This window comes from Babylonia areolata, chromosome 12 (genome assembly GCF_041734735.1).
Source record: "Babylonia areolata isolate BAREFJ2019XMU chromosome 12, ASM4173473v1, whole genome shotgun sequence".
NCBI classification, from domain to species: domain Eukaryota; kingdom Metazoa; phylum Mollusca; class Gastropoda; order Neogastropoda; family Buccinidae; genus Babylonia; species Babylonia areolata.
Genome location: NC_134887.1, coordinates 22,391,604 through 22,463,692, shown reverse-complemented (window position 1 = coordinate 22,463,692; position 72,089 = coordinate 22,391,604). Strand labels below are relative to the sequence as shown.

The window sequence follows — 72,089 nt, the reverse complement described above, 5'->3', positions numbered from 1 at the left end:
TCAACAACAACAATGCAATCTACTCTCTCCTGGCAGAGCGATTCACTCTCAGCATTCTCAGTGCCATCGTCATCACCATCAACATTGGTGCCCACATCCACTTTTCCAGGAATCCGGGACACACCGTCCCTGGGCCCGACAAAACGTCCAGCTTGTTGCACGTGTCGTGTAGAATTCAAGGACTCAGCTGGTTCCCCCGGTGTGACGTCTGTGGACAGGCAGGTGGTCCGCACCAAGGCCGAGCTGACTTTGGACATCACCGCTCTGTCCAAACACCATAGAAAGCTGAGCTCTGCAACCGACAGCAGACCGTCCAGTCAGGCCATGGGACTGCTGGCAATCATTCTTCTGACCACCATGTTTGTGGGCATGCTTTGTTCCGATCTCCTTTGTTCGCCCAGACACATAAGGCGAAAATCACGTTAAACTGTCATCTCAAAGTGCACTTTTCCAGTTATTGAAGATCATAACATACAAGTGGCGGAAATCGCGTTTAATCGTCTTCTTAAAGTTTGGGTTTTGTTTTTTGTGTGTGTGTTTTTAACGCGTAGAATTATGACATACACCTTGAATTCAGCTCATGTTGATTATATGAGAGGGCGTAATGACAATAACAATGTCGGAAGCAGCGAATGTTTGAGTCACAGTAACTAAGAACACGATGCAGTTTAACATGTAACAGGAACCCCCTTATATTTAATGCTTTATTATATTTTGGATGGGTGTTTACAATACAAAACCGAGAAACGAACGTGGTCTACTGATCTCTGCATAGGTCACTGATAGCAAAATAGGAACAAGAGTTAAATGTGTTACTTAGCGGCGTTATTAATCCTTCGTGGTTTAAGACTTATTCAATACATTTAATTCAACGTTATGGCTTTTATTCTTGTGCATAATATTGTCAAACCACCCTCCCGCTATCCCGATCTGTTACCTGCTGAATTGTTGCCTCCGCTGAATTGTCGCCAGTGCCAATTTGGCGTTGTTCAGTTAACCGATGATTTATCGCCGGCGACAATTTAGCGGACCGGCGACAAATCAGCGGTTAACAAAACCACCAAATTGTCGCTGGTCGACGATATAATATTATCAGCGGATTGGCGACATTTCAGCGGATTGGTGATACTTTAGTGGTTACTTAGTAACCGTTGATTTGTCGTCGTTACTTTCTTCACTGGCTGTTCATGACTAACAGTTTGTTTTGCTTTGGGAGTGTAGGGGGTTGGGAGTTGGGGTTCTGTGTATTTGCATGCTGAGCTCGGAAGGATGTCTATGTTTCCCCAGGTCTACATTCCCCTGGGTATTTGTTCTCCAAGGTATATATTCGTCCAAGTTTATGTTCCTCCAGGTCAGCCATGGTCAGTGTTCAGTGGTGGTCAGCAATGGTCAGTGGCATTCAGCAGTGAGGTCAGTGATCACTGATTAGCAGGGGTTAGTGGTCAGCTGTGGTCAGCTGTGGTCAATGGCCATAATGTTCACGGTAGTGACCAGTGGTCAGTAGTGGTCAGTTGTAGCGGTCAGTAGTGGTCAGCGGTCAGTAGTGCTTAGTGGTGGTCAGTTGTTAGTGGTGGTTAGTAGGCGGTAGTCAGTGGTCAGCGATGGTCAGTGGTCAGTAGTGGTCAGAGGTCAGTAGTCGTCAGAGGTGGTCAGCGGTCAGTAGTGGTCAATGGTGGTCAATGGCCGTCAGTTGTGGCAAGTGATGGTCAGTACTGGTCAGCAGTCAGTGGTAGTCAGCGGTCAGTAGTGGTTAATGGTCAGTACTGGTCAGTGGTGGTCAGTGGCGGTCACAGTGACCAGTGGTCAGCAGTGATCAGCAATAATCAGTAGTGTTCATTGGTGGTCAGTAGTGGTCAGTGGTGGTCATGCAGTGGTCAGTGCCCAGAAGTGATCGGTGGTCAGTAGTGGCCAGAGGTCATAAATGGTCAGAAGTGGTCGGTGGTGGTCAGTGATCATCGGTGGTCAGCAGTCAGTAGTGGTCAGCAGTGGTCGGTGGTGGTCAGTGATCAAAACCGGTTAAAAAATTACTAATATTGATATAGTGGTCAGCAGTGGTTTTAGACCTGGGGTAATATATACCTGGGGGATATAGACCTGGGGAAACATATACATGTACCCGTGGGAATATAGAGCTGGGGGATCAAACAGTCAGAAAACTTAAATTAGGGGGAGCATAGATCTAGGTGAACACAGACCTGGGGACATACAGACATGACGGGAATTAGACCTGAGTGAAAGAAAATTTGGTGGAGCATATACCAAGGGGGATGATAGGGGCCCACCAAGCTCTTGTACACAAATATGCATTGTCTTTCTTACTCTGTCATTTTTCGTTTTTGACTCACTTGTGTAAACAAAGTGAGTCTATGTTTTAACCCGGTGTTCGGTTGTCTGTGTGTGTGTGTGTGTGTGTGTGTGTGTCCGTGGTAAACTTTAACATTGACATTTTCTCTGCAACTACTTTGTCAGTTGACACCAAATTAGGCATAAAAATAGGAAAAATTCAGTTCTTTCCAGTCATCTTGTTTAAAACAATATTGCGCCTCTGGGATGGGCACAAAAAAAGAAGAAGAAAAGAATGAAGCCTAATTATATGCAAACTGCATTTACTGTTATATTTATATTTTTTGTATTCTCTAAACTTGGCACTTTGATCTGATATTCTGACCCAACAGCTAGAGCAGTCATTATTATCATTTTTTGTTCAAACAGGAACTTCTTTTGCTAAGCATGGAAGTTTTATTTATTTTGCAAACGTTTTGGTGCAGATAGTAAAAAAAGGGAAATTACTCTGTAATGCTAGGGGAGTTAATTTGCTTTAAACTGATCTTTCTCATCTTAAACATTACATTTTGAAATTATACTCAATACATAAAAAGCTTGGATTTTTTTAAAAGTGTATCACAAGTGAGTCTTGAACCCTTGCCTCTCTTGTTCTTTCTTTCTTTCGTTTATTCATTCATTTAATCTTTCCCCTCATTTCGTTTTTAACTCTTCTTTCTCTGTCATTTTTTTCGTGTTCAAATTCCTTTTTTTTTTTTTCTCTCTTTCTTTCCTTACTTCTGTCCCCAAATTCTTATTTCATTGCTTTCTTTTTTTCTTTCTTTCATTCCCTGCCTCTTCATTACTTTCTTAGTTATTCTTTCTTGACTCCCTTTCGTCTCCAGCATCATCAACACACAGCGAAAAATAACAACAACAAACAAACAAAAAACAACAACAACAACAAAAAAACGGCGACAATTTGGCGTTTAGTAAGTAACCGCTGAATTATCGCCAATCGGCGACAATTCAGCTTACTGGCGACAAATAGCGGTTAACTGAGTTCAAATGCAAAAAAAGGCCTTTCAGTCTTAAAAGTAATGGCAACCAAAGGTATTGAACAACGCCACCTCTTCCTGCTATACCAATCACTCGTCCTCAGTGTGATCGACTACGGACTTGGGCTAACAACACCGTCTCAAAGCAACCTCTTAAAATTAGAAAGAGTTCAAAATGAAGCTATGAGGCTGATCCTTGGAACAACAAAAGGCACGCCCACAGAAACCATGCGATACCTGCTTGACCTTCCTTCAGTGCAGGCCAGAAACAAGTTAGAACAGGTCAAGACCTACTTCAAAGCATTAGAAAACCCTCAAAACCCACTGCATGACGCAGTCAAAGAACCAAAAGGCAGCCGTCTAGGACGAGGAAGATCATGGATGGGGCAAGCAGAAGACACAATCCAGCTAGTATGCCGACTACAAGACCTGAAAGAAACAAAAGAATGGGAGAAAAACCCCAACCATCTATTCAACACAGCCATTTCACCCACTCTAGGAAGACATTGTCAGGAATGGCCAGAGGGCAAAACTGATGCGGAAGTGAAGCTACTCATAGAGGAAAACAGTAAAGAAAAGGACATCATCATATACACAGATGGCTCAGTCACCAAAGACCAATCCGGTTGGGGATTCACTGCGAAACAAAATGGAAAAACAGTTAGGGAAGAGAATGCTGCCTACAAAGTCACAACCTCCAGCCTAACGATGGAAGTTGAAGCTGTGACACATGCCCTCCAGTGGCTATCGTCCATCCATACGCCCGGAAACCAACATGCCGTGATTCTAACAGACTCAATGAACCTCATACAGAAAATTGAAAACGGAATGGGAAGCCCAGAGTGGCATAAGGCAATGCGCAACTTTCAGATAAAAAACCTCACATGGTCATACTGCCCGGGACATGCAGGAGTTAAGGGAAATGAGCGAGCTGACAGACTTGCTGGTAACACAACACCAACGAGCGGCCTACATCTAGGAAAATCGGAAATCCTCAGAAAAGTCAAAGAATATCAAAAAGAACAGGTACAAGGCCATCTTACCATCGATCGCCTCAAAGAAATAAAAGCAGAGAGAGGGAGCGGCCGTAAGTCTAACATGAAAGGTAGAGCACGATGCTTTGCAAATCAAACAAATATCGGCATCATTTCCAAACCAACATTGCGCAAATTTCTTCAAAACGGAACAGAGTCTCTGTGGGCTTTTCCAAATACAATAGACTGAGCAACACACTAGACGCCACGTTCTTGGCATCAGAGATCTTTTCCCATCCCTCTTGCGGCCAATCAGTGGCAGCCTCTGTGCGTGTGTGTATGTGTGTGTTTGTGTGTATGTGTGGGTCTGTGTTTTTGAGCGCGTTTGTGCATGCGCGAGAGTGTAAGTGTACACAAGTGTCAGGAGAGTTCTGTGCATGTGTGTGTGTGTGTGTGTGTGTGTGTGTGTGTGTGTGTGTGTGTTGTGTGTGTGTGTGAGGGGGAGGTGGGGGTGCAGGGAGGAGGTGAGGTAGAGGATGAGGTATGTGAGTGTATGCATGCCTACACTGTGGGAGCAACAGGATATTGGAACGTATATGTGACCCTCCATCACGGAATGAGTCGCATTGTCCCTGACCAACTTTCCCGCTAGCGGCGATTTTAGGCGGGTGGGGGTCAGGTTGTCGATTTTCAGATTTTGACTTCATAGTAAACTTTAGGCTTTCTTTTATCTCATATTGAAGTATCTAGGCATAACTGTGTCTTCTTTTGCCTTAAAAGTGTGCTTAAAATGCCTAACCCGTCATTCTGATCGCCTATGACTTCGCGAAATCGATCAACTTTGACAAGCTTGCCCTCCGTCATCTCTTGGAATCGACCGGTCGAATCATACATTGTTTTAAAGGTCAAGTCCGTCTCTTTCAATCTATGTCCTTCTCATTGGTTGATTTTTTAACTACGAGCGAATCGTCGCTTTCAAAATAAGGATACACTACGTAAACAATGCGTCACTATGAAGGAAAATCCCCTCTGTCATTGGCCGAGAGAGGCCACGTGACGAAACCAGCCATTCAGCACGCTAGCTCAAATAAACATGGTCGCAGAGTTCGGAAGCACGTTTTCAAGAGTGACTTGGCGATTTCCTGACAAGATACACTTGCGTTGCATACATTTTGCCATTCAGTGAAGAAGACGACATTTGTGAGTTTCTAACCCAGTACTTCATTGATGGAACTGACCGTTCATGAAATCGATCTCAGTGAACTCGAAGGCAACGCTGATTTCGAAAGCAGACGACGCAGGATTGTCGTTCAGTTTTCATCAACAATAATATTAATTCTGATGTAGATGACGAATCAACATTTGCACTAGATACAGAAAAATTGCAAGCCTTCGCCTGTAATTGCCGAAATCACATGCACCAGGTGCCATCAGTGTTGTGACTGACATGGAAACAAGTGAAACTGACTTGCTGCACTGAAGTGATAGAACTGGGTTTCTCACAGCTCACACAAGGAATATGCAAGCAAAGTGACTGGGGGACTGGATATAGCTGAAGTGTCTGAAGGTAAGCTTTCTTATTTTACCCACATTGACAAATACTGAAATGTAATGATGGTATAATCAATTGATAATAATTTATTTAACAATGATTGACTCAAGACTGATTTATTGTCTTACATTGGAACAGGAATTCACTGTTTGACATGTGGAATAAAAATGATTAAAAGAATAAAGTGAATCTGAGGAAATTAACAGAATGTAAATTAAAAGATCTCACACACACACACACACACACACACACACACACACACACACACACACACACACAATGTGTGACACAGTGTGTATACATGTCACTCACACACACACACACACACACACACACACACACACACACATACATACACAATGTGTGTCACACAGTGAGTCACATACTCACTCACACACACACACACACACACACACACACACACACACACACACACACACACACTGTCCCTTCACAGTTTAACCATTTAACTGAGCAAGGGGAGGTTCAGGGGCATGACATTATGAACAGTTTTCAGTTTCACAGAATTTGCTTCAATGGATATTTTATGTGAATGTGTGTCAGGTTGGTGGTGGTGGTGGTGGTGGTGGTGGTGTGTGTGTGTGTGTGTTCGTTCGTTCTTTTGTTTAGCGTCTTTTCACTATCAGTGATATTAGACGTTAAAAAAAAAAAAAAAAAAAAAAAAAAAAAAATTAAAGGGGTGGGGTGGGGTGGGGTGGGGGCATGGGGTATAACTAACATGCTATTACATTTAACAGTAACAGTTCAATAATAATAATTTAAATAATCAGAAACCATTAACACAATTCTGAAGTGCATTAAAGGAATGTAGAAATAGGGCTATGAACTAATGCCTGTGAAAGTTCGACCATAAGAACCTCGTCGGAAATAACTTTACAAAAATCATCTGCAGAATTATTATTCTCTTTGAAATACTTGGGCAAGAAGGTACGTAACTGCTGGCAGTGAAACAAACAATGATGCAAGCTGAACTGCTTACCACAGATGCATGTAACATGTTTACTATACTTTATCTTCAGCGCATCAAGTTTTATACGGAAGAAAGTAGAGGTTATTAATCTTGTATAGCAAGCTGATGGATTCGGTATCTTTTCTTTAATAATATTCTCGGGGAATAATGTTCCTTTATGTGAAACTGAAAACTGTTCATAATGTCATGCCCCTGAACCTCCCCTTGCTCAGTTAAATGGTTAAACTGTGAAGGGACAGTGTGTGTGTGTGTGTGTGTGTGTGTGTGTGTGTGTGTGTGTGTGAGTGAGTATGTGACTCACTGTGTGACACACATTGTGTGTGTGTGTGTGTGTGTGTGTGTGTGTGTGTGTGTGTGTGTGAGTGACATGTATACACACTGTGTCACACATTGTGTGTGTGTGTGTGTGTGTGTGTGTGTGTGTGTGTGTGTGTGTGTGTGTTGTTTTAAATAAATATAGAGTTGTGTCAACAGTAAATACTAACAGTATTACTAATAGTTCAATTTCCTTTTCAGCCCTGAAAGATATGATGGTACTTTATATGCCTGCCTGTACACCAATGAATAATTCTGATATCACTGCTGGCAAGTCATGTCATCAGAAGGAGAGGCAACACCACCAAACTAACTACACTGTCAACTAAAGAACTGTCTGCTGGTGAACTATCTATGAGTGAGTGAGTCAACTGTTAATATACTATGATTTATAGTATAAATTTACCATGAAGTGTGCAAACTTAGTTTCTTTTTACAAACTTTGTCTAGATGTACATGTATGGAATTGTAAACTTTTGTACAGACATTTGCATAAATGATATCAGTGTGCATGTGCTTGACATGCCACTATGCATAAAGTAACTTAATGGATTGCAGCATGTCATGCACCTGCACACTGATATGCACACTGATACTCATAGTGATACAGCATTAATAATCACTATTTCATACTTTTATTATCAGTAAACTGCTTTGTCTGATTATATTATGATATATATATATATATATATATATATATATATATATATATATATATATATATATATATATATATCATAAGTGTATTCTTTTTTTATTTTCTGATAAAATACATAGAACTAGAAGTAAAGCATTTTGTAAAGTCCTGTGTAAAGAATGAAAGCTGTGATGTAAATGTACAAAACTGAAATTACTGTTGATATTTAATCTAATATTATTAGCATTAATGAATAAACTTTAGAACATATAGAAAAATAATTCAAAACAAAGGAAATGAAAAGAGATAAAGAAGTATTACATAACAAACTGTTTCAGGATAAACCATGCATTTTTGGAACATACTGACACCACCGGTGGAGAAAAAAGAGTGGAGGAAGAAGGTTCAATATCAACACCATCCACCCTGATGACACTTTGTACCACAAGAATTGATTACCTGTGCCACATATCTGCACATTTTTTTAAATTTTTATTTTTTTATTTTATTTTTTTAGCAGATTGAGTGTTTGTTTGATGAGGTTGTGTGTCTTTATTGTGTGAAGTATGGGTTTGACAAGTAGGTTTTCTTTGCAGATGAAGTGTTTGAAGTGTTCATTTGGATTATGAAATGTATTTCATTTGATGCTATGCTGGGATAAAACACACATGAACTTGTACCTTTTGTATGAGCAGTTTTGTTGTGTGGATCTTTTTTGTTATTTTGTTGTGCTTGTTGTATGGATTATGGTAATATCACAAGCACACTAAGCCAGTGAGCACATTGAGTTACAACAATTACATGATTCGGCATCATGATTTAGCATTTTTTACCTCTAATCTGGCATACATTTTAGTACACATACTATACAAAGCAAAAGTTTCATAGTAATTGGACCACAAACAACACCACAACAAAACTGATCTTAAAACTGGAAGGTTTTTAGTCATGTTGAGCTGATTAAAAAGTAAGTATACTAATACTTCAGTTGCAATTCTTTCCACAAAAATTAGAAAATTCTTATTTGAATAAAATCAAATACACTCAATATTTTTCTTTCAAACTTTGTGCAATTGTGGATATTGCCACTAAGTATGTGTGTGCCAAATTTCATGAACATATCTTGCTTAGAAGTATGTGGTTGCTATGAACATGTTCCAAAACTTTTCGGCCATGATTTCTCAGTTCGTTACTTTCGCGACTTTAGAACTTCAAATCACAATAACTTTTCACAGAATCATCCGATTTACAAACTTTTTTTTTCGCTGTAAAGGTCATTTATTGCAGATTTATGATATACCAATAACTAAAAATCGACCTCTGGTGCAAAGCGACTCATTTCGTGGTGGAGGGTCACATATATTATATATATATCTTTGTATATATGTGTGTGGGGTTGGGGGTGGGAGATATGGGCGTGTGTGTGTGTGCTTGTACAAGTAAGCGTTCATCTGTGTGTGTGTGTGTGTGTGTGTGTGTGTGCGTGTTTGTGTGTGTGTGTGTGTGTGTGTGTGTGTGCCGTGGAAGCTGCGATACATAGACTAGAAATGAGTGTGTGGAGGAGGGGGTAGAGGAGGTGGAGGGAAATTTGTGGTGTGTGTGTGTGTGTGTGTGTGTGTGTGTTGGAGCTCATGTACGTTTATATGTATTTGACTGTGCTTTCATATCTGTGAAACTGCGTTTTTTGGGGCATACCTGTTATGCATGTGTGGGTGTATGTGTGAATGTGTGTCTTCATGTTTTATATTTATTTGGTTATTTATCATCATTGTTGTCTTATTTATTTAATTATTTATTTATTATTATTATTATTTTATCATTATTTTCATTACTACTATCTTTTTTTTATATCATAATTATTATTGATTTATTTATGTATGTACGCTTATCTCTCTCTCTCTCTATTTTTTTTTTCTCAAGGCCTGACTAAGCGCGTTGGGTTACGCTGCTGGTCAGGCATCTGCTTGGCAGATGTGGTGTAGCGTATATGGATTTGTCCGAACGCAGTGACGCCTCCTAGAGCTACTGAAACTGAAACTGAACTGAAACTGAGTTCCACCTAATTGTCGCCGGCGACAAATCACCTTGGGTTCACCATGGGGTTATTTCAAGTCAATAGTAGCACACACACACGCGCGCGCATTACCCCCCACCCCTTCCACCCCGCCCCCACTCCCCCTCCCTAAATTAAAAAAGAAAAGAAAAAAGTTTAAATTCCCTCCATGAGCCAGGTGAAGCGAGAGAAGGAAAGAACGGGACACAAACTGTTTCCTGAGCGGAAAAAAAACTCGATAAAAGCGCCCGAACACAGGGGAAAAAAACAAAACAAAAAACCTTTCCTATAAGAAAATCAGGAAAATTAATTAATGTGAAAGAACCATTTGTGCAGGTCACGAGAAAGGAAAGGATAACAGGAAAAATAAAGACAGAAAAATAAGAGTCTAGAATAAATAAAGCTATGGAAAAGATAAACCTCATCGCGCAGAAATTTCAGACGGTGTGGATACTATTTTGCCAAACAGAAAGGATATACAGTCTCTCTGCCCTCGTGTCCAATTCGTTTTTCTGCGGTGTATTTTGGGGTTTATCAGCTAAGTCACATATTGTCAAATACCTGAAGGATTCTGGGGAAAAAGTGTGGACGTGGCCGAACTAGAGAGAGAGAGAGAACGAACGAACGAACGAAGTTTTATTTATTTATTTATTTAAGTGGAATAAGCATACATTTGCTTTTTTTTTCATCGAGCCCTCAGGGCAAATAGAAAATGAAAATGAAAAAAAAAAAATCGCAAAGTAACAAAGAGATATAGAAGTAAAGACATGACAGTCACATACACATTTAAACATGCACATGTTCATAATCGTGCTACAAGAGAGAGAGAGAGCGAGAGAGAGAGAGAGAGAGAGAGAGAGAGAGAATGAATGAATGAATCTTTATTTTCCAACGGTGAAGATATTAGCACTTTGGCCGACTTGTTCTAAGAGACACACAAACATGTACGCATATAAATGTAGTTATACTTAATACTTAATACATGTATAATGTACGAGTATAACACAGCGTCAAACTGAGAGACACAACATCGCTCACATCTGTACGGAACGGAAGCGAGTAACACACACACGCACACACACACACACACACACTAACACACACACACACACCAAGGGAAAAACAACAACAAAACCCTAGCATGAATGCTACACATGAATGATTCAAGTGAAATTAACACAGAAAAGTAATGATAACATTTTAAACACAGATGTAAGAGACATAAAAGACAGCAAATAAGGCGACGGGTAATAGGTATATGGACAGATAGACACATTATGTGAAAGACAGAGAGAGAGGGAGAGACAGAGGGGAGAGAGAGACAGAGACAGACAGACAGACAGACAGAGAGATGTAAAGATATGTCAGTGTGGGGAAGAAAAAAAGAAAAAGAAAAAAGAGTTGGGTGAGGGTGGTTCACAATTTGTAATACATGTAAGTATACAGAATCGCAGACGTGACCAGACTAGAGTTTGATTTCGTTTGTTTGTGTCCACTGTAAAGAGAAAATCTCTGAAAACAATATTCTATGGTGTGATACGTTATCAACTGATTGACGCATTTCGACATAGTTTGTAAGGTTTGTCAGTGACAATATTATACCAGAATTTCGGTCTGGCTTTCGGTACGCATGTACTGTCCAAGTTTCTCTTTGAATGTTGTGGTGGAAAAGGGTTCTTTGAGGTGTTTGGGGAGATTGTTCCAGCAGTGCGTGCCGGAATATGCCAAACTCGATTTATAAAGGTCTATTCTTGGCTTGGGTAGAGTAAGAGTCGCATTTCGGGAGTTAGGGTTGCAAGTTTCACAGCAGACAATGGTTTGGTGTAGATAAGTAGGGCATTTACCGAATATAATTTTATGCATAAGTACGCACTTATTCAATATTAGGTGCTTTGTCAAGGAAAGAGGTGCTGGCAGTTGATATTGATGACTGCTTGTGTTTCGTAAAACACCATTGAGGGGTTTTACAGCACGTCTGTGTACAGAATCTAGTTTTTTCATGTGCACTTCGCAGCAGTTGTCCCACACATTTGAAACGTAATTAATTCTAGACATGATGTGAGAATGGAAAAAGAAATAGGAAGCCTCTGGACTGACGACATGTTTTAAACGGGATAATAGGTAAACATTTTTTGCAACTGACCTTGATAAAGAACTGATATGTGCCTCCCATTTTAGCTGGTTGTCAATAACGACACCAAGGTGTCGATGTTCTGTAACTTGTTCAATAGCTTGGCCATCGATTGACAAAGTGAGCGGATTTAAGCCACGCTGGTGCTTTTGGCGAGTGGCTACAATCATACTTTTTGTTTTTTCTGGGTTAAGGAGCATATTATTTTCTGTACACCAGTTGGATACTTCGGTTAGGCTGGTTTGTAATCTATCATTAATGTGCTCTAAACTTACTCCATTTGTATGAAGAGAAGAGTCATCTGCAAACATGTCGCATGATATTGCAGATGAGGAGATACATAATGGAAGATCATTGATATAAAGGTTGAACAATAAGGGGCCAAGCACAGAGCCTTGGGGAATGCCCATTTTAGTTATTCCCACATTCGAAAAAGTCCCGTTTACTAATACACTCTGTTTTCTTTCTTTCAAGTGTGACCAAGCGCGCTATGCTTGCTCCAAAACTGCTCACACACAGGCTACATACAGCAGGCGACGTTTTCCCTCCTAACCCCTGCACAGAATATGTGACGTCACTCCGCTTACATCATTTTGTCCTGGCCAGACCACCTGCTGACGGCTCGACCAGTGTCGCGTCGCAGTACGTCATTGGCTGAGAAGAAACTTGTGTTTCTGTTCCACCGTAATTAATTAATAACTCTTTTGTCAGATCAGTAAACTACTAGTATTATATACTGGCAGAATCGTCGTAATTCCATCTTTAAATCTATTCCATTTATGTTCGCCTACGTTACACTGACTAACGCAGTTTGTAATTTTCAGCGACGAGCCCGTTAAAACTGACCCTGTTCAGGTGACTTAAATTAAGATTATAAATTCATCTTAAATAATCAACACTTCATTTTACACTAATTATAAAGTAGGTGTTGAGCTCTTTCTTTTGCAACTTATCCGATGCAAATCGGTTCAGGAATCATTAAGAAATCTGTCACTGAACACCTTGTAACAAGCACAGTTCTCATCAGATTTCTTCAGATTAGTGACGATCTGGTTTGCAGCCCACGTGATTGTCTTTGTAGTTCGCCTAATTTGTATAAACTGGCCGAGCGGGTGATGAGTGGTCACTTCCACACCCGCGCCAGCCGCGGCCAGCACCTGCTCTCTTTGTCTCTTGCCGTGTAGTGGTCAGTGTTGTTCCCACAACAGCCACATCTCGCTACGAATTGCTGTTAAGTACTAGTGTGTAGAATGTATTGACTTGTAAAATGTATTCTTCAACACAGTACTTGTGTTCATATAAGTATGTTCAGTTATTGCTTTGTTCAGTTAATTCTTTGTTTAGTTATGGCTTTGACATGTTAGGCACAGCTCGGCTAGGATTGATCTAGAAAATTGCCATGTCGTCATCTGCATGGAGCAGTGTTCCATTTGATTCTTAACGTCACAGTCAGTGACGTCTCTGGACACTAATAGTTTGTTCCAGAATATTCTAGTGGGTGCATATGACGCGTTCTTTCTCATTTGCTATCCGGCTGATGGTTACAGTGTTTCACTGATTCTCAGTACTCTAAGATGTGTGTAGTATTCTGCTGTTGTGATTACAAGATGGTGTTGGATTAATACCAGTTATTGGTTAAAGCCACCCGGTATGTATCAGTCTGTTAACTGTAATTTAGTTATCATGCTCTCTCCTATACGGCTTACTCCAGTATAGTGCAACATGATAAACTGATTCATTTGAGTCACTTTGACACAGTATAAGCTTTATCTAATCTATACTGTCAATGTACTTTCACCAAGTCAGCATCGCTTCAATCACTTTAACTGCACTATTCAAATGTATTAGGAATGTCATTTGATGTCAGCGTTTGGTCTTCACACATTTGCATTATGTTGTAGCGTATCCCAAACCCGAGTGAATAGTCTTTCCATGTGATATGTATACATGCGCTTTATTAATCACTTGTGCAGACATGTTGTGCTTATGACATTTGTTTGTGTCATTCCAGGCACTGTCTTCTCTTTTAGTCTTCTCATTATTTCTTCTCTTAGGTCTCTTCTTCTTAGTTTTCTCTTTTATTGTTCTTACAACTATTGTAAATAAAACAATAGAAAAACCCACTTGTGACTGGCCTCTATATGTTCCTGGCCTGTGCGTGGGATCTTGTTTATCCATTCATTGATTCAATCAATCACTTAGTTAAGTCTTTTGTGCCGTACCCTTGAATAACCCCTCGGTACAAGGCTACACAAGTATGACTCAAAAAAATTAACAGAATTTGTATCAAGCTGATAAACCCGTAGCTTTTCAAGAAGTATTCGATGGTTAACGAGATCAAATGCTTTCTTCAAATCTAGAAATACAATTCCATTGATATTTTTGTCATTTATAGCTGTGAGCAGTTTATCTAAGAGACTGGTGAGGGCTGTCTGACAGGAGTGTTTTGGGCGAAACCCTGACTGATTTTGATGAAGCAAGTTGTGCCGATCAAAATATTGCAAAAGGTGCTTGTGTACGTGTTTTTCAAGTGGTTTAGAAAGCGATGATAGTATTGATATTGGTTGGTAATTGTTCAGGTCAGAAGGATTTTTTACTTTAGGTAATGGTATAATTTTGGCAGTTTTGAACATAGTTGGAAAAACACTTTTAATTACACATACTTAACCGTGACCCAACTAGTGCAGACTCCGGCAGGGGTCTGACAATCCTGTCCTGTGCAAACTACTATCCGCCTATGCGGAGCAGACGAAACTACGGCCGATAACCTCCCGGAAGTAGGTAACCTCCCCTTTGTCCCGCTGGTTATCGCCCTCTTTTTCCGGCAGCCATCATGACTCCTGTACCTGTGCTCTTCATACGGCTAAGTTTTTTCGTATTTTCTGTCTGTCTGTCGATTCTCTGGCGTTCTTGTTTGTGCTTAAATTATGTCTCCAACCAGGTCACATAATTATGTAGCTCAATTGGGGAATCGTGCTAAAATTAAGGCGCGATCGCAATCGATTCGCTGACACTCTGGGCCCTCTACTCCTGGCCCTCTAAACAACGCCAATCCGCCGCCTTCTCCACTTCCTCCGCTCCCTCTGGTCAACTCCAGACCTCCGCCACCTCCTACACCTCCTCTGGTGACTTCTAGAGGTTTGTGGTCACACACTCAGGTCAGTTACCTTTCATGTCATTTTTATCGATCGCGAACTCACTCGACGCGATCCGCGTTTTCTCGGCCCCCTGCCAGTCGGCAGTGTACGAGTCGATCTCCTCTATCTCTTTACCATACCCACAGTTGCACCAATGGAATGGCCACAATCCCTTGGGGAAAAAAAAAGAGAAAAAAAAAGAGGCAGCTTGTCTTGGATCCGCACGTTAGACTGGGCCCTATGTGCGATGCGTCCGTGGTGGCGGCCGTGACATCGGATCACGCGACCCCCCACGCGGCATGCCTCGACCGTCTCGGATCCAATAGCGACCGAGGCGTGTAGGGATGCCCTCCCCTGGTGTAGGGAGGAAGGTGGACCACTAGGGGACACGCTTGCCCATACGCGTGCACCCCCCTCCTTGTCCGGATCACCCGATCCAAGGGAGGCAACCCCTGCTTCGGCACCCTTGCCGGTGACTGCCGCAGTTATTTCCCTTGCACCGGCACTGCTCCTCGCCTTCAGTGCGAGTGTGTGCACGGTCCTACCAAGCTATGCGGTGATGACCCCATCTGCCACACTGCCGAGTGCTGCTGTTTCCCATCCACTAATGGTGTCTCAGCAAGCTACTCAACCAAACAATCAGCAACTCATCACTAAACTTGCTGCAGCAATTATGCACCACTCTGCCTTCCGGTGCCGCGCCTTGCGCCCACAGAGCAGGTACGTGCACGCCCCATTGGAACTTCGGCAGTGTTGGATTCTTCTGCCCCATTGCCTAACTCTGCTGTTTCCCAGACTAATATTGGCACTTCCACGTTGGAGTACCTCTTATATCATATCATATATCAATATCAAGGCGTGCAAGCCCGACAAGGCCTTTTACCCACTTGAAGTGGGGAAGAAAAAGAGAGTCCCCACGTATGTCTGTTGCATTTTTCAACATTGAGTGCGCAGTGCTTGAAAAATCAGAAAATATGTAAATGAGTTTTGTATTTAAAGTTTTCACAATGAATATCAAGATAATTCTTAAATGTATTAATAACTCGATCCTGGCTCTCGGCAGTGCTCGGGCCGATCTTGTCTATCACTTTATCCGTCAACACACAACTGACAACTGAACGTCGGTCCTCTCGCAGGAGCTATTCGCGAGATTGGACCGCCGTTCAGCAACAGGGGGATGCACATCCCACGGCAAGCCGACGGACTTGTCACCCCCTCGTCCACGACGCCCATAACACTGGATTACGGCGCCGTCATGCCACATGCCCCGACCGTCTCGCGTCCGATGGCGACCGATTCGGGTTGGGATGCCCACGGCACTAAGGGACATTATAATTATTCCCCTTGCGCTCGTTTTCACCTGTGTTGGTTACGGTGGCATCGAACCACGGACTCTCACACACAACATGACACTCCTCCCTGTTCAGCGAGGACACGTCGCACAAGGGGGATATGTGCTCTAAAGACACCTTCCTTTTCGACGATATTCGGCGCCAAGGGAGGCAACTCCACATTTGTAACCTAGGCGCTCGAAGCTGTGGTTAGTTTCGCCGACACAGCACATCACTCCTGCCCCCCGTGCTGTCCACCAACGATGTTTTCTTTCGGTTTCTCATTGGGTCCTCATGCCCAGTCAGGGACTTTACACATCTTTGCATAGCAACTGCACTGTTCTTGCTGTTTCTCAGGCTATTGGCCACAGGAAATGCATCACAATATTTCCCCTTCTATCCATTTGATTTATTTTCACAAGCAACAATCACGAAATATATATATACATATTTAAAAAAAAAAAAAAAAAAAAAAAAATCTATATATATATGTATATATATATCTATATATATATATATATATATATATACATATATATATATACACACACATATATACATATATATGAGATATATTGCTACATTCATACACATTTCTGCTTTCACTTATAGATGCGTACTTATCCATCGGTATACACATGTGTATGTGCTTATGGGATAGGTTCAGACGACTTTCATATTAACATGTACAATTATATTTCTATCTCTATTCATTGACATCTATTCATTGAGATTCCCTACATAGCAATATAGGCACACTTGCATTTGCGGCTTTCTGTTCACAATGCCCAGAACTCTCTGCCTCTATGTACTGGCACTTTATTCATATGCGTATGTACATCTCATATGTAGGTGCATGGACAGATTCCTTTCCATTGATGATTATGCACACTTACCCACTTACTTGGGTATATCTGTGCACGCTACATGTATGCTTATACAGCCGCTTATTTCTTGTGTCTCGATCTCTTGTCATTGGCATACTTCTGACATCATCACTTGAGCTGATGGAAGTTTTTATTCCCTTGGCACATATATGTATTCATTTTCATAAATTCATCCCTACCTTGCTTTTGGAGGACGACTGCACTCACAAAAATAAAATAAAATAATAATAGCCTCATTCACGCCTGAATGTATGCTCCTTCACATTTCAGTAGTGGCTGGTCCTTAGGGATCCACACACACCCCCTTCACACCCACAGGGCTAAGAATGCCTCTCTTGGTGCAAGGACGGACAAGGCAAGCCAACTCATTTGCCTGCAACAATCACCCATAAGGCTGGAGATGCACAAGGAAGGATGAGGCAGTCCAACTTAGAGGTGCCACTCTGGACACACATGCCTTTCATTCCTTCCAAGTTTGTAAGGCATCCCTTCTTTCTCCCCTTGCCTACAACAACCCTTGGTTTGCACCACTGTGATTGTGACAAAAGCTCCACACAGGCCCTACATCCTAGCCAGCCTTCCCATGAAGACGTGTCTATCTTGCCTTACAAGTTTTAACGGACCCAAAAACTGCCCACTGGGCAGGAGACAATCACCCTCAGCCCATCTCTTCTACTCCTCTCTAGTAGCAGAAGGCCTGGGTAATAATTGTTTTCCTCTACATTTGGGAGAAAGGCATATTGACGAGGACGGATGCGTCCCACAAAGCACAATGAACCGTCCATTAGCCACAGGGGTGTACCTTTCGGCCCACTCATACCAGCACGGCAGATGCCGCATTCAAGCACATCAGTTCACCCCATCACCTTGCTTGAACACAAATCCAGCATCAACGTCTCAAACAATTGGTGTTTGAAAGCACTTTCTGCACTTAGTCTTCCCTGCCCGATCCTTTCGGCCTCTACACACAACCACTGCTGTGGTTACAGATGGCCATTCCTCCTCAAGCACTGTCTTTCCAATGAGACACTTCCAGAGGTTTCTAGCCTAGGCAGGCTATCCCGTCATGGAGCCCCAGCCTTCGGTCAAGGGCCTGTCAGAGGATGACTTTGTTGTCACTTCGGAAGCAAGCACCATGTCTTTCTGACACACGGTTGCACCACAAGACCCCGTCAACTCTTTCCGGCTTCCTTACATTGCAACATAATCTGCATGGTGAACACCTTTGTCCCTGAAGCACACAGCAGCTGTTTCCTGATTTACCCATGCTGATTGGTGTCCTCCTAGGAACAGTATATGATAATCAGTCGTGTACGACAGTCTCCATCAGAACAGCAGAGGAGGCATCTGCTGTCCAGTCTATTTGGGCTGGAATTCGATTATACAATTTATAGTAGAGAGTGTTTTGCCCAAGTTGCATCCCCGGTCCCTCAATCAAGAGGGCCTTAGGACTCATCATTGGGACGGTTCCCAAAGGCTACTTAGGCCTAAGGCTACAGCACTAAGTCCCAGTGCAATTTGACTTCTTGTCTGAGAGACATAGTCATTCATGAAAGACAAAGCTGCAAATGATTTCCCTTTGCAATTAAGAAACCACTGATAATACAGCTCTCACCTTGCAGTTGGCCATACTAAAAACGTATGTCAGATCAGTGCCTTGATGTCAATAGCCAGTACAACACATCTTGAGCCACTTACCTCCCTGCCCCGCCCCGCTCCATCCCAGACTCAGTGCGCACCACACACAGCCAGAGGCCTGTCATGGATCCGGTCCCCTTTCTCACTAAAGAACCTTCAGCAAAAATTTTCCCCATGGAAACCCTCTTCCATTTGGGAATTCCACCACAGAATGAGACTCAGTGACCTGTGGGCACATGAAATGCACTTCCACAGCCTGATCCAACCCAGCCATTGACTGCCGACAACTTTCTGCAGGTTACTCCAACATGCCACACTCAGGCAGAGAAGCCACCAAGCCTTCCGTATGCCCCTTCGTGATGGTACCTACCTGGGCAATTACACAACCCTGTCCCAGAGACACCAGGGACATCAAGTCTTTTGTTGCCAAATGTCTGCCATTCTATGCATAGGCAACATACTAGTGCTTCCACTTCCACTATCGGCCCACATCCGTTGTGGAATCATCAGATCAAACCACATGCGCACCTCCTTGCATTGACGCTCATCCGCGCTCATCCGCTCAGCTGTGGTCCACAGACCTCCCCCACAGTACAGCTGTGGACCTCTGTCTTCTTTACCCGCACTAATGTCTTTAGGCGACACAGTACACTCTACTTTCGTCAAATTCTACTTGAGGGACACCTATCGCCTTAGGGATAATGGCTCATCGACTTCTACCAGAGAGATGTCGCACGTCTGCGGGTTGATGGCGCAAGAGCCATCGCTTCTGTGGTAGCTGCACAACAGACCATCACAGCACACAGACAGTAGAACAGGCGAGCCCTCCACCTTGTCGCGCTATTCTGCACTAGTTGGGTCACGGTTAAGTATGTGTAATTAAAAGGAAATTTTCTATCTAAAATTACGTTTAAATAACATACTTACCGTGACCCAAATTTAAGACCCTCCCGTCCTCCCCGCTTCCTGTTCTCCCTGCTTGCTGCGCTGGTGATGGCATATTGCCGTCAAAAGAGGGCGATAACCAGCGGGACAAAGGGGAGGTTACCTACTTCCGGGAGGTTATCGGCCGATTTTAGACTGAATGGACATTCATACTGATCTGAGTTTTGTTTCAGACGATTTGTCAAACTTTCCGTGATGGATAGGAAGTGGTTGTTAAAGTCTGAATGTGTGTCTTCATATTTTACATTTATTCGCTTATTTATCACCATTGTTGTCTTATTTATTCATTTATTTATGTTTTATTATTATCATTTTATTAGTATTACTAATATTATTACTACTACCTTTTTCTATATTATAATTATTATTTATTTATTTATGCAAGCTTATCTATTATTTATTCCCCCGTTTTTTTTTTGTTTTTTTTTTGTTTTGTTTTTTTCAAGGCCTGACTAAGCGCGTTGGGTTACGCTGCTGGTCAGGCATCTGCTTGGCAGATGTGGTGCAGCGTATATGGTTTTGTCCGAACGCAGTGACGCCTCCTTGAGCTACTGAAACTGAAACTGAACTGAAACTATCGGCCGTAGGCCGTAGGCATAGGCGGATAGTAGTTTGCACAGGACAGGAATGTCAGACCCCTGCCGGAGTCTGCACTAGTTGGGTCACGGTAAGTATGTTATTTAAACGTAATTTTAGATAGAAAATTTCCTTTTTGAAATACTGAGGTTATAAATATATGTCAGATGATGCACTGTATATGGCAGTGATAGAAGCAGAATTTTATTGCTGAGTCCGTCACAGCCATGTGTATTTTTTTGTCCAAGGTTGGTTATGTATTTACCGACCTCATAAACGGTTAGTTGTGGAATGTGAAATGTATCTTGATGGCTGAACCTGTCTGAACAAAATGATTTTAGACTGAATGGACATTCATACTGATCTGAGTTTTGTTTCAGACGATTTGTCAAACTTTCCGCGATGGATAGGAAGTGGTTGTTAAAGTCTGTTGCTGTGAAACAATCATATTTCAATGATTTTCCAGGAAAGGACTTATTGGTCAGTGCATTGAGAGCTTTCCATATGGATGAAGTATTGTCTGATTCTGATGTCGTTATCCTGTTAAAATATGTCTTTTTGGCCTGACGGACTAAGAACTTCACGTGTTTTCTTTGTTGCTTAAACGCGGAATAGTTTTTTTTCTTTCTTAAGTTTATCTCTAATTTTGATCGCTATTGATATGATGACAGTAAACCAAGGAGGTGTTGATGAATTTCCTACCCGTTTTCTTCTAACTGGGGCATGCTTGTCATAAACAGATAAAAAGATTCTATGAAATGCCGCGACCACTTCATCTGGATCGTTAGATTCATAAATTTCCTTAAATGAGCATTCACTAAGATCATGGAGAAAATCGACTTTGTTAAAGTGCTTATACGATCGATACGTGATGGTGGAGTGGGTTCTAGTTCTAGCTGTTGGTATCTTACAGGCAACTGTACACTGTATAGAGAAGTGGTCACTGATACTGGTCTGGTGTACCTGAGCACTTACGACTCTGTCTGGATTATTAACATAGATGTGGTCAATCAGAGTTGAGCTGGATGACGCAAATCGTGTTGCTGACTGTATTACTTGGTGCAAATTAAATAGAGATATGGTAGAATCCCATGCTGGATGAGGTTTTTGAAAATCTATATTAAAGTCACCAAGAATGATAATATCCCTGCCATGAGCAAAATCCTGTACTTTGTCCATCATGATGACAAAATCATCATACCACCCGAAATTGCTGGATGGGTTTCTATAAATGAATCCTAGTATAACTGGGCATTTTGCTACTTTCACCTCCAGCCAGATGCTTTCTACATTTACGGACTCTAAATCAAATCGTCTATTAGTAAAACCTTTAATAGTGTCGTGGACATACACAGCTATTCCGGTGTGTCCGGGATGAGTGGCATCTCTTCTGAACAATGAATAGTTTGGAATCGCAATTATATCACCGTCTACAGCTGGGGACAGTCTAGACTCTGTTATTCCAAAAATGTGACAAATTCTAGTCTGGACAAGGAAGACGTTCACATCAGTCGCTTTGTTCTCAAGATGGTAGACATTCAAATGACCCACAGTGAGATCATAAGTTTGCATTTTTGACATGAATGATGTAGGTCTACACTTCAATTAACACTTCTTAAAAAAGGTGAAGCAAACAATAATTTCAGAAAACACTTCAGAACAATTCAGGGCAAAATTAATGAAAAGAAAAATAAGAAAAGTAAACGGAGAATAAAAAAATAAATCAATGCACACACACACATACACCCACCCACCCACCCACACACAATTTGTTTATATGCAAGTGTTAAGAAAGAAAAGAAAAATGAATCGCAAGGTCCACACGAAATGTTTACGAAGAAGAAAAAAAGTTGCTGGATGAAAAACAAACACACGAAATTGCAAAAAACAACAACAAAAATCAACCAAAAAAAAAAAACACACACAAAAAAAACACACACAAAAAAAACCTCCAATAAAACAAGAACAATCCAAGTCAAGAACAGGAGGGTGGGGGACACGAAACCGAATCGGGGCAGAAGTTGACACTAGTATGTCACAACGGTCATCCACAGAAAGCCAGGGGAAAAAAGAAGATGGGAAAACGATGTTGGATTTTCCACAGTGGGTCCCTCAGTACAGTTAAGGAGAGACTGAAGGGTAGAGGCGCTGCATGTGTTGAAGCCAGGGGTTGAAGGGCATAGCGGGAAAGGGAGGGAAAGGCCAAAAGGGGGGAAACATGGGCATTGGCTGGCTGGGTGGTATTGCAAAGTGGGGGCCACACGTTGTTTCACTGACTGGTATTTGACCACTATCTTTTGACTGATCAAACGACTTTGGCTCGTTTTTTTGTTGACCAATCTGACTGCCCTGTTCAGCGTGCTCAGAGCTCGCCGATGGTGCAGACTGGATTGGCCCACACTGCGTCACTTGAGTGTCTTGTGTTCTGGATGGTGGAGGTTGTAGACTGTTGGCCCGGTGACCAGCCATTGTCTCTTGAGCCACGCGGCCCTCTCAAAGTGCCAGGCCTGCTCTGCCGTCACTGAACTGTGAAGGACGGTTTGGGTGGAGAGCGAGAAACTGACTGACTTGACGTAACCATAGCGACAGACCCCTTGGGCGCCAGACAGACAGATGGGCGCCGTCAGTTGTGAAATAAGGTTTCACCATTTGGGAATTTGTGTCAACAAATTTGTTTTCGAACAGAAAAGTGATTCCCTTGTCTGCGCATACCGCATGCAGTTCATTATTTAGTAGGTTTATGAATCGCAAGGGAGCTGATTTTCTGGGAAGGAGCGTGGAGACAGCTATTTTGGCTGCAGGAAAAACCCTTTTGAACTGAGCCAGATCACTAAAGTCACGCTTCAGTGTGTCAGCAGTGTAGTGTTTGTGTATGTCATTACCCCCCACTTGCAATACCACCCACTGTGTGTCCTCCCGCACTGGGCTGTCTTGGAGAGCAGCAGTGACATCAGTCACTTTAGCCTCCGGCATTGTGCAGACATGAGTGCACCCTGTTCTGTCCAGCCTCTGTCTGTCGATGGACTGGAGGTTCGAATCCCCAATAAGAAAATTGATAAGTTTTCCTTGGGCGGGGAAGCGTAGCTTGTACTTTGGGGGAGGGTCACAGGAGACCAGATAGTCAGTGCTCAATACAAAGACTGGAAGAACCATCATGGCTTACCCATTAAGTGGTGAATGAACTTACACAAGTAATCCATTGCATGAAAGCCAGATAGCACACAGACTATCTGGTCTCTCAGTTTGCCAGTATTTTATCAAAGCCACTTATTCTGTTGTTTATTATTCATGTATTATTTCACAAGCTGATATCAGTTGTACTGCTACAGTGTGCTTAGTCAGAACTCTATAATGTGTGTTGTATTCTGTTGTGGTGATTACAAGATAGTGTTGGATTAATGTCAGTTATTGGTTAAAAATTTTGCTTTTATCATTATTGTAAAAAAGGTGTTTGTTTCAGAGAGTGTTGTTCGATTCTAACAGAAGAGAGAGGGGAGCAGACAGGGGGATATAGGATCGACTAATGATGCACTCACTCACTCTCTCCTCACATCAATAGCAGGGCCACATGGAGTGGTTTTTATAGTGTTTACTTTTACAATATGCATGGGAAATCAGCACACACACTAAGCAGTTCACCCTACTTAGCAAAAGCAACTTTGTTTAAGCAACACACACTAAAGCACAGCCTACTTTAAGTACTTCCTACAAGCAGCATCTACAAGCAGCACACAGTAAAATTCACCCTACACCTAAAGCAGCACCTATAAGCAGCACACAGTAAAAAGTTCACCCTACACCTAAAGCAGCACCTATAAGCAGCACACAGCCCAACAGGGATTTCCTTGTTCCTCACATCACTGATCAGTCAGTCACCCTGTGTCAGTCAGTTCTTCTGGGAGACAGCTAAGAACTGGCTGTGCTGACTGGTTTTATCCCTTCCCACAACATACTGTGCATACTAATGCAAGCTACAACACTCACTCCCCCAACTAGTTGAACAGAAATAACCAAGTCATTCCAGAGTGGAATAGACTTCCAGAAGAAGCAGTAAGTTATACTCGTTCCACAGAGCAGTTTGCTTCTCCACAAATCCGTTTGTCTGCAAAGTCCCTCCCAGTCTGCCATGACTCACAGTCCTTGTGTTTCTACATATCCAATATATATTATACATATTCAATATGTCAGATATAAACACATCTGCCATGGCTCCCAGCCCTTGTGTTTCTACATATCCAATATATATATATATACACACACATACATACACACACACACATATACATGTGTGTGTATGTGTATATATCCAATATCTGAGTAAAAGTAATAAGTGTTTTCTCGCATAAACAGCTGGTGATCAGATCATTGATTGATGGCACTGAATGTGATTTTTGTTATTTTGTTTCTTGGATGAAAGCTTGGTTGGTGGTACTTGGTGATGAACAGAAAAAAAAAGTTCAACATAGATTCAAATTGTATTTTAAGCAAGGGCAAGCTGAATGTGTGTGGTACTTTACTTATGAATAGAAAAAAGCAACACTAATTCAAACTGTATTTCAAGCAAGCTGAAAATGGTAATTTGTTGCTTTAAGGTTGGGATGTGTTTGTCAAAAACATGAATCAAGTGTCCGCAGTAATCATTGTGGAAGGACATGCTGAAAAATAAATTTTAGCAGTCATATAAAATGTACTTTGATGTTTAACTCTGAATCAAATGTTGCCACCACTGAAGTAAGTTTCTTAACAGCAAGTCAAAGTAATGCATGGAATTTGTGTACCCATCTATACATGCCTGAGGGACATTAAATGTACTTTGATGTTTAACTCTGAATCAAATGTTGCCACCACTGAAGTAAGTTTCTTAACAGCAAGTCAAAGTAATGCATGGAATTTGTGTACCCATCTATACATGCCTGAGGGACATTATGCTTGATAACCAATAATTGTGATGGAAAAACTAATACACTCCTCTCCCCTGACGTATACAAACATAAAAAGTACCGTTTTGTTGTGATTTAAACGATGTGCCATGAAAAAAAAAATTATCACAAAATAAAGAACTTAAAATTCAAAATTATTCTTTGATTTTTAATAAGACTAAGAGGAAGTAGTACGTAACAGAGCAACTTTAAATTAACTGCAAGTATTTGCACGAAAACTTTCAGTCCAAATTAGTCATCTATGAAGATGGTTGTCTAAAACATGATTAAAAATATCATATTAAATTTGTTGCAAAAATTTTGTAGAGGAGTTTGGTAACTTTCACTCTCTTCCACTTCCAGTGTCTTCACGGGATCTTAAAATGTGATGCACAATTGGAACAATAGAACTAGAAGGGTCTTTATCAACTAACTTTTTGAGAGGTTTGGTTTCTGTTCCACTTGCTTTGCAAACAAAATATCAGTGTTTTAAGTTTACCATGCACACACAAACTCACTCACACACAAACAACCAAATCAAGGTGATAACATGCTCCAAGTAAATGTGTAGTTTACAAGTTTATATTGCACTTTAACCTTCACATTCAAGCCATGACACAACAGAAAACTATATATTACAGATACACAAAAAAACAATTATCCAACATTTTATTTTTCACAATATACAGACAATGCCATCATACATGAACTTGATCAATGGACATCCTGTATATATATGAGTGTTTAAATCATTTTCTTTACATTGTGAAAGAAACTTATACAACCTTCTGAACAAAAGTCAACTAAATTTTAGCACAGTTTCAAATTCTGTCCATATACAACATGAAATAACCCCGTACTTTTTATTTTATTTTTTTTAAGCCTGTATTCACAGTCGGACAATGTTACTTGTTACATTTAATAATGGCATCAAGAACATTGTTATAAATATCCAAATCTATAATTCACAAAATTGAAAAAAAAAGGCAAATATACTTTACACATAAACATAATAACAATTTGTTTACGACTGAAATACAATGACTGTATAATTATGAATATCACAAACTGAAAAAGACAGTTAAAATGCAGCAAATATTAAAATCAATAATATTTTCTTTAAATGTTTAATACTGTTTAAAACAACAACAACCCAAAACAAAGAAAAAAACAAATCTGAAAATTAAATCTGTCCAATATCCCCACTTGAATTCAATATATGTATACTTTGTCACTGAGTGTGAGTACACTCATTTTTCCATAAAATAGATCTCTCCTAAATTCTATTCTAATTCAATATTTTAGATGCAGCTATTACATATCATATACATCACAGGGCTATCAGGACTGAAAAACCATGAAATACTGCTCCTGTTGAACAAAAACTACAGTAAAACCCAAACCTGGAAAAGAAAATTAGGTGCAAGTAAGGAAGTACAGTGATATTCATGCACATAGTCCAACTTAACATTTCCGTCACTTTTTCAACAGAATTAAAAAAAAGCTAACCTGGACATTTACATCAGGAACATGAGTCATGATGGCTGCCCGAAAAAGAGGGCACTAGTCAGGGATACACAGGGGAGGTAACCTACTTAGGGAGGTTATCGGCCAAGCTACTTTCGTTTTCTCTGCATAGGCGGGTAGTAGTTTGCATAGGACAGGAATGTCAGACCCCTGCCGGAGTCTGCACTAGTGGGTCACGGTTAAGTCTGTGTAATTAAATTATAATTTATATATTAAATTAATAAATTGTAGAAAATTATATATAATAACACACAAAATAAATTGTAGAAAATTATATATAACACACAAACAAAACCCAAAATTCCCAACAGGCTATTCCCAAGTCCAAGGCACAAGTAAGAATCTGACATAACAACTCAAGTTCTGTGTTACTGTTTCTTATCACTTCCAGAGAAAATGGTAATATTAATGTTTGCACACACATTCACACACAACCAAATCATGGTGCATAAACACACTAAGTTTGTCTTCTCAATCAAATATAAACTACACCAACCTGCTTCCATTATATGACTAAATATACCAAAACTACTCTGAATGGATTATAACTAAATCTTACATGACCATCCAACCTATTTTAATCACACACACTGTACTGTTACAGCATTGAAGGAAGTTTAACAGAATAAGCCATTGTGGCACTGGCCCCATTTTCCAAACCTGATACACAAGTGAAAGGGGAATATATGTAATGAGACCTAAAAGACCACCACCACAAAACAAAAACAACAACCAAGAATGCAAGTTCACCACCTCTACACAGATAGGTCTCAGGAATATGAGTGGAAACAACCAGACTTGTATTAAATTCTTTTAACCTTCGCCGGACGGTGCTATTGACTATACACGGAAGACGGTGTGGGTCCGTGTGGACCCATGTCCCTCAAAGAGGGAAAATCATGTCCACCCTTCCACAGACGGTGTGGGTCCATGTGGACCCATGGCCGGCATAGAAGGAAATTTTGTGTTCATCCCTCCGAAGACGGTGTGGGTCCAGGTGGACCCATGTCTATAAAGAGGGTTATTTTAATCCGATTTTGGCGAAGTTCTCAAAATACTGCTCCATCCTGCAACAATGGCGGACAGTGGCGCTTATGTTTCCATCACAGCAGAATTTGTGTGTGTGTGTGTGTGTGTGTGTGTGTGTGTGTGTGTGTGTGTAAACTGTATGTGTATGTGTTGCATGTCTGTATGTGTGGCACTAAGGAATGTTACCTGAAATGCAGACTATATTTCTAAGGCAATTAGGCTTCAAGCAGCAAGAAAAAAGAAACATAAAAATACAAGCAAGATCAAAACATCAAGAACACCAAGCAGTAGTAAGAAACACACACACACACAAAAGAACTCAACAAGCAAGAATCATGTTAGGTCATGACATTGTGTAAGAGCCAAATACCATATCTTTACTGCATTTGGTATAGCTGAAGAACATGTATGCATTTTAGAATTCTCATGATCTGACAAGTTCAGCGTTTTTACTTTGAGCACGCACAGGAAGGGCAAAGAATTTGCATGTGGTCGGGACAAACATGCTGACTGCATTTCTGGCACCTCTGTCTCACTTTTTGATCAGCCTTCCATGAGCAGAAAAAGCAGCGTGCTTTCTTGCGCTGTGTGGGGGCAGCTTCACTTGATGTTCCAGGATCAGAACTGGCTTGCCTCTTGTGCAATGTGCTGGCAACTTCACCTGATCTTACTGTCTCAGACTTGTCTTGCCTGACCGTTTTTGCTCTTGGCATTTTGTGCCCTTCTGACTCAAGCTCAATCCTCTTGATTGAACGTTTCATCAGATCAAGAGTGCCCCGGTGCATGTTTGTGTGCATGAGACGGCGCTTCATGTGTGGCAACATCAGGCTTTTACTGATGCATGATCCTGATCTCAGATTTCGCTGTACTTTGACTACTCAGTCTCTCTCTCTCATTCTCTCTCTCCCTCCTCTCACCTTTAACTCCCCCTCATCTCAGTGTGAAGGTCCTGTGTGCTGATAAAAAGAAAAAGAAAAGAAAACAGCCAGAAATAAGCATTCTGTGGAATTATATTCATAAGTGAAATCTAGTCAACACAAAGATGACCTCAATTTTCCTCCTTTCCTTCTGATCCCCTCACTTGACTACATCCCTCACTCCTCTTGTTTCCCACCACCAGACACCACCTCCCATATGCATACTTGCCCTCGCTCTCTCCCTCCGAGTCTCTGCCACCAATGGTGGGAGGGGGGTGGAGGGGTGGGGGTGGATAAAACCACAGTCAATGAGTGTGGCAAAATTGGCACTGAGCCAAGACAGTGACCGCTTGCTCTGGCTGAGAATCCCTGACTGTTGAAATTGATATGACCAGTCACATACCCACCCCCACCTCCCTCCAGTCATCTCCCTTCCCCATTTCTTTCCTCAAACCAGCACACAAGTCTGTCAGCGGAACAGACACTACAGCAGCAGAGACCAGATGGTCAGTTATATCGGTACAGTACAAACTTGTGTGATAAATACATTTTCCTTGTAAACACACACAAACACACACACACACAGAGGAGAGGTCCTCCCAAACCTCTTAAAAATCAATAATTTCGTTTTCTGGCAGGAGTTGAGTTGGCCCTGGATGGTCAACTGGGCCAAACTGAAATCAGTAGTACTAAAAGTGATGATATCAATTTAATGTGAAATCTGCAATAGATAAATAATACAGGTGTATATGAGGGACTTGAATCACAGCCTTGGACATGATTGCATGATGTCACAGACCTTCAGGAAGGAACACTCTGAGAAGTAGCCGTTCTTAAAGCCGGGGAGGAAAACAGACGCGTATGCGTTTTGCGACATCAGTCAGACTGATGTCAGATGTATGTTTGCTGAGATGTTCCTGAAAATTTAACCCTGTCCCTGATTCTAATGTGTGTTGTTCCTGAAAAGCAAATTTGGGGGTAGGCATGCCTGATGTTCTGTTTTTTGACCCCCCAAAAAAGCAATACGCCAATCAAGGCCTCAATCTCAACATCGTCACAATCTTGCCATTTTTCCTGGTACTGATTTTGTCTATACAAATTTGTGAAACGGACAGTGTCTTTAATGATTTTGTCTGAAATAAACAGTTTGTATGTATCATACGGATCATGCACATTTTGGGTTCCAGGGACCTGACTAGGGGGACGCTTGAAAATGTTCTTAGACGGCGTCTTTCTTTTTCCGGTCACTGGAACTTTGCTCCATCTTGTTCCGTCCTTTGCTGTATATGTGTTGGAATCTGGTGGCACTTCTTGCTCCTCACCTGACTGAGAAAAGACTTCTTCATCTTTTTCGAAATCTGGTTCATCATCACTAGAGGACTCTGCATCAGGCTCAGGTGGAAGAAATTCTTCGTCACTAGTCATCGCCACTTTCTTGTTCGTGGTCCTGGGAACTGGCAATCCGTGTTCTTTGCTCATCTGGGGTAACCAAAAAAAGAAGAGATAGGTACAATATAGCCAGATATGATTCCATAAATTTGCAGTTATGTTTTACACACACACACACACACCCTGTCATCGAAAAAAACCGGGCAACATTGTAAGCATTCCTTGGCACTGAGCCAAGACAGTGACCGCTTGCTCTGGCTGAGAATCCCTGACTGTTGAAATTGATATGACCAGTCACATACCCACCCCCACCTCCCTCCAGTCATCCCCTAAAAATGACAAGCAACAAAAATGCAGACTCATGTAAGCACTTGTAAACAACTAACCCATAAACACTAGAGCACCAAAACAGAGAGAGAGAAAGCCCCCCCCCCCTCTTGTCTCCCCAGACACATACGTAGACTACAGGCAAACATACACACATACAACAATTGAAAGTGAAAGTAGGCATTCATACCAAAATCTTCTGGGGATAGGAAAGCAAAACAGTGGGTTTCATTGGCTTTTATAAAGCACATACGTTAATCCCCCTATCCACTCCTCTATCAGCACCTGTGAACGCATGAACTACTGCGTGAGTACACCTCTGTGATTGTATTCTTCAAGCCTTTTTACGTTATTGATTAGTTTTGGCTAGCTTTGGGATGCAACTTGAACTGAGACAGAGACAGATACAAACCATAGATACAAGCCATTTCTGCACTCCCCAACCCCCCGACCCATCAACCTTATTTGCCCTAATAAATAGTCAAGTGGTTTAAATTCTAACTCAAAATGTTGATATACTCACCAAAATTACGATCTTCCTCTGCGTCAGCGCAGGTGACAAGGGCTTCAAAAATGTTGGGTCTGTCCATGACGGTATCAGAGTGACTGTCCAGCCTCCATGAGAGATACTCGTAGCAAGGAGAGAACGTGGGAAAAACCCGCCGCTTCATCAGAACTTGTTACTTTCAGAAGTGCCAGTATCGGTTTCAGTTTCTCTCTCCAGCATGCAAAGAGGGGTTCTACAGACCTCCCCATCGTCGCCCTCTGTAGCCAAAGGTTATAATTTTCCTTCTTTGCGAGCCATGGGTCAACACGGACCCACACCGTCATCAGTGACTAGTTAAAATGTCACCTTTAATTACTTTTTGAAATTTTGACCCATATTTTCGAAATTTTAGGACAAGGAGGGGATTTGTGTGTTTGGAGCATATCTAAACTTTCATTGAAAAACATCTATAAATATACGAGATATCGGCATTTAAAGACCCTTCTGGGTCCACATGGACCCACACCGTCCGGCGAAGGTTAAAATGAAAAGAAAAAAAGTTCCAACACATGCATGCATGAACTAAGGAAAATCAAGTACCTAAAGATAAATGACTGAGTATGAATGATACTGACAACGACAAAGGCTTCAAATACCAACATCTGGGAACAAATGTAGGTCAACAAAATCATCCTGCCAGACCATACTGTCCATGTCTGCACAGGACAGACTGACAGGAGATGGGGAAATGTCACACTCACAGCAGGAAGAGCAAGCATCCTCTTCATTTTCGGAAAAACCAGAATCTGGACTGAGACAATCAATGTCACAAACCTTTCCTTTGCTACACCTGTCTGAGTGGAGACTCAAAAAAATGCTAGCATGCTGGGGATCTTGTTCAACGATGTTGTGATGCCCAACACTCTGTGTCACAAAAACCTTGTCAGAAATGGTTGATGTGACAGCCAGCGGCTGCTCATTTGGCAACACCACGGTGCTTATGTTATCAACTGTCAACAATCCCTCCAGAGACTCAAGCATTTCCTTTGACAAATAAACTGTTGCTTCACCTTGGGTTTTGCTTGTATCACCGTGTGCAGAATAAACAGAGGAACAGATAGCAACAGGCATCACAGTGGGATTCATCACAGTGGAAATGTTTGTTTGCTGAATATGGCTGTCAGATCCTTCATCAGCTGCCTGGCAGTCTGCTGCAGGGGTGTATGTGACATCACTATCTTGGTGCACCTCATCCCAAATTATGTATTCACTGGAAACGATCTGAACACTCTTGAGGTCTTTGACATCCTCTGAAGGATCAGCAGGCAAGACCTGGTCACTGAACTGGGACTGCAGTGGACTGCTGTACACAGAAAAAACAGGTTCCACTTTATGGTAGTGGTGATCAGCCTGGATCACTTCTTTGATGGAGTCCACATCTGCTGCTGTGGACCCCACCATGGTTCTGTCAGGGCTCCACACTCCACAGTCTTCTCTGAACCCAGGTTGGCCAACACTCTCTGTGCTGGTTCCAGATGCTCCCCTTTCCATGACGGTGCTGGACTCTTCCATTGCGGCGCTGATTTCTTCCAGTAAATGCAGGAGAGTATCAGGCTGAAACAAACAAGGCAAACTATGAAAAATAAAACATTTTTGAATTACTGAATGAAAACTATGCAATAGTAATCAATGCTTTTCAGAAAAAAATCTGCTGGTATGTGGCTACTGACATCGTGAAGTGCTGATATTAAGAAACTAAAAGTTTCTCCAAACCAGTATTCTGAATTATTATACATAATTCTTCCTGCATATGAGGTAACACGCAGGAAAGATGTTTCTCCTGATTCTGTTGAGACAGAGGGGTGAAATAACCTTGAACACATTTCATTAACTGTTCTGGCTGATGGTCAAGATGATCAAAAATGAAAAGCAAACAAAGAAAAATCATTGGTTCAATCATTCATTTTTCCATAATTAAGCACTTCATGGCAGCAAATATTTCTTACTATATATGTATACATGTATGAATATGTATGTATGTATGTATGTATTATATGTTTATGTATGTCACGATACATGTATGCATGCAAAAGGAAATTTTCTGTCTAAAATTACGTTTAAATAACATACTTACCGTGACCCAACTAGTGCAGACTCCGGCAGGGGTCTGACATTCTTGTCCTGTGCAAACTACTAGCCGCCTATGCGGAGAAAACGAAAGTAACTACGGCCGATAACCTCCTGGAAGTAGGCAACCTTCCCTTTGTCCCGCTGGCTAGCGCCCTCTTTTGACGGCAATAGGCCATCACCAGCGCAGCGAGCAGGGAGAACAGGAAGCGGGGAGGACGGGAGGGTCTTAAATTTGGGTCACGGTAAGTATGTTATTTAAACGTAATTTTAGACAGAAAATTTCCTTTTTAATTACACATACTTAACTGTGACCCAATTAGTGCAGAATAGCTCGACAAGGTGGAGGGCTCGCCTGTTCTACTGTCTCTGTGCTGCGATGGCCTGTTGTGCAACTACCACAGAAGCGATGCCTCTTGAGCCATCATTCCGCAGGTGTGCGACGTCTCTCAGGTAGAAGTCGATGAAGGTGGCAGGGTTTTTCCAGTAGGCAGCATCCATGATGTCTTGCAGCCGTGTTGAGTGTGCTAAGGCAAGAGAAGAGGACCATGCTCTGACTTCATGTGCTCTGTCTCAACCCTGCACCTGCATATAAGCCTTTAATCGCATTGACTATCCATGGAGACAGAGACGTTTGTCGCTAATGTCATAGGGATGGTCCAGGTTCCAGCTAATGAAGAGGCGTCGTTTGGACGATCGGAAGGGACGCGACCTTTTAAGGTATATGCGCAGGGCCCTGACCAGGCAGCGGAATCTGTCCTCATTGTCATGGGCCAGTACAGAAGAGAGTGGTTTGATGAAAAGAATGGGAGAGGGTGTACTGGGAGTTTGATTTTTGGCAAGAAATTCAGGGAGGAACCTAAGTGAGATAGATCCGTCCAGCTCAAAGGCTATATCTTGTGTGATGCCACTGAGGGCATGAACCTCACTACACCGCCTGCCTGAGGCAAGGGAGATGAGAAAGAGAGTGTCTTCATGGAGAGTAGCTTGAAAGGAGCTATAGCGAGGGGTTTGAAGGGCGCCTTGTGGAGGTATTGTAGGACCAGAAAAAGGTTCCAAGAAGGGGTCGGGAGGGATTTACGTGCGTGACTGAGGGAAGCCCCTCGGACCAGTGCCCTGAGCAGTGGGTCATCTGAGAAAGAGGGCCCACCCAGCTGCCGAAGAGTGGAGCTGATTGCAGCGCAATGGACCTGTACTGCAGAGGCAGAGAGGCCTTTGGAGGAGGAGAGGAAGGCAAGAAAGTTGGCGAGATCCAAACTGGATGGGTGTGTGGGACTGACTGAGTGGGCTGAGCACCAGGAGAGCCAGCGATTCCAGTGTGCAGAGTAAACACCTTGAGTGCCTTTGCAATGTGACCTGCACACAAGGTCAGCTGTGTCATCGGAGGCGCCTAGTGCTGACAGAGATTCCTGCACAGTAGCCAGGTGTGTAGGTTGAGAACCTCTGGGTTTCCGTGGGGAATGCCCGAGTGGGGCTGGACTAGGGAGTGTCTGCCGATGTGAAGGCGGAGTGGGGGAACGTGAGTGAGGTGGAGAAGGTCAGGTAACCATGGCTATGCTGGTCTCAGACCGGCTGAAGAGTTGAGTGTGACAGGGTCCACTCCGTTTGGAGCACGGTGTGGAATCTGCTGAGGCAATCTGCTATGTTCAGCTTGCCTGGGACATGTCGTGCTGTCAGGTGGATGCTGTGCTCTTGACACCAGAGGAGGACTATCTCCCTCTGACAGGCCCTTGACTGAAGGCTGGGGCTCCATGATGGGGTAGCCTGCCTAGGCTAGAAACCCCTGGAAGTGTCTCATTGGAAAGACAGTGCTTGAGAAGGAATGCCCATCTGTAACCACAGCAGTGGTTGTGTGTTGAGGCTGAAAGGATCGGGCAGAGAAGACCAAGTGCAGAAATTGCTTTCAAATGCCAATTGTTTGAGACGTTGATGCTGGATCTCTGTTCAAGCAAGGTGATGGGGCGAACTAATGTGCTTGAATGCAGCATCTGCCGTGTCGGTATGAGTGGGCAGAAAGGTACGCCCCTGTGGGTAATGAACGGTTCGTTGTGCTGTGTGAGACGCATCCGTCCTCGTCAATATGCCTTTCTCCCGAGTGTAGAGGAAAACTAGGGAGGAGTGGAAGAGATGGACTTAGGGTGATTGTCTCCTGCCCAGTAGGCAGCTTTTGGGCCCACTAAAACTTGGAAGGCAAAGACAGACACCCTTCATGGGAGGGCTGGCTAGGATGTAGGGCCTGTGTGGAACTGTTGTCACAACCACAGTGGTGCAAACCAAGGGTTGTTGTAGGCAAGGGGGGGAAGAAGGGATGCCTTACAAACTTGGAAGGAATGAAGGGCATGTGTGTCCGGAGTGGCACCTCTAAGTTGGACTGCCTCATCCCTCCTTGTGCCAGGTTAGGGCATCTCTAGCCCTGTGGGTGATTGTTGTAGGCAAATGAGTTGGGTTGCCTTGTCCCTCTATGCACCAAGAGAGGGCATCCTTAGCCCTGGGGGTGGGAAGGGAGAGTGTGTTGGTCCCTAAGGACCAGCCACTACTGATATGTGAAGGAGCATACATTCAGGTGTGAATGAGGCAGTTTTGTTTGCGAGTGCAGCCGTCCTCCGAAAGCAAGGAAGGGATGAATTTATGAAAATGAATACATATATGTGCAAAGGGATTATAAACTTCCATAAACTCAAGTGCTGATATCAGGAATATGCCAGTGACATGACAAGAGATCGAGTCAGGAGAAATGAGCGGCTGTATAAGCATACGTGTAGCGTGCACAGATATACCCAAGTATGCATAATCCGTAATGGAAAGGAATCTGTGTATGCACCTATATATAAGAGATGTACATATGCATATGAATAAAGTGCCAGTATGTAGACACAGAGAGATCTGGGCATTGTGAACAGAATGACGCAAATGTAAGTGTGCCTATATAGCTATGTAGGGAATCTCAATGAATAGATGTCAATGAATAGAGATATAAATAAAATTGTACATGTTAATATGAAAGTTGTATGAACCTATCCCGTAAGCGCACACACGTGTATACCGAGGGATAAGTATACATCTATACGTGTAAATAGAAATGTGTATAAATGTAGCAAGATATCGTATATATATAATTTAAATAAAAAAAAATTTATTATTATTATTATATATATATATATATATATATATATATATATATATTTTGTTTGTTTGTTTTTTGGTTTGTTGTTGTTGATTTTGATAATAAATCAAAAAGAACAGAAGGGGAAATACTGTGATTTATTTCCTGTTATTGTGTCTAACAAGAAGAGAATGGTAATAGGGTTGGTTGCCTGCAGAGGACTGTGTGCAAGTGTGGAGGAATGAAGAACCCAAAAGTTCAGTGGCCAATAGCCTGAGAAACAGCAAGAAAGGTGCAGTTGCTATGCAAAGTTGTGTAAATCCACGAATGGGCATCAGGACCCAATGAGAAACCGAAAAAACATCGTTGGTGGACAGCACGGGGGGCAGGAGTGACTTGCTGTGTTGGCGAAAGTAATTACAGCGTCAACCGCCTTGGTTACAAAATACAGAGTTGCCTCCCTTGGCGCCGATAATCAGCAAAAAGGATGGTGTCTTTAGAGCACATATCCTCTGGTGCGACGTGTCCTCGCTGTAGAGTGAGGAGTGTCAAGCTGCGTGTGAGAGTCTGTGGTTCGATGCCACCGTAACCGACACAGGTGAAAACGGCTGCAAGGGGAATAATTATAATGTCCCTTAGTGCCGTGGGCATCCCTACCCGATAGCCATCAGACGCGAGACGGTTGGGGCATGTGGCATGACGGCGCCGTAATCCAGTGTTATGGGTGTCGTGGACGAGGGGGTGGTAAGTCCGTTGGCTTGCTGTGGGATGTGCATCCCCCTGAAGCTGAACGGCGGTCCAACCTCGCGAATAGCTCATGCGAGAGGACCGATGTTCAGCTGTTGTGTGTTGACGAATAAAGAGATAGACATGATTGGCCCCGGCAAGCACTGCCGAGTGGCAGGATTGAGTTATCAAGAAGCACTCTGATGTGGAAGTGCTGATATTAGTCTGAGTAACAGCTGACGCCAAAAGCAGAGTTAGGCGATGGGGCAGAAGAATCCAGCACTGCCGAAGTTTAATGGGCCGTGCACGTACCTGCTCTGTGGGCGAGGGATGGTGCAGGCACAAGGTGTGGCACCGGGAAGCAGAGTGGTGCATAATTGTGCAGCAAGTAAGCAATGAGTTGCTGATTGTTTGGTTGAGCAGCTTGCTGAGACACCACTAATGGATGGGAAACAGCAGTGTGGCAGATGGGGTCATCACCGCATAGCTTGGTGGGACCATGCACGCACCCGCACAGTTGGCGAAGAGCAGTGCCGGTGCAAGGGAAATAACTGCGGTGGTCACCGGCAAGGGTGCCAAAGCAGGGGTTGCCTCCCTTGGATTGGGGGCTCCGGACAAGAGGTTTGTGGGGGGATGCACGCGTATGGGCGAGCGTGTCCCTAGTGGTCCACCTTTTCCCCTGCACCTGGGGAGGGCATCCCTATGCGCCTTGGTCGCCACTGGATCCGAGACGGTCGAGGCATGCCGCGTGGGGGGTTGCGTGATCTGATGTCATGGCCGCCACCACGGACGCATCGCACATAAGGCCCAGTCTAGCATGCGGATCCAAAGCAAGCATAATTTGTGTGTGTGTGTGTGTGTGTGTGTGTGTGTGTTGTTTCCCCAAAAGGATTGTGGCACATTCAATTGGTGCAACTGTGGGTATGGTAAAAGAGATAGAGGAAGTCGACTCGTGCACTGCCGACTGGCAGGGCCGAGAAAACGTGGATCGCATCGAGTGCGTTCGCGGATCGATAAAAATAATATTAAAGCCAACACTGACCTGAGTGTGGGGCAACAAACCTCTAGAAGTCACCAGAGGAGGTGTAGGAGGTGGTGGAGGTCTGGAGTCGACCGGAGGGAGCAGAGGAAGTGGAGGAGGCGGTGGGTTGGCGTTGCTGAGAGGGCCAGAAGTAGAGGGCCCAGAGTGTCAGCGAATCGATTGCGATCGCGCCTTAATTTTCGCGCGATCGCCCAATTGAGCTACATAATTATGTGACCTGGTTGGAGACATAATCAGACAAAAAACAAGATCGCCAGAGAATCGACAAACAGACAGAAAATAAGAAAAAACTTAGCCGTATGAAGAGCACAGAAACAGGAGTCATGATGGCTGCCATCAAAAGGGGGCGCTAGCCAGCGGGACAAAGGGGAGATTACCTACTTCCGGGAGGTTATCGGCCGTAGTTACTTTTGTTTTCTCCGCATAGGCAGATAGTAGTTTGCACAGGACAGGAATGTATATGTTTACATATATATAATGCATGCATGCATGCATGTATGTATGCATGCATGTGTATGCATGCACATGTATGTGAAAACTTGGCTAAAGTCAGAATTAACCATTTTTGACATTATGCAAGTACTTTCAGGAAGTTTACAAACCACAGATTAACAAACAAAAAATAGAATTAGTCTATCATAATTTTGTTTCTATATATTTTTTCGAAGTTTTTGTGTCTGAAAAGAATGACTGGAGAATCAGCTGATGAAAAAAACATACATTTGCCTGCTTGTAACATTAGAACAAAAATTATTGTGAACATGTGTATGGTGTCAAAAAGATTCAGAATTAAGTAAATTATAAATTTTTGTATGAAGAAAGCACAGGAAATTTCATATTTTCTTTATGTACTCAAAGTCATGAATGGCGAGTGGACTTCAGCTTCAGATCCCAGGTCAAAATAACATTAACTGCAGTCATTAAGTGTACTGCCACATCATCAGCTGACAAAATTTCAGAAAAGCCTTGCCTCAAATGCACTGAACATTGCAGCTTAAGCGAAGAATGTGTGCAGCAGGTACAGCGCATGCACCTGAAAACATTAAAATTACTACGGTTTCAGGCAGTTTTATGCTAAAATACTAACTGAGCAAAGATAAGAATTCAAAGATGCGAAATCTTGATTTTCATTATTTTGACCCTATTGACATGTTTTTGTGCACAGCTAATAGCTGGCTGCACATTGTTGGGTAGTGGTCAGTACCAGTCAGTGTACAGTCAAAACTCAAATGCAACAGGTCTTGTTGCATAAACTAGATAAGAAAATGCTACATTCTAAAAACTTTTCATCAGTGATCAGTTGTGGCCGGAAATGATCAGAAGTGGTCAATTAACAGTCAAACCCTGTTACGAAGTCCCAATACTGCTTGATCATGACAAAAAAAAGCACACAATGTGATTGTGAACAGTTAGACAGTGGTCAGCACCGATCAGTTAGCAGTCAACAACCTGCCAAAATGTCATAATATGCAAAACAACAAGACCAAAAAATGCAATCAAAATAGTGGTCAGCGGTGGCAACTAGTAGTAATGGTCAGCAGTAGTCAGTTGTGGTTAGCTAAAAGTCAAATCCTGTTCAGAACTTCATTTTTTCACTGAAACCTTATTTTGTCTGCTAACAGCTGACAATTAACAATGTTCTAACTGCAGAACTTTGTGATGGTTACAAAGTATTCAGACTTCTCAGTGGTGAGCTGTTGTCAGGCATGATCAGGCAGCAGTGAAAAACCTGCCAAGACATCATAAAGATGCAAAGAAATGACAAAACAATGCAGTCTGAGCACTTTTAGTTGTGGTCATCAGTGGCAATAGGCTGGGGGAACAGAGACATGTGGGGAACATAGATCTGCTTGAAACTGAAAGTAATCTGGGAGAATTTAGGCATGGTGAACATGTACTTGGTGAAGATAAGGAATAAGGATGACCCCAATGACTTGCCACAATTTTTTTTCTTCACTTCTGTTGTTCTAAACACTGAGCACAAGAATACACTAAACAGCAAGCTACTCAAAGGGAGGGTGGGGGGGTGGGGGGTGGGGGGTGGGGGGGGAATCATCATCCTATTTTATGAAGACAAATTCATATTGATATGTGCAGGTCAGAAAGAACTGCAGTCCAAAATTGGATTACATTCCATGACTGCCATTTTGAAACTTTCCATGAAAGGGTCAGGTTTGATAACCCTGTTCTTTTTTGTTGAAAAAAAGAAAAGCAGAGTGAAAATGATACATAAAACATTTCAGTTAATGCAAACCCTTGGTGTACATTAATGTGTATATACACACATGCCCAAAATGTTTGTTTTTTGGATAATGTGTCTGTGTTGAAAAATGTTAATAAAGAATGTGTAAAATGTTTGTTTTGTTGACAATGTTTAAAAAAAAAAAAGTGTTCATGTTTGTTTTGTGGAGAATGCATTTGTCAAATAATGTGTGTTAAAAAAAAATCTACTTGTACAAGTATGAACTTACAGTTGTTAAAAACCAAACCTTATCCCTATTCCATGAAAGAAAAAAAAATCAGTCACATTTCACACACTAAAAACAGGTAAAAGGATAAATGTTCAGCTCACCTGCTTCCTATTCTCTGTCCCTTCTTCCTGGTCCTCCCTCCCTCTCTCCAAAGAACATTACTCATGTAAGACTTATTTCTATTACTGGATTAGTCATGAAGGAATAATTTAGCACCATCTCGTTTCCAACATCTTTAGCGTGTCTTCAAACACCACCTGTCAAGTTTAATTCAGTAATTTAATTACTATCATTTTAAATCAGAATAAAATGTAAGTAGTGTGTGTGTGTGTGTGTGTATGTGTGTGTGTGTGTGTGAGAGAGAAAGCGAGCGAGCGAGAGCGCATGCATTCACATACAAATGTGTGCGTGTGTGTGTGTGTGTGTGTGTGTGTGTACATGTGTGTGGATGGGTGGGGCAGGGGTGGATAAGTATAAATGTATTATAGAAATTAGAGTTATCACAACTATAAAAGTATAAAAGAAATGAAATTAGAGTTATCAGAACTATTTGAGTACTAACCTCAAAGTCAGAGCACAGGAAGCGATCTGCATTATCGCACAAGACAGTTCCTGAATGTGTTCCTTCGGCAGAGAAACAATGAGTGCTGCAGACCCAGGGCACTCAGGTTCTGTCATGTATGGCAATGCAGTGTTGTCCACCTTTCCCTCTGGCAGTGACGTGTACAAAGGCTGTTGAAACAAGGAAGATGGAGAGGCAACAGCTTTAGGGGTGGGAGCAGATGCCACAGAAGTTTTACATTTCAGATGCTGGTTCTCTTTCTCCATGCTGGCTTTGTTACGCTTCAGCTCTGCATTGTCCTTCAAGAGCTGCTCTCTTTCTTTCATAAGTTCAGCAACCATCCCTTCAAGTTCTTCCAATTTTGCTTTCTTCCGGTCACGGGCAGTCTGAGCAGCAATGCGGTTCTTCATTTTCCTGCATGATGATAAAGCAACACTAAAAAGCACCCAGCACTTAATTATTATAAACACACACACACACAAAACAACAAAAAATAACAACAAAAAACCACTAAAAGTTGCTGTGGTCTTTTTCTGCTAAGTAAGTCTTTTATTATTTTTTTTCAGTTATATTTTTCATAATGTCTACCCCAATACAAACACAATCTAAACAGGAACTTAAAAAGATTCTGAATGGTGGTTGGTTGAACTTGCTACTGTCATATCTGTGGCCGAAGAATATATAAAATCAACTTCTTCAGTGCTTTTTCTGAAGCTCAAAGCACTTTTATGTACAAAACTCATTGTTCATAAACGATGAAATAAAACATCAATAATTTACATTCTCACTGCAAACAGACAATGTAACACACCTCATCCAACTCACTGCAAACATGCTCTGCTCACCCAGTCTCAAACATACTTGTGTGTACACACAAAACATTCATACTCATAGCATGGATAAAATGCAGCTTGGAACTGTGGTGGACAAGGATCATACTGTTTAAACAGATATTTGTCTTCAGATAAAATTTGAGAAAGGTTTATGGTGTATCTAAACTCTAATGTTAAAGGGTGTTCCAGATGGTAGGACCCTGAAAGGAAAGTACACTGACTGAAGGATTTTGTTCTGTCAAACAGAATACAGAAAATGTGATTATCAGTAGGAGAACAGAGATTCTGAGATGGAGTGTAGTGACAAAGAATATCAGAAAGATATTCACAGGGGTGTACATCCACATAGACAACAATGGGACAAACGTCCTGAAGCACCCCAACATTTTGAACATTTGTCCTCTTCAAATCGAGATGGACAGTGAAACCAATCGGCCAACATATTTTTTCCATATCAAGTCTGAAGTTTATAATCAGCTATGATAAAAATGAACAAAGTATAATCACTCAATATCACTCTCAGTATGTTACAAATTTTTTTTAAATTCCTGTATTTTGAAGACACTTCACTAGTTGTAAATGAAATATAAGACTTAAAGAATATGGAAAAAAAGTTTTTCATACAATATGAAAAAGAAAGTTTTTCTCAATGTGTTTTTTCCTGTTGTCAAGTCTCACTCCTTTACCACTTCTCCAAGACATTCTGTCAAAAACTGATTTTGAAAACAGCATATATTTTTCCGACAGGCTCTGTTCATTTTCATATTTTTCATTGATGTGCATTTTACTCCTGTTTGAAGACTTTCAAAAACAAACTGAAAGTCTTTGTTTACAGTTTACAATCACTGATGTTTGTTGTCACTGCTGTGGTCACAGCAGTTTCTTGTTCGAAACTGTTGGACCTGAATGTTCACAGGGTTGCATTCTGTTGTCATTCACTCATTGTGCAGAAATCTAGCCAAAGATCTCTGATCCCCTTGGAAACCCATGCTTTCATTGTGATGATTAAGAAATGGCCCGAAAGCAGTCTTTCCTGTCCAGTGTATGTGCTGAAGACATAACGACTGGTCAATCAAATGCAAAGACATTGGCTGAAACTACTTTGATCATGGTCGTATCTAAGTAATTTGGGGAGGATGGACTTGTAACCAAAGTTTGTCACACAAGATGTCCAAGTTAACAAAGAAATTACCCTGCTGATGCAAAAGTAATGGGGCATTTGTTCTTTTCAGCAATAAAATGATCAGACATTCTCAGCCCTTTACTATTCTGTCTGATGTCCAGTGCTGATGTACACCTCTCCTGTATTCTGGGTCAGTGCTAGTGAGAGATGAGAAGCCAATTGATAAGAGTTTGTACAAAATCCTGGATTGAATGGGGAACCAAAGAAGGTATTTCTGATGGGGTGTGGTATGTTTGCATTTGGGTAAAGTCAGATTTATTCTCCCAGCATTGTTCTGAACAGTTCGGAACATGTGGAGCAAGTACTTTGGGTTGCCTGTGAGGAGAGCACTGCCACAATCAATCCTGGAGAGAACAAGAGAGCAGACAAGGGTTTTGGTTTATCAATGGCAAACAGTGACAAATGGTGCTTATTCTCCCAAGTTCTAGGCATACCCTCCTGCAAACATCTGAGATGTATGCACTTTGAAGTTTGAAATATACACCATATAAATACAGCTTTGTAAGATTACAGTTCAGGTTTTCATCTTTAAAGTTTCTTTTGTTTGTTCAGCGTACAGGATTCGCCATGAGCCCCATACATGAACAGATTATTTATTATTAAATTTTATGCTTCAATCTACATTAAATAAAATCAAAAATACAATTAAGTTTTTAAGTGCTAAATTATTGGCACTATTATGCCGTGACTTAAAAAAGAAAACAAAAAATGGTTCTCTCTCCATCTCTAATCGAAAATTACTGTTCACATGTGATACGTTTTGTATTATCAGTCTACCTCGCTGTCCTTTTTTAAACAAGACATAGGCAGGTCTGGATCATGCGGATGCTTTGCTTACCTTCTCAGCATCTTTTCGTTTGCTGACAGATGTGTTAAACGTCGCCGTTTCTTCACGGGACCACCACCATCCGCTACACAGTCGATTTTCGCAGGGGATATATTAAGATTAGGACAACTGCCAAGAGTGGTGATGACAATTGCTTTCTGGAAAGACATTTTCGTTGACGATGACTGAGCTCAGTTCGTCCACACAAGAAAGAAGACATTCGTCTCAATTGATTCTCTCCACAGCTTGGCTGACAGACTTTGTCGGGCGTCTCCCGCAATGTTTCTGTTTTGAGGCGTGTTCTCCTCCGATTGGTGCTCAGTCGAGTGGTCTTAGCTTTTGATTGGATTCAGAGAAGGTCGTTCTATTTTTAGAATATCACGTACGTCGGGAAATGATGAAATAAGCCTGTAAAATCCACACTTTGCCACGGGGAGCTGGGGGCTTGGGAGTGGGGTGGGGGTGGGGGTGGGGGAGGGGACGGGGTAGGGAGTCCCGAATGTGCAGCAGTTCCTTCCCATTAACCTGAAAATATATATTTTTTTTTTGGATCAGTGCGAGGTTCTTTCCAGGTTTGTGAGGCATGAACCTGGGGATAAAAAAAAAGAAGATAAAAAAACAAAATAATCTTTTGGTATATTTTTTTCACCTTTGTGTTTCAGTTTCCTGAAACATCTTTTTCTTTCTTCTTAAAAAAAAAAAAAAAAAAAAAAAAAAAAAATATATATATATATATCTCTCCGTTCAGACATCCCCCATCGTGATGTGCGTCCACGCACATGGCAACCTCGCGGTCGACAATCAGTGGCCGCAAAGGAGACCTGCCTTCCCCAATCCCCCGCCACCCACCTACCACCAACCACCCCACCATCCCTGTACTACCACCCTCCCGGCTTTGGTCCTTAATCCCAAATCTCCCATCCTTCCTCCTCCTACCTCTGTTCACCCTCATTACCCACCACGAGGAGCACTTCCACTGTCAAGAGACGGGAACGCCACAGGCCGGGACGTTCCTGACTATCACCCAGGCCGCAACGCCAGTGATCTTCGACCACCGCCTTCCTCCTCCGCCTGGCCCGGCGGGCATGATGCGGAGTGTGCCTTCTGTTGGTTCACTCCACTCACTAGCTGTACACTACCTCAACATGGCGCGGCGGCCCAGCTGTGTACACAGCAAACCACAGTGTATTAGATGTTCTAGATGTTAAGGTTGTATTAGTATGCGTGTGTGTGCAGGTAGATAAGTGTGTGCAAGGAAGAGTGCGAATATGACCGCGCGTGATCGCGTGTAAACGAGCGTGAATAAATGCGTGAATTTGTGTGTATGACGGCCCTTGTCGCTGAACTCTGCCTTCAAGTGCCGAGCTTTTTGGTGCATACATAATCTTGATTGTCCGAAAAAAATTTTTTCTCTTTTTTTTTTCTACAACTGAAGTGGTGCGACCGTTTTCCCTTGTGGAGTGTTTCGATTCCTTAAGGTCCGTTTATACAGAGCGCGAACGCGAACGCGTCCAACGCGAACACGAACGCGAACGCGACTTTTGAGCAGTTTTGCCATTCAAATAGAGCACGAACCCGAACGCGGAAAACCGTCGACGGCTTTCGAGGCGGCTCGTCTTTTTCTTGCTGTGAGAGATAAAATTTGGTCATTTGGAATCATGGCGCAGGTAGAGAGTCAGACACGGAGGAGATCATAGTACTTGTCAGTCCGACTTTCTGTCCAATTGCTTTCCATATGTCTCTTTTTTTCATGATGTCTTTGTAATCTTTGTCTGCTTTGTCATACAGTACATGATTCTTCTCAATTTCAAGAATCATGGCTTCTGTCTTGTCCATTGTCTTGTCCATTCTTCTCCAAACTTCACAAGCAAAGTAGACTGACGCTAGTGCCTAGCCTTTTCTTGGAACGGTCAGGCGTACAAGTTTCTATTTGTGGAAATGATGCAAGGGAAGTACCTGCTGATTGGTTGATAGCAAAAAAGCCGCGCGACCTTCTGAGAAAATTCGCTCTGGGGGCAATCAAGGCGGTCGTTCGCGCGAACAAAAATTTGTTCGCGTTCGCGTTCGCACTCTATTTGAACGGTTCCTCTACAAATGACTAAAATATTCCAGGACGAAAACCGCGTTCGCTTTCGCGTTCGCGTTCGCGCTCTGTATAAACGGACCTTTACACTCCTTTTTCTCTTGTCTCATCATTTCTCTCTCTCTCTCTCTTTAAATCTATGCTCCGATTGCAAGTACCGCTGGACCTGTGCCGGACACTGTCAACAAATTTCAACCAGTTGTGGACACGTGTGAAAAACTACCGAACACTGCCAACACCAGTCAAACTTGGCGCTGTGAGACAACTGAAGTGAAACTGTGTTGAATACTATTTCGATTGTTTTTTTTTCCTTTTATCCCTTAGTTTTTCATTGCGTATTTTAATTTCTTATTTTTTCTGGTGTTGATTGTTATATTTAATGTCTTGTACTGATTAATTAGTTGAACTTTGAATGTCTTGTATTAATTAGTTGAACTGCTGAGTGTATTATGATTGTCGCGTGCGACAGTGTAGCGTTGAAAAAAAAAAAAGAGAAGGAATTTGGGTCAACTTGACCCCTTGAATACGTCATGATTTTCGCTGTTTGCTTTGTTTTGTTTTTTCTTGTTCCCTTCTTTCTTTCTTTATTTCTATGCGTGCGTGCACATGTGCGTGTGTACGCGTGAATGAGCGTGTGCTCCTTCCCTCCCTCTAGTCCGCTCAGGTTGATGTTTTCCTTTTCTCGTGCATGCATATCTGCCGGTTGTTTAGCTCAACTACAAGTTTGATAAGGACAATTCATACGGAATCTACCTCGACGGGTCAGATCAACTGGGGAAGAACAGTGTGTTTTGCGGGCTTCGCGCCGACGGCCAAGAGTTTCACTTCGACTTGGCTCTAAACACGAACCTGTTGTCCGACGATTTTGTTGTGGGGTACTGGGGTGGAAATGGAAGCATGCATCGCAGCAAGGAATTGTGGGACCGGAAGAAGAGAGGGACCAACGGTCGTCAACGCCGCACTAGTCACTGTTCCTGCTCCATTCGTTTTGGAGTGAGGGGTTGTTTTTTTTTTTACCGATTCAGTTCGGGTTTGGGGCCTCCAGTGCCACTACATTTCCTGGGTCCATGTCCGACCAGGAGGTCTGGAATTACGTCCTAGTTCCAGGGATTTAATCTCCCGTATTATTTTTTTTCACGAGCTCTTGAGGTGAGTCAGGTTAGAATGGTGAAGAATGCTAGTTTTGTTTTTATTTTTCTATAGACAGGGAGCGACCGTTGACATATATTTCAGGTTTTTGGTGTTGTTGTTATTATTGCATTTTGAGATACATACTTTAATTTCAGTGCAGTGTGCCCCTGCTAATCCTTGTGGATTCTGATTTATGGATATCTGTGTGCACACATTCTGTTATTGTTTTTTTTTTTTTTTTTTTTTTTTTTTTTTTTACGGTTGTATTAAGGCGTTCAGCTGTACATGTGAGTGTGTGCGAAACCCCTCTGTGTGTCTGCTTTAGCACATGTACTGTTTTTTGTTGTTGTTTTTTTATTTTTGCTTGACTCTTCACTCGAGTCTTTTTACAGCTCTGAAGAGTGGTCCGCCGTTGTCCTGGACATCCACATCCCTCCCTGCACCCGTGATACCCTGAGACTGTCACAAGGGTGTCCCCAACGTATACAACAATCGCCGCTTTACACCCCCTGTCTACAGAAAGACTAGAACTCCCAGTGGTCGCCGGCATCGTGCGTTGTTTGTGACAAGGACCTGTGTGTTCGGAACTAATGCGAGTCGTACATGGACGGTAGAGGATGCGTGTGTATGTGTGAGAGCAGTGCATAAGAGGGGTGAGTGTACGTGTTCGAGCGAATGTGATTTACTCATTTATTTTTCCCTCATTCCCACTTATGATGTGGCGATTTGAATTAGCGGGTTAGTAAGTTTGGGGAGTGGAGGGGGTATTAAGGGAAATAGTTAGGCCCCACTGCTGTTTTGGTTGTCAGTATATCCGTGTGAGTGAGTGAATAAAGTGTGGTATTATGTACAAATTCTTGGTGTTGGCTGCATTTAATTGAGCGTGCGAGGATCCGGAGACCCATTTTTCTTAAATTTTCTTTTATTAGATTGCGCGGGGCCTGTCGGGTTGTAGGTGGGTCCTCAACCTCGAACGGTCACGTGACAATTTTTGGGGGCTCGTCCGGGATCTTCCACTTCCCGATCGCCGCTCGCAGCTTTCACTAAGTAGTTTGTATTATCCAGGTTATTTATTTATTTATTTATTTTGTAACTGGCAATGTTTTGTTTTTATTATATGTGGGAAGCTAGAGTGGGAAGTTAACAGTATTTTTTTTTTCCACTCACTGGGGTTTAGGGTGTCTATTCCACGGGGGGTACCCTGTATCTACACTGACTGCTCCTCATAAACAGTTTTTGAAGAACACAAGGGGTGATAGCTATTCGTAGTGGTAACTCAGCATTTCCGTGTTTAACTTCTTCATAATCCCCTGGTTTTGTTTGTGCATAGTGTCAGGGTCCGTTACGATGGCTTCCAAGTATGTCATGGGAAAAGATTCATCCCAAGGACCGGTTACAAGGTCAGCTGCGGTCTCAGGCAAGAAAGAAGTGGTCGGTGTCGGGGAGGGTTCTCCCTTTTTGAAAACTCTGGGCCCTGGCTCGGGAATTTCTCGGCAGTCCCCTAAGTGGATCAAGGAGATGATGGAGGCACAGTATAACACCCCTCCAGTCACTTCCACAATGGTTTGGACAAATGTCACCACTCCTGGGGGAGCTTTTACAGGCCCAAGGTTCCCCAGTCCTTCACAGGTACGTTCTCAGATAACTACCTCAGGCACTGGGTACGTCACTGGCACTCCTGGGGTTATGACCTCGCGGGTTTCAGAGTCTAACACGCATGATAATACCTCCATGGTGGGGGGCGACGTTACATCCCTCATTCTGTATTTGGAGAGAAAGGAGGAGATGCGTCGACAAGATGAGGAGAGGAAAGAAGAGATACGTCGACAGGAGGAGGAGAGGAAGGAGGAGATGCGTCGACAGGAGGAGATGGAGCTCCGGCAGTTAGAGCGAGAAAGATTCGAGCTTTTGGCTCAAAGCCTTGCTCAGCGGCCTAGCCGAGAGGAGTCCCCGGCAGCGAGACTGCCCACTTTCGCCCCTCCAAGGCTGACTCTTCCTGAGTTGCGGCCAGGCGACGATGTCGATGATTTTTTGGATCATTTCGAAGCAGTCGCTGACTCCTATAACATGGCAGAAGAGACTCGATCGCTTTACTTGATTAGTTCCTTGACAGGAAAGGCCCGGGAGGCATTTAACAACTTACCTCCGGAGAGTTCTTATACTGATCTGAAAGCGGCGCTTCGCCGTCAGTTCAGGATATCTCCTGAAGCTTACCGTAAAAAGTTTAGGGAGATACGCAAAGCCGGAAGTGAGTCCTTCATCCAGTTTGGGATTCGTCTTAAGCGCACGCTCGAGCACTGGGAAACCATGTCCGGAATGGCACTGAGGGACTTGATTCTCATTGAGCAGCTTCTCAGCACTGTGACAGACGACCTGGCTGTGTGTATCAGGGATGAAGGCCTTAGAACGTTCCAGGAAGTCATAGAGAGGGCCGAACGCTTTGCGGAAGCTAGAAGGGGAATCAGGGTCTTCAAGACCAGTGCAGGTTCTCTAGGTGGGGGACTCAAGTCTTCGCCCATGCCGAAGCGTGGGAACCTAAGCTATTCTCAGCATCCGTTGGCTGAACAATCACCGCATTCAGTTGTTCCGCCTCGTGGCAGCATGGCGTCTGCCCCTAAGTCGGCCACTGCACCGGGTAAGGGGGGCAATCAGTGTTTTTATTGTGGCGATGGGGGACATTACAAGCGCGACTGTCCAAAGTTAAAGAGAGACCGGAGGCAACAAGCGGCAGTCGGCCACACACACGAGAGTTGCGCTTTAGCAACTGTACCTGTGTTCAGCGCTGAACAACAAGGTGACCAAGGAGGAATGGGGCCTACCTGTTCTGTGTTTCTCAGCCTCGTAGAGGATCGGATAGTCGATTCTATTCGAGACTCTGGCGCTACATGCACTTTCGTTGACGAGAGTGTGGTACCTCCTGACGCCGAGAAAGGAGGAACATGTCAGGTGACTGGAGTTGAAAAGTCCTTCAACGCTGTCCGTCCTTATGTTAAGGTACAGGTTGCTACACCGTACTTTAAAGGAGCTGTGTGGGCTGTGGCACTCCGGAATCCTGCATATACACTGCTCATTGGTAACAACGTGCTTTTCGCAGACGGTACACGACAGGGGGTGTCGACACAGCTACCCAGGGAGGTGCTGGCAGCAGTAACCACACGAGCGATGGCAAGGGATCAGGCGCCCGTCTTACAGCCTACTCAGGGACCGGTGACAGACGCAGTAGCTCTCCACACGGATAGGGAGACCGTCCGTCGTCTTCAGGCCAGAGACCACACCCTGCAGCAACTGAGACAAGCGACAACTCCCAATATCAACACAGAACGGGAGGGTAAGGCATCTTACACAATGCATGACGGTCTCTTGTTCCGTGTGTTCCACAAGAACGGGGAGCACCTCAAGCAACTGGTGGTACCTCTGGGCCTCAGGCGCACTGTTCTCTCCCTAGGGCATGACATACCCATGGCGGGGCATTTGGGAGTTCGGCGGACACAAGAGCGAGTGTGGCAACACTTCTACTGGCCTGGCATGTGCAAGGATGTCCGCCAGTACTGTCGGTCGTGTGACGTCTGGCAGCGTACTTCTCCGCGTGGTAAGAACCAGCGTGTGCCGTTAGGTACTGTCCCTCTTGTGTCAGAACCCTTCCAGAAAGTGGGAGTGGACATCGTAGGTCCAATCACTCCAGCCTCTGCGCGGGGCAATCGTTACATTCTGGTGGTCGTTGATTACGCCACACGTTACCCAGAAGCCGTTGCGTTGAAGGGAATTGATTCTGTCACAGTTGCAGACGCACTGTGGCAAATGTGGACCCGAGTGGGAGTACCCTCGGAGGTACTCACAGACAGAGGTACCAAGTTCACAAGTGACGTGATGGCTCAGGTAAACCGGTTGTTGGGGATCCATGGCAGAACTACGACTCCGTACCATGCACAGGCAAACGGTCTTGTCGAGCGTTTCAACGCCACCCTGAAGAAAATGATCCAACGCCTCTGTATTGAGAAGCCCAAGGATTGGGATCTGTTCATTCCGGCCGTCCTGTTTGCGTTCAGGGAAGTGCCACAGGAGTCCCTGCGGTTTTCTCCCTTTGAGCTTCTGTATGGCCGCACGGTCAGGGGGCCCATGGCTCTTTTGCGCCAGCTGTGGACCAAGGAAGCGTCATCGCCTCCAGAAACCCTCACGGAGGTAGAGTACGTGGTGGATCTGCGCAATCGGCTGGAAGAGACCTGCAGGCTGGCACGAGAGAACCTGCAGCAAGCAGCCACCAAGTACAAGCGACAGTATGATAAAAAAGCCCGTGAGCGATGGTTCGAGGTAGGAGACGAAGTCTTGCTGCTCTTACCAGAGAAAAAGAACAAGCTCGAAATTGCTTGGCAGGGCCCCTACAGGGTGATAGAGCGGGTGGGCGACTGGGATTACCGTATTGCGGTCAAAGGAACCCCACGACTCTATCATGCCAATCTGCTGAAGCGGTACACCCGGAGAGAGGAGTGTTCCGCAGCTGTAGCCCCAGTGGTCATAGAAGAAACAGAAGATGACCACACAGGCTCTTTCAGCTCACAGGGGATTCCACTTCTACCCCTGCAAGCAGAAGAGACATGGAAAGATGTCTCTGTCCACACAAACCTCACTTCTTCACAGCAGCGGGAAATCATGGATATCTGTCAGAGTGCTAGTAGCGTTCTCACCGACCTTCCCCTCAGGTGCACCGTAGGGGAGTGTGAGCTGGTTCTGGAGGACATTACACCAGTACGAGTCCGCCAGTACCCACTGCCCCACTCACAGTATGACGTAATCAGAGAGGAGGTCCAATCCATGCTGAAGATGGGAGTGATTGAGCCTGCCACGTCACCTTACTCTGCACCCATCGTACTAGTCAAAAAGAAAGACGGGAAGGTTCGCTTCTGTGTGGACTTTCGCCGTCTCAACCGGGTACTACGCTTTGATGCAGAACCGTTGCCCGATGTCAACCAGATTTTTGCAAAGCTGAACCATGCCAAGTACTTTTCTAAACTCGACTTAGCTAAAGGGTATTGGCAGATACCCATGAAAGAGAGTGACCGACCCAAGACCGCATTCACGACGCCACAGGGTCAGTTTCAGTGGCTGGTGATGCCGTTCGGGCTGAAAACGGCCGGTGCGATTTTTAGTCGCATCATGCGAAGAGTTCTGGGACCACTGCAGTTAGATGACGCCCATAACTTTATGGATGATCTGCTTCTGGCCACCGGTACTTGGGATCGTCACACCGAAGTTCTGCAGCGGATACTCTGCCGCCTACAGGAGGTACAGCTGTCGGCGAGACCTACTAAGTGCCAGCTTGGCTGTCCAGAAATCAGCTTTCTTGGACACCACCTCCAGGGTGGTCAGCTGCACCCAGAACAGGACAAGGTAGCAAAAATCCGGGAAGCACACCCTCCTGCCACAAAGAAGGAGCTGCATGCCTTCCTTGGACTGGCTGGCTATTACAGGCGTTTCGTGCCTAAGTTCTCAGAAACAGCCCTATCTCTGACCAACAAGACCAAGGGCAGTGAGCCCAACAAAGTTCTGTGGTCGGATGAGTGTCAGAAAGCCTTTGACAAGTTAAAAGAAGCACTCATCAACCCCCCAGTGCTGGTCCTTCCCGACCCTAGCAAAACATTTGTGCTACGGACAGACGCCTCAGGGTTGGGCCTTGGGGCCGTGCTTCTTCAGGATCACGGTGAAGGACTACAACCCATAGCTTTCGCCAGCAAGAAGCTCAGTGGAGCTGAACAGCGGTACCACACCATAGAGCAGGAGGCACTGGCAGTGGTTTGGGGTATACGGAAGTTCTATCCCTACCTGTACGGAAGGCATTTTGTGCTTGAGAGCGACCATCATCCTCTCAAGTATCTGCACCGTATCCGTCCCGTCAGTCGACGTCTCATGGGATGGGCTGTGGAGCTCCAGTCTCACAGCTTCACCTTCAGACACATCAAGGGTGTCGACAACTTGGGGGCAGACTACCTGAGTAGGACTGGGCAGTAACTGGAGGTTTGACTCATGCTGAGTCGCTACACCGGGGTTGACCGGTGTGTTAGCCTTGTCCCACTGTTTCTCCATGCGATGCAGATTTAGCCCTAGCGGATGGTTGGAATGCTTGATCCGTTGGTCTGTTGAGCGGGGACAGTGCACAGCGTTTACCATTTCTTGTGTTTTGTTTCACATAATTATTTTACAATTCAAGTAATTGACGAAGCATGTCAACCGTGCATGACTGTAAGTGTGAATCTCAGATTTGAGATCGACACTTTTAAGGAGGGGGGAAACTGTCGCGTGCGACAGTGTAGTGTTGAAAAAAAAAAAGAGAAGGAATTTGGGTCAACTTGACCCCTTGAATACGTCATGATTTTCGCTGTTTGCTTTGTTTTGTTTTTTCTTGTTCCCTTCTTTCTTTCTTTATTTCTATGCGTGCGTGCACATGTGCGTGTGTACGCGCGAATGAGCGTGTGCTCCTTCCCTCCCTCTAGTCCGCTCAGGTTGATGTTTTCCTTTTCTCGTGCATGCATATCTGCCGGTTGTTTAGCTCAACTACAAGTTTGATAAGGACAATTCATACGGAATCTACCTCGACGGGTCAGATCAACTGGGGAAGAACAGTGTGTTTTGCGGGCTTCGCGCCGACGGCCAAGAGTTTCACTTCGACTTGGCTCTAAACACGAACCTGTTGTCCGACGATTTTGTTGTGGGGTACTGGGGTGGAAATGGAAGCATGCATCGCAGCAAGGAATTGTGGGACCGGAAGAAGAGAGGGACCAACGGTCGTCAACGCCGCACTAGTCACTGTTCCTGCTCCATTCGTTTTGGAGTGAGGGGTTGTTTTTTTTTTTACCGATTCAGTTCGGGTTTGGGGCCTCCAGTGCCACTACATTTCCTGGGTCCATGTCCGACCAGGAGGTCTGGAATTACGTCCTAGTTCCAGGGATTTAATCTCCCGTATTATTTTTTTTCACGAGCTCTTGAGGTGAGTCAGGTTAGAATGGTGAAGAATGCTAGTTTTGTTTTTATTTTTCTATAGACAGGGAGCGACCGTTGACATATATTTCAGGCTTTTGGTGTTGTTGTTATTATTGCATTTTGAGATACATACTTTAATTTCAGTGCAGTGTGCCCCTGCTAATCCTTGTGGATTCTGATTTATGGATATCTGTGTGCACACATTCTGTTATTGTTTTTTTTTGTTTTTTTTTACGGTTGTATTAAGGCGTTCAGCTGTACATGTGAGTGTGTGCGAAACCCCTCTGTGTGTCTGCTTTAGCACATGTACTGTTTTTTGTTGTTTTTTTATTTTTGCTTGACTCTTCACTCGAGTCTTTTTACAGCTCTGAAGAGTGGTCCGCCGTTGTCCTGGACATCCACATCCCTCCCTGCACCCGTGATACCCTGAGACTGTCACAAGGGTGTCCCCAACGTATACAACAATCGCCGCTTTACACCCCCTGTCTACAGAAAGACTAGAACTCCCAGTGGTCGCCGGCATCGTGCGTTGTTTGTGACAAGGACCTGTGTGTTCGGAACTAATGCGAGTCGTACATGGACGGTAGAGGATGCGTGTGTATGTGTGAGAGCAGTGCATAAGAGGGGTGAGTGTACGTGTTCGAGCGAATGTGATTTACTCATTTATTTTTCCCTCATTCCCACTTATGATGTGGCGATTTGAATTAGCGGGTTAGTAAGTTTGGGGAGTGGAGGGGGTATTAAGGGAAATAGTTAGGCCCCACTGCTGTTTTGGTTGTCAGTATATCCGTGTGAGTGAGTGAATAAAGTGTGGTATTATGTACAAATTCTTGGTGTTGGCTGCATTTAATTGAGCGTGCGAGGATCCGGAGACCCATTTTTCTTAAATTTTCTTTTATTAGATTGCGCGGGGCCTGTCGGGTTGTAGGTGGGTCCTCAACCTCGACCGGTCACGTGACAATGATATACTGATTGTGTTTTGTTTGTACCTTTGCCAGGTGGGTTTTTTTTTTTCCTGTTGGCAACTTATTTTCATTATTCATCAAAGAAAAAAAAAAATGAACACAAGCCAAAATGTATGACCATCTAAAGACGGCCTTCGAATCACACATTTAGTATAAATCACGCAGTTAACAGAACTACAGAAATAACCTCTCTGTTAAGTAACCATGGAAAACTTTTTCATATACTTGGTCTTGGTTCAGAGGCTCTGAATCAAGACTCTCGGAACATATCAGTGATGCTGAGATGTACATCCCAGGCTATAACGTTATCCATAATGACCCTACAAAAGCCAGGGAGACTGGTCTCCTCCTCTATGACAGCGAATCCCTCACATTTAAGCGTCTATCATATCTTGAATAGATGTAGAATCTATGTGGATAGAAGTCAAACTGAAAAGCACCCCTTTCATTTTAATCGCTTTCTGTTACAGAAATCCGGCAGAACGGGTAAACTGGTTCGATAGATTCACCGCAATGATGGACGCGGCCACGTTAGAATCAAAGGAAATCATCTTACTTGGAGATTTCAAAACAGATCTTACCAAAGCCAATACACACTCGACAGTGGAACGCGACAATAAGTCTGTTTAATCTGCATCAATTAATCAACACACCCACCAGAGTTACGCACAATTCAGAGACGCTCATAGATCACATATACACTTCCAATAAGAACAATATATTAGAAGCTTGCGTTCCGATATTCAACTGCAGTGATCACTACCCAGTTTGCGTCACATGGGGAAAAAAGGGAGTAAAAATTCCCAAATCAGGCCATAAGACAATAATATATCGTTGCTACTCTAAATTTAATGAGCAGCTCTTTATAAGTGATGTGAGTAGCTCCAAACTTTCATCGCCGTATACTGATGATGATATAACAAACCCCGATCTAGCAATAGAACAGTGGATCGAAATATTTTCAGAAATATATAATAAACACGTCCCATTGAAAACAATAAGAGTTAAACACACTCCTAAACCAGCTTGGTGTTCCAAAGAGTTGAAAGAGGCAGGCTACATATTAGAGACTATATTAAAGAGCAGGGATACCACGAAGAATCGAACAAATTGAGAAATGCAATAAACTCGCAAAAGCGCAAAGAAAGGAGAAAATATTACCGAGAATTATTATCCTCGAAAGAAAACCCTAAATCAGTGTGACAAGCTATAAACCAACTCACCAACATGCAATCTTCGTCAAAATCAACTGTGATGAAAGACGTTTCTGTGAATCAACTAAATACACACTTTTCCACTATAGCCAAGAAAATTATTACCACAAATTACACAAAACTGAAAGACCTTGAAAAATTAAAATTGTATTGTCGTAATAAAAACACTTCAATTAAATTGAATATTCCACCCATAATAGTAATTGAAGTCTATAACTACCTTATCCAACTAAAACAGACAGGAACCCGCGGACTGGATGGCATCGACAGCAGAATTCTTAAACTAGCCGCTTCAGTTATCACGGACACATTAACGTACATTTTTAATCTGTGTATTGACAAAAACTACTTTCCGAACGCATTTAAGAAAGCGAAAGTTATTCCTATTTACAAATCAGGGGAAACCACCGATCCTCCAAACTACAGGCCAATTTCCATTATTTCTATTCTTTCAAAACCACTGGAAAAGCACATAAACAAGCATATTTCGCATCACTTTGATGTCAATGAGCTTTTACATCCAGCTCAGTCCGGTTTCAGACGAAAGCATTCATGCCACACAGCATTGATAAACCTTATAGATGACTGGCTTACCGACGTCAATAACAATATTATACTGTGGTGTTTTATTCCTTGATTTAAAAAAAAAGCATTTGATGTGATAGACCACAACCTCTTATTTAGAAAACTTGAACTATATGGTATGTCAACCAATTGTCTTAGTTTGCTTGAATCCTATATGACAAACAGACGACAATGCGTGACAATGAGTACATCAATCTCCGCACCAACAACACTTGATTATGGCATTCCTCAGGGGTCTATTCTAGGCCCTTTACTATTTTCTATATATATATTTACGACCTACCACTCCATATGAAATCCGTCTGCGAACTTTTTGCGGATGATACAACAATCCACACTTCTCATACTGACATTGTCGCTCTTGCAAAAGATTTACAAGAAAGTACTGATGAGCTCGTTGGATGGACCGAACTAAACCACATGTCTCTTCACCCTCAAAAAACAAAATGCATGTTAATCACAACCAGACAAAAGAGGCAAAACACTGTACATAATTTTCCTGCCATCCAAATTAAAGGTGAGCCTATTGAACAGGTCAGTGATCACAAAGTTCTGGGGATCATAACTGACAACAATCTCACTTGGAATCCTCACATAAATTCCCTTTGCAAAAAGACAGCCCAGAAAACCCATCAACTATCCAAAATCAAACATTTCCTTGACCTTCATTCACGGAAATTATTTTTTCAAGCACATATCCAGTCTACAATAGATTATGCATCAACACTATGGGATTCCGCAAGTGCGAACACCATGAAGCCATTACAGAATCTTCATAAACGGGGGCTCAAGCTGGTACTCCTGAAAAAGACTTCCCTTTTAGACTCAGACTATAAACAAGCGAATATTCTCCCACTGATCCGTAGATTTGAGTACAATAAAGGAATCATGATGCAAAAGATTATGACAGGTAATGCACCACCAACATTAATAGACAAATTTTCTGTAAATTCTTCACTGAGGAATCCATATCCCAATTCCAAGAATTGACTTGTTCAAATCCAGTCTGGTATACTCAGGCGCCACCCTATGGAACTCACTCCCAGAAACAATTAAACAACACCATTGCCCAACCACCTTCAAAAAACATTGCCGATCCCACCTTATGCCACGATGTGTAATGTAAATGGTTCATTTTAATGATACTGTTTGTCAAATGTGTATGGTTGACTGATAACCTACCTCACCCTCCATCCCCCACTTTGATCTGTATAGCGGTGTGTGTTGTGTGTGTTGTTTCCTTCATTTGGTTCATTTTTCCTATACTTTTTACTAACACCATGCTTGTACCTGTATGCCGTGTGTGTGTGTGTGTGTGTGTGTGTGTGTGTGTGTGTGTGTGTGTGTGTGTGTGTGTTGTTTGTTTTTTGTTTTGTTTTGTTTTATTTTATTATATTATTATTATTATTTAAAAAAACTAATTTAACTTTATTTTATTTTATTTTTTCTTCCCTGTTATGTATCTCTACTAACACCATGCTTTCATTTTATTTAGTATTGTGGAGTGTAGACCCTATTCAGGGCGGGGACTGGATGTAAAAAAGCACACTAATGCTTATCTATTATCCTCTCTCTCTTTGTATTGTCTACTTTGTTGATACGGATTGACTCTTGGTGTGTACGGTTGCCCAGGTTCCCCCCCCCCGCCCCCCACCTCATCATATTATATTGCACTCCTGTTTTTTATGTGTGTGAATTGAAGTATTATTTTATAATATTTCATTCGTTTGTAATGCATGTTACTTCTGTTTGCTTCTTCGGTTCTTTCATTTCCTTCCATTAAATGTAGTTATATATTCATGCATTAGTTGCCAGTTGCTCCATTGTCAATTCGATGTATTGATGTATGTGTACCGATAAGCGCATAGTCCTTATATATATGTATAACACACACACACACACACACAGATATATATATATATCTGTGTGTGTGTGTGTGTGTGTGTGTGTGTTGATTAGATGATACAATGCATGTTACTTTGTCTTTCCTTACTGACCTGCTGTTCTCAATATTTATAACACGTTCCATGCCGTTATTTGAGGTTATCTATCCATCAGGTTATATTGTTTTATTCTCTCTCTCTCTCTTTCTCTCTCAGTCTTTCTCTCTCTCTGAGTCTCCCTCTCCCTCTGTGTGTCTATCGGTCTGTCTCTCTTTCGTTCACATGTGACATTTTTATTCTCAAACTATTTTATATGTTGAATTATGCTTCCTTTGGCAATGAGCCCCACCCCCTCCTCTGCCTGTTATTGCTATATGTATTTTTTAATTTTTAAAATTTTTTATTAGACTTACCGTTTTATATTCACATTAGTATAGTATTTGTTAACATACACAATGTATGCTTATGTGTGCGTAAGTGTAGTGCGCGCGCGCGCGCGGGCGCGCGCGCGCGCGCGCGCGTGTGTGTGTGTGTGTGTGTGAGAGAGAGTGTACTATGTGTGTGTCAGTTCTGCGTGTTTTTTTTTTTTTTTTTTCTTATGTCGATCAGTAAATATTATGTAGTATTGTGTATTGTATACCGTGCCCTGTTTCATGGCGGGGACTGGATGAAAAAAAGCGGCACGCCAGTGCTTATCTATTATCCTCGATAATAAAGAATTTGTCTTGACGGTCTTGTCTTTTATGAACTGTAAATCGGAATTTAGATCAGTTAGGCTGTCTTCGCAACTTTTGGCCACTGAAGAAAGAAAGGCGATGCCAGAGCAGTCTCAGTGGCAGAAGCAAAGTTCAATTTTACGACTGAAAACTGATCGAGTGGAAAAAAAAAATCACACTTTTGATATTTTGATGTGTAGACGGTCGTGTATATCATTAATGTTTGCGTTTGTGTGCACGGGACACATTATAGAAATGCTTACATTGTGATGTTGAGACACAGACTCGCATGACTATAGAAATGAAGCCGTGGCATCATTTTCACTGCCTGAATTGTAAAGCGTTGTCGTTCTGGTGGTCTCTGGGTGCACATGTGTATTGTTGGATACTGCACATGATGAGTCCCTCTTACTTTCAGCAGTTCGCTTTCAGGATAATTATCGCCATCGACCATACCGATCATAGTCACGTACGTGACTGACGTCAGTGTCGAAGCGAAGCCGGCCTCCGATATTACCAGTAAGCGCCGCGAGCACGCATCATGATGATGATGATGATGATGATGATGATGGTGTGTGTGTGTGTGTGTGTGTGTGTGTGCAGTCCCGGAGAGTGTGTCGTGTAGTGTGTGCGTCAGTTTCAGTTTCAGTTTCAGTAGCTCAAGGAGGCGTCACTGCGTTCGGACAAATCCATATACGCTACACCACATCTGCCAAGCAGATGCCTGACCAGCAGCGTAACCCAACGCGCTTAGTCAGGCCTTGAAAAAAAAAGAAAAAAAAAGAAAAAAGAAAAGAAAAACAAAGGGGGAATAAACAATAGATAAGCTTACATAAATAAATAAATAAATAGATAAATAATAATTATAATATAGAAAAAGGTAGTAGTAATAATAATAATAATAATAAAATAATAATAATAATAAATAAATAAATAAGACAACAATGATGATAAATAAGCAAATAAATGTAAAACATGAAGACACACATTCACACATACACCCACACATGCATAACAGATATGCACCAAACATGCAGTTTCACAGATATGAAAGCACAGTCAAATACATATAAACGTACATGAGCTCCAACACACACACACACACACACACACACCACCCACATTACCTTGCACCTCCTCTACCCCCCTCCTCCACACACTCATTTCTAGTCTACGTATCGCAGCTTCCACAGCACACACACACACACACACACACACACACAAACACACACTCACAGAGATGAACACTTACTTGTACAAGCACACACACATACGCCCCTATCTCCCCCCCCCCAAACCCCCCCCCCAACCCCCCCCCCCCCATATATATATATATATATATACGTTCCAATATCCTGTTGCTCCCACAGTGTAGGCATGCATACACTCACATACCTCATCCTCTACCCCACCTCCCCCCCGCACCCCCACCTCCCCTCACACACACACACACACACATGCACAGAACTCTCCTGACACTTGTGTACACTTACACTCTCGCGCATGCACAAACGCACTCCAAAGCACAGACCCACACATACACACAAACACACACATACACACACGCACAGAGGCTGCCACTGATTGGCCGCAAGAGGGATGGGAAAAGATTTCTGATGCCAAGAACGTGGCGTCTAGTGTGTTGCTCAGTCTATTGTATTTGGAAAAGCCCACAGAGACTCTGTTCCGTTTTGAAGAAATTTGCGCAATGTTGGTTTGGAAATGATGCCGATATTTGTTTGATTTGCAAAGCATCGTGCTCTACCTTTCATGTTAGACTTACGGCCGCTCCCTCTCTCTGCTTTTATTTCTTTGAGGCGATCGATGGTGTGATGGCCTTGTACCTGTTCTTTTTGATGTTCTTTGACTTTTCTGAGGATTTCCGATTTTCCAAGATGTAGGCCGCTCGTTGGTGTTGCGTTACCAGCAAGTCTGTCAGCTCGCTCATTTCCCTCAACACCTGCATGTCCCGGGCAGTATGACCATGTGAATTTTTTAATCTGAAAGTTGCTTATTGCCTTATGCCAACTCTGGGCTTCCCATTCCATTTTCAATTTTCTGTATGAGGTTCATTGAGTCGGTTAGAATCATGGCATGTTGGTTTCCGGGCGTATGGATGGACGATAGCCACTGGAGGGCATGTGTCGCAGCTTCAGCTTCGATCGTTAGGCTGGCGGTTGTGACTTTGTAGGCAGCATTCTCTTCCCAAATTGTTTTTCCATTTTGTTTCGCAGTGAATCCCCAACCAGATTGGTCTTTGGTGACTGAGCCATCTGTGTATATGATGATGTCCTCTTCTTTACTGTTTTCTTCTATGAGTAGCTTCACTTCCGCATCAGTTTTGCCCTCTGGCCATTCCCGACAATGTCTTCCTAGAGTGGGTGAAATGGCTGTGTTGAATAGATGGTTGAGGTTTTCGGGTTTTTTCTCCCATTCTTTTGTTTCTTTCAGGTCTTGTAGTCGGCATACTAGCTGGATTGTGTCTTCTGCTTGACCCATCCATGATCTTCCTCGTCCTAGACGGCTGCCTTTTGGTTCTTTGACTGCGTCATGCAGTGGGTTTTGAGGGTTTTCTAATGCTTTGAAATAGGTCTTGACCTGTTCTAACTTGTTTCTGGCCTGCACTGAAGGAAGGTCAAGCAGGTATCGCATGGTTTCTGTGGGCGTGTCTTTTGTTGTTCCAAGGATCAGCCTCATAGCTTCATTTTGTACTCTTTCTAATTTTAGGAGGTTGCTTTGAGACGGTGTTGTTAACCCAAGTCCGTAGTCGATCACACTGAGGACGATTGATTGGTACAGCAGGAAGAGGTGGCGTTGTTCAATACCTTTGGTTGCCATTGCTTTTAAGACTGAAAGGCCCTTTTTGCATTTGAGAACAGTATTTTCCGTGTGTTTTCTGAAGGTCAGCATCCTGTCGAAGTGTATTCCTAGGTAGCGTAAGCATTCAGTTTTCTCGATTTGTGCGTCAGTGTGAGCGTGTGCCCGGCAGAGAGAGAGAGAGAGAGAGAGAGAGAGAGAGAGAGAGAGAGAGAGAGAGAGAGTGTGTGTGTGTGTGTGTGTGTGTGTGTGTGTGCCGCGTGCGTGTGTGTGTGTGCGCGCGGCGCGCGCGCGCGCGCGTGTGTGTGTGTCTCAGTCAAACGGTTAGTTTAGTTTCCGGTTCATTATTATATTACATGGCTCAGTCAGTTGCTTTTTTTTTTTTTTAATTTTTTTTTTAGTGACTTGTGACACACAAGCGGCCGGGTCAGTGGTAGCATAGGTGCGCAGTTCAGTTCATTTCAGCAACTACTATTCGAAATGTAACGACTACGGTGCTAACAAATGACTGATTCAGCTATTGTGCTATCACTTATAACAGAAGTGTAATCTCGTAGTTCCAGAATTGCCCACTCGGCCTACCGGATGCATTCTGACTTCTTATGGATAAAACCGCGCTTTTCTGATAGTCACTGCATGGCTTTTTTTTCCTGCCACAAGGCAGTCTCGTCATCCCCCTCATGCCAGAAACATCTCTCCCAGACTCTACTGATCACTGAGTGACAAATAACGTGCTTCCTCCTAGAGTCCAAAACTGAGTGTACCAGTGTACTATGTTTCAGTATGCCGGTGAAAGGTAGCGCGCCAGAAACACTGATATGACACTCAGGCCGCCTACCATTTGACGTCTCATGAGTCACCTTTGGTGGACGGAATATCACAGGTGCGCACAGTGTACCTAGTCGGATTCACTGAAAATTAATGTCAGTGCCAGTAACTTTGTAGTCAGGTCCATGATAGTAACGTTTGTTATCAGTTGTTTTTAACACTGATATCAGTGCCGGCGCGCGTGCGCTCGGCACACCGGCACACACACACACACACCCTGCACACGCACACATACACACAAAAACCCACAACAACAACAACAACACACACACATCGCACAACTTACACAATTCGTACTACATCAAGCAGATGTGGGTCAGCATATCCCTACTGAAATGAATTTCTCCGGGCGTCTCCTGGGTTTCACACTGAGCTGAATGATCCACCAGTTACCGGGGCAGGGTTAAAAGTGCAAACTTTGCCATAGACTGCTTTAGGGATAGCCTCCCTTTTATCCCTCCAATTAAGAAAAAAAGCGGCACGCCACTGAACAACAAGTATTGCACCCTCGTCAAACCCATGCTGGTGAGGGCAGTTACTATTAGCTTAGTTATTCATCATCATCAACAACAACAACAAAAGAATGCAGCACCGCGCACTACGATCGAGATTTCTTTAGCCTGGCGCCCAAGGTGTGTCTCATTCCAGTCTTTGTTCAGACACATTCAATTTCCGAAGAGCCAGAGAGGTCTTCAACGGGGCGCCGTCCCTGCAGTGTGATTTTTCTCATCGTTTTAAGGGAGAAGAAAGAGGAGAAGAAGAAGAAGAAGAATTTGACTGAACTGAATTTTCTTAGGATAAACGGGTAAACAAAACAATGACGGTGTTATTAGTGTGTGTGTGTGTGTGTGTGTGTGTGTGTGTGTGTGTGTGTGTGCGCGCGCGCGCGTGCGCGCTTTTTCCCCGTCCAGCCCTCTGTTGGTAGGAAGTTTATGTGTGAGGGTTTTGTCTTCTTGTCTCGGTAGTCGTCGTAAGCATAAACTTTGTTTTATGAGGATGGATTGTCAAGTGGTTGTGTTCTGTCCACTGGATTGGGTTGTTTACGCTACTATGATATTGCAGAGATAGCATGCATTTAAATGTGTGGCTCATGTATAATGTCCTGTCACTCGTCTGCGAAAAAACGTTCACAGGAGGCTTGTGCGTGACTGATGGGGACGAAATTTAACGTTTGTTGTGAAAAGCAAAGGGCCTGTAGGACAGAACCTTGTGGAACACCATGTTTAAGTGTCCAGCTTGCAAAGACGAGATAACAGCAGATATATGGGAATTTTTGTCATTTCAGTTATAAAATTTGAATGAAGAAGACTTAATGAATTGTTGGAGAGACGTTTCAGTGATAGTTCTCTGATTAGGTCATGACCAGTTACGTCAAATGTTGTTTTATTCATCGTCATTTTTTTCAGTATACGTCTATGAGAAGAACATAATATTCATTGCCATTGATGTTTTCCAAGTCAAAATGAGTCATTGATCAACAAACTATTAATGTGGTACTGATGACATGAGCAAGCTCCTCTAAAACCAGATTGATTTGGGAGGAGGAGTCCATTACTGTCAAGATGCCAGTTTAACTGACAGTATGTTAATTTGTTTTTCTAGTGGTTTAGAAAGAATGGACATTATTGATATTGGTCTGTAATTGCATGGATCGCCGGCATTTCCAATTAATGAACTGGGGTAACTGTTTAAGATTTTTTTTTTTTTTTAGAGTGTTGGCAAATTATTTACAAATTATTTACACTCCAGTCGCGCGCGCGCGCGCGCGCGCGCACACACACACACACACACCATTTTCAAGTTCATGGCTTGTGTATATGAGAGAAGAGAAGAGACATACATACAAACAGACATGCATTCACACATACTTACATGCATATATATAAACAGATAGATAAACATTCAGACAGACATATATACACACATACTTACATACATATGTGACCAAGCGCTATGCTTGCTCCAATATTTGCCTCACGCACAAACTGTATTAGCTTGCCTCACGCACAAGCTGTATTAGCAGACGAGTTTTCCCTCCTAACCCACGCACAGAATGTGTGACGTCACTCCGCTTACATCATTTTGTCCTCGCCAAACCACCTGCTCACGGCTCGACCAGTGTCGCGTCGCAGTACGTCATTGGCTGAGAAGAAACTTGTGTTTCTGTTACACCGTAATTAATTAATACCTCTTTTGTCAGATCAGTAAACTACAAGTATTATATACTGGCAGAATCGTCGCAATTCCATCTTTAAATCTATTCCATTTATGCTTGCCTACGTTACACTGATTTAACGCAGTTTGTAATTTTCAGCGACGAGCTCGTTAAAACTGACCCTGTTCAGGTGACTTAAATTAAGATTATAAATTTATCTTAAATAACCAACACTTCATTTTATACTCATTATAAAGTAGGTGTTGAGCTCTTTCTTTTGCAACTTATTCGACGTAAATCGGTTCCGGAATCATTTAGAAATCTGTCACTGAACACCTTTAAACAAACACAATTGTCATCGGATTATCCGTGATTAGTGACGATCTGCTCGCAAGCACACGTGACGGACTTTGCGGTCCGCTAAACTTGCATAAATTGGCACAGTGAGGGATGAGTGGTCATTTCATACCTGGTCAGTCATCTGACCTGCTCTCTCTCTCTCTCTTGCTGTGTCGCGGGCAGTGTGTCGTGTGTGTCCCCACAACAGCTGACACCTCGCTACGTATCGCTGTAAGTACTAGTGTGTAGAATGTGTTAATTTGTAAATTGTATTATTCGACACAGTACTTGTGTTCATATGAGTATGTTCAGTTATTGCTTTGTTCAGTCAAGTTAATTCTTTGTTCAGTTATTGTTTTGACATGTTACACACAGCTTGTCTATGATTGATCTAGAAATTGCCATGTCGTCATATGCTCGGAGCAGTGTTCCATTTGATTCTTCTTAACGTCACAGTCAGTGACGTCTCTGGACACAGATAGCTTGTTCCAGAATATTCTAGTGGGTGCATATGATACGTTCTTTCTCATTTGCTATCACTGATGGTTACAGTGTTTCACTGATTCTCAGTACTCTAAGATGTGTGTAGTATCCTGCTGTTGTGATTACAAGATAGTGTTGGATTAATACCAGTTATTGGTTAAAGCCACCTGGTATGTATCAGTCTGTTAACTGTAATTTAGTTGTCATGCTGTCTCCTATACAGCTTACTCCAGTATAGTGCAACATGATAACTGATTCATTTGAGTCACTTTGACACAGTATAAGCTTTACCTAATCTATACTGTTTGTGTACTTTCACCAAGTCAGCATCGTTTCAATCACTTTAATTGTGCTATTTAAATGTATTAGAAATGTCATTTGATGTCAGCGTTTGGTCTTCACACATATGCATTATGTTGTTGCGTATCCCAAACCCGAGTGATAGTCTTTCCATGTATACATGTGCTTTACTATTCACTTGTGCCGACATGTTGTGCTTATGACATTTGTTTGTGTCATTCCAGGCACTGTCTTCTCCTAGTTGTCTTCTTCTCTTTTTATCTTCTCTTAGTTCTTCTCCTTTATGTCTTCTTAGTTTTCTCTACACAACTATTGTAAATAAAACAATAGAAAAACCCATTTGTGACTGGCCTCTGTATGTTCCTGGCCTGTGCGTGGGATCTTGTCTATCCTTTCATTCAATCAATCATTTAGTTAAGTCTTTTGTGCCGTACCCTTGAATAACCACTCGGTACACGGCTACACATATATACGGCAAACAGATAGACAAACAGATAGATACACAGACAGACAGACAGATAGGTAGATAAAGGCAGATAGATAGATAGACAGACTGATTGATAGACAGAGAAGAAGGTGGTGGTGACAGAAATTCTGATTAAACCTGACATACGAGGTTTATCAGTATCACGGAGAAAAATAAAGGTTATCAGAAAACAAGATGAAAGTACAACAAAATGCCAAACTATGTATGTTTCCTTGGTTCAAATGTCATTTTCGTAAACACAAACCGCTGTGTTCGTAAAGATGCGTAAATTACTCAGCTGACATTGCTTAGTTGGCTTGTATTAAGTATTATCACTCAATTATAATAATAAAAAAGAAAAAAAAGAAAAGAAAAAAAAGTTGATTTATTATACATAGACTATTCCATTATCATGTTTGAATTTATGGTGTTTTACAGTGTTCAAAATTCTCTAAATCTGACGTTTATAGACACTTTTTGACATTTATTACAAGTTCACGCTGCTCCTTGTTAGAATTCACCAAATGTTTATTGAGAGTTCAATCACAAGTGTTTTTTTTTTCTTGTTTTTTTCTTCTTTCTTTCTTCCTTTCCTCTAAACTTATCATAAACCATTAACATTGACAGTCTTTTTACCTTAAAATTTTTTTTATTTTATCATTCCTTATTTTTGTGTTTAGATTTAAAGATTTTGATTGGATTGATATTTACCAATATTGTGATGAGTCTTGTGCATGTTTTTCTTTTCCTTTTAAACCATGCACATGACTCATTTTCCCTTTTCCCTGGCCCAAAAGGGGCGCTCCAGTGGAATGTTGCTGATGTCCTAGGACATTTTGTTCTTTTTTCCCCCTCATTTTCTGTTGGCATTGAGTGATGTGAATTGTGGCTGTTTGTACCTTTCTCCCATGAGAGAGACAGCAGGTCATTAGTCTCGCTGAAAGTGTTCAGATCATTTTATGTTTGAACAAACTGCGTTTGCAGGTGTGTGCACCTTAGCAGAGATTCAGCTGTATCAGCAGTAGTACAATTACGGGTCAGTAAAACGACGATGATAATTAAGGTGACATAACCCATGCAAAGGAAATGCACTTGGAACATGTTTGAGTGGGTAAGAGGAAAGTCACACCTGTATCGCACACACACACACACAGTCAAACGTTTTAATGTTGAAGTTTTTCAATAATTGCTCACACTTAGTTTTGACGTGGTGGGGTGTGGTGGTGGCTCTCCACTCATGCGAGACAGTGGACCACAGGACGGGAAGCACGCATTGGCAGTGGGGTTAGTTCAGGGAGAAACGCCAGTTGGTCTGTGTGGGAATGGTCTCTGTTGGTGATGTGATGTGATGGGGTGGGAACTGTTAAGGAGGTGGTAGTGGTGGAAGACTGGTGTGGGTAACTGGATGAGGTGGTGGGAACAGTTGAGATGGTGGTGGTGGAAGACAGGGGTGGGAGTGGGAACTGAAAACTTTGTAGGACTGACTAGTAGTTGGAGTGATGGCCTAGAGGTAACGCGTCCGCATAGGAAGCGAGATAATCTGAGCGTGCTGGTTCGAATCACGGCTCAGCCGCCGATATTTTCTCCACCTCCACTAGACCTTGGGTGGTGGTATGGACGCTAGTCATTCGGATGAGACGATAAACCGAGGTCCCGTGTGCAGCATGCACTTAGCACACGTAAAAGAACCCATGGCAACAAAAGGGTTGTTCCTGGCAAAATTCTGTAGAAAAATCCACTTCGATAGGAAAAACAACTAAAACTGCACGCAGGAAAAAATACAAAAAAATGCGTGGCGCTGTAGTGTAGCGACGCGCTCTCCCTGGGGAGAGCAGCCCGAATTTCACACAGAGAAATCTGTTGTGATAAAAACAAATACACTGCGGAGGCTTGGAGTCATTACTAAAGACTATCATACTAATCTTCATTGTGAGCCCCATTTCTGAACAGAGGTCATACAGAGTCAAACGGAATCAGCGGGATCAAGTGAACCTTTATATATTTGAGAAAGATCTAAAATGTCTCAAAACTGTTAAGTTGATCTTAATGGCATATTGAGGCCTCAGTTTTGGATCGCGCCATTTTGCTGAGCGTATCTTTTCCGTTTCCATCATGTACACGCGCCCGCGCGGGCAAACACACACACACACACACACACACACACACACACACACACACGCATACGCATGTACACACTTAAGAAGGAGACAAAACACACACACACACACACACACACACACACACAGAGATAGGGACAGAGACAGACACTGGCAGACAATAACACTCCAAGATATGTACCTCAATGCAATATTATCTTTTATTCTTCTCTGAATACACCTTCATAAGCACCACAGTCACAAGTAACACGGTGAAGTTTGGATGCAGAGAAGCGTTTGGTTTCAGCTGAAAATTCAAGTCCGTAGAAATTCGGTGAAAATCAATGTTATCCTTCAACTCCAAATGCGTTCAGGGCGTCACTGGTTCCCCCTGCCAAGCACAGGAGGTCTGACATTAGGGTCTATTCTCCCGAAAAAATGACCGGAGTAATTTCCTGTCAGTCCGGTCACAGCTCGTGGACATTCCTGGTTATGTGTCTCTGTCACTTTTGCTTCACGAAACCTTTGTCTCTTTAACATCACTCAACATGTCCCCTACTGTCAGTGCAACGCTTCGTAGATTTATGAGTTGTTTGATCACGACAGTCTTTTCTGTATTTACAAACAATTTCCCACGACAAACAATTTTACCGACTGTCCGTTTACTTTTTCCATTGCCTTTACACGTTCAGTTCCGTCGTTATAGCTCTTAAATTATTTACAATTCATCACAGTAACGCGTCCGCCTAGGAAGCGAGAGAATCTGAGCGCACTGGTTCGAATCCCACTCGCCAGTATTTTCTCCCATTCCACTGGACCTTGAGTGGTGGTCTGGACACTAGTCATTTTGATGAGACGATAAACCGAGGTCCCGTGTGCAGCATGCACTAAGAGCACGTAAAGAACTCACGGCAACAAAAGGATGTCCCTGGCAACATTATGTAGAAAAATCCACTTCGATAGGAAACCAAAGAAAATTGTAGGCAGATAAAATACAAAAATATGTGTGGCGCTCTCAGTGTAGCGACGCGCTCTCCCTGGGGAGAGCAACCCGAATTTCACACAGAGAAAACTGTTGTGACAAAAAAGAGTAATACAGTACAATACAATACAATACAGTTGTGATACAGCCGTTTGCGTATTTACTTGTCCACCGTATCACCGAAACTCTTATTTTTCTTACATAATCCACCTCCATCACAATATTTTTCAGTCCAGTTTTGTCAGTACAGTTCGTTGTCCATGTGCATGTTTCCTTCTGTCTCTGCTGTTCTTTGTCCAATTACATGTAACATTTTTCGTAACAGCTCTGTCACGCTTGCAGGTTCAATCATCTCTCTCGAATAGTTTTTCAGTTCCCATTTCCCATTTCACGGTAACCATTTGCCCACTGAACTAAACTCAGCATATTTACATGCCCCATCTTAGCCATATAATTTTTTGTCCCCTTACATGTCCCATTCTATCACTAAACCTCTTATTTTGATTGTCACTAAAACTCTTTGAGTCAACTTACATGTCCCATTTTGTCACTAAATATCTTATTTTTTAGTGTCACTAACACTCTGAGTATCCGTTTACTTGTCCTATTATGTCTCTAAAATACTTCTTTTAATGATTACCAAAACTCTTTGTCCATTTACATGTCCCATACTGTCATTAAACCTCTTCTTTTAATTATTACTAAAACTCTTTGTCCACTTGTATTATGTCCCATCACGTCACTAAACCTTTGTCCATTTACAGGCATGTGCTACGTAGGTTAAGGCTTAGAACAAGTATTGTTTTCAGGTTATGGTCATTACAGATTCAGAATCAAAACGTAATTGTCTCCGCACTCAGCTTTTTCAAGTCTGGCCTTAAAACCCACCTCTTCACAAGATAGCCCTCCTCCCCTACCTCTTCCTTGTCTTCAGTTTTCTTCAGCCTTACAGTTACGCATGTGTGTGAATCACTGGTGTGAAAGCGCTTAATTTTGTCTCTGCAAAAGATTCAGCGCTATATAAATATTATTATTATTATTGTCATAAATATCACACACATTCTTATCTCGACACAATTACATCAAACATACCTTGCAACCATACACAGACAAATGTATACAAACATGCCCCCCCCCACCCCCCCCCCCCACACACACACCCTTTTTTTCCCAAAAAACTTCATCCACACTCCTTCATCGACCTAGGAATATGTCTGCAGAATTTTGCGTTGAGACTTTCGTAAGAAAATTAGCTCTATAGAATTATTCAAAATATTTCAGTCGTAAAAATAAATGCATCTTCTGAAAAGTAAATGTGAGTCATACCCCTGTTTTTAAAAGCAGAGACCAGTGTTATCAATGTATAAAATGCTTGAAATGCTTTATAATAACTATTTTTGGCCGTCCCTCGTGTTGCACTTTTGAGAGCATAGACAAATTTACTATTTTGTTTTGTTTTGATATTTTTGTGTTGACTGAATTTTTCCATTTGAATTTTTACAGTCTGGTGAAATACAACACCAAGATAGCCATTACCTTTCAGTTACACCATCTCCATATATGTGACGTAGATTGTGATCGCTAGATTTGACGTGAATATCATTCGTTTGGTTTTGTACTTACTTATTTTCAGTCTCCTGCACGAGCAATATTCTGCATTCATCGTACGTAAGTTAACAACATTGAAGTGTTTGGGTCATTGCCAGACTAGGTCATAGCCACCATAACTGACCACAGACTGACGTCACGACGATGAAGTGTTTGATTACAGACTGAGGTAATGATGATAATGTGTTTGACTGATCACAGACTGAAGTCATGATGATAAAGTGTTTGACTGATCACAGACTGAGGTCATGATGATAAAGTGTTTGACTGATTACAGACTGAGGTCATGATGATAAAGTGTTTGACTGAACAGAGACTGAGGTCATGATGATAAAGTGTTTGACTGAACAGAGACTGAGGTCATGATGATAATGTGTTTGACTGATCACAGACTGAGGTCATGATGATAATGTGTTTGACTGATCACAGACTGAGGTCATGATGATAATGTGTTTGACTGATCACAGACTGAGGTCATGATGATAATGTGTATGACAGATCATAGACTGAG

At 42.7% G+C, this 72,089-nt stretch overlaps 2 protein-coding genes across 6 annotated transcripts; one reads left to right on the top strand and one right to left on the bottom strand.

Annotated features, from left to right (window-relative positions):
- Nucleotides 1–25,966: 25,966 nt before the first annotated feature.
- On the bottom strand, nucleotides 25,967–44,249 carry LOC143288451 (uncharacterized). 5 transcript variants are annotated; one of them, XR_013056093.1, is made up of 4 exons: nucleotides 43,968–44,249; nucleotides 41,114–41,527; nucleotides 33,514–33,736; nucleotides 32,589–32,696 (listed from the first exon to the last, which is right to left on the bottom strand). XR_013056093.1 is itself a non-coding variant. In XM_076596951.1 (3 exons), the coding sequence occupies exons 1-3, from the start codon at nucleotides 44,123–44,125 to the stop codon at nucleotides 32,498–32,500; spliced, it is 771 nt and encodes a 256-aa protein (XP_076453066.1). In that variant the 5' UTR covers nucleotides 44,126–44,249; the 3' UTR covers nucleotides 32,346–32,497. The 5 variants fall into 5 exon arrangements, 3 of the variants coding, with proteins under 3 accessions (XP_076453064.1, XP_076453065.1, XP_076453066.1); XR_013056092.1 differs by lacking the exons at nucleotides 33,514–33,736; nucleotides 43,968–44,249 and adding an exon at nucleotides 25,967–30,358 and having other exon boundaries at nucleotides 31,119–32,696; nucleotides 41,114–41,251; XM_076596951.1 differs by lacking the exon at nucleotides 33,514–33,736 and having other exon boundaries at nucleotides 32,346–32,696.
- Nucleotides 44,250–48,516: 4,267 nt separating this feature from the next.
- Nucleotides 48,517–53,172, top strand: LOC143287867 (uncharacterized). Its single transcript, XM_076596104.1, has 2 exons — nucleotides 48,517–48,798; nucleotides 49,000–53,172. Exons 1-2 carry the CDS (start codon nucleotides 48,517–48,519, stop codon nucleotides 53,170–53,172), a joined length of 4,455 nt encoding a protein of 1,484 aa, XP_076452219.1.
- The last annotated feature ends 18,917 nt before the right edge of the window (nucleotides 53,173–72,089 follow it).

Coding starts and splice junctions, on each gene's coding strand:
- LOC143288451 (XM_076596949.1), bottom strand. CDS start 32,654: ATGGAAGAGTCCAGCACCGTCATGGAAAGGGGAGCATCTGGAACCAGC.
- LOC143287867 (XM_076596104.1), top strand. CDS start 48,517: ATGGCTTCCAAGTATGTCATGGGAAAAGATTCATCCCAAGGACCGGTT. Junction 48,799..48,999: donor GGTTCCCCAGTCCTTCACAG/GTACGTTCTCAG, acceptor ATACGTCGACAG/GAGGAGGAGAGGAAGGAGGA.